At 45.8% G+C, this 72,089-nt stretch overlaps 1 protein-coding gene across 1 annotated transcript; it reads left to right on the top strand.

Moving 5' to 3' along the window:
- The first annotated feature begins 5,563 nt into the window (after nucleotides 1-5,563).
- Nucleotides 5,564-31,614, top strand: TRIB2 (tribbles pseudokinase 2). The gene is made up of 3 exons (XM_032653511.1): nucleotides 5,564-7,229; nucleotides 12,102-12,394; nucleotides 29,182-31,614. The coding sequence occupies exons 1-3, from the start codon at nucleotides 6,960-6,962 to the stop codon at nucleotides 29,648-29,650; spliced, it is 1,032 nt and encodes a 343-aa protein (XP_032509402.1). The 5' UTR covers nucleotides 5,564-6,959; the 3' UTR covers nucleotides 29,651-31,614.
- The last annotated feature ends 40,475 nt before the right edge of the window (nucleotides 31,615-72,089 follow it).

Genomic DNA, 72,089 nt, shown 5'->3' on the forward strand with positions numbered 1-72,089 from the left:
TCTACCAAGGCCAGTAATGAACCTCCTTTATGGAGCTATTGTGAAGATTAAATGGCACAAAATTCATAAGAGTGCTTTGTAAACCGTCAAGGCTGTGGCACGTATTAATTCTTAATAGACCTTAATCTGAGCAATCAGGGCCGTCCAAGGCCATGTTGCTAATTGGCCAAGTTGGGGCCCAGATCAACTCAATGTGTCCTTGTTCAGACACTGGTCTAATGGTGACCAGCTTGTTTTTCCCGAACTGAAGGTTGGCTTTTAAAAGCTGAAGAGGGACGTAAATGATCATTCGATTCAGCCTATTCCCTTGGTAAGGAAGTTATCGTTACCACCACTCCACGATGGGCAGGGGATTGAAGTGCCACTCAGAGCCCTAAAGCTCATGAAACAGAGGTGGGCGCTCATCTCCCTCGAGGTCTGTCTGTGTGCCAGGTATGGAAACACATAGCTAGATTTTCCAGAACACCCTTCAGACTGAATCTCTTTTTACAGTAACCTAACCCTCTAGATAAATGTAAATTTGCAGCACTTCCTGGACTAGCTGGATCATTTTACCTGTTTTCACTTTTGTTTGTTAGCTGCTCAGCGATACATAACAGGATGGTAGACAATTTGCGATATCCAGAAAATTCCCATATGCTGGGTTTCCCAGCATCCTCTAACTTAAAAGCAACAACAACAACAAAAATTTCTCCTAGGGCCTGGGGAAAAAAATGGTTCCAAAATGGCAATTCCTTCTGTATTTATACACTGGACTTTTCCTAGTGGACCATTTATCCAAAGAGAAAAACAGACCCCTTACCTAGCCATGGTAAAACAAACCATCACAAAGTCACCTTTTAATAGGTACTGCTAGGATGCACCTTGGACATAAGCAGCTATTTTTCAAACACAAGCTGTTTGGAAAAAATTGAGAAAAGAAATCCCTATTATGGAAGGATTGTAAGTGGGCCATTTAAGCCAAAGGTTTAGACATCTAAAAAAGCATGACGACAGGCAGTGTGATGTAGTAAACCTTATTCATTCCCCTGCCCCCTTCTTCCCCAGCACACACACACACACACACACACACACACACACACACACACACACGTGACCAGCATAGCCACTGAGTAATGGGCAACCATGGAAAAAGTTAAAGAGTTTCTCTGGGTCCTGGTTTCTTCATCTGTAAAGTGGGGGTAATAATATCTATTTTGATGGGTTGTATAAGAACCAGAGAGAAAGTGGCTAGTCTAGCACTCAAAAGGCATAATTAAAGTATAATTATTATTAAAGTTAGTAATAGAGAAGACTCTCACAGTAATGCGGCAATTTATGTCATGAAGCTTGGAAGCATGCCACAGGCCTCATCACCACTGGAAATTATCTCTCCATCATGACTGTATCCAAACCCCAGGGTCATAGTGAACTTGGCCAAATGCATCTCTGACAGCTGCAGCAGGGAAGCTGTGCACCCTCTTCCCTGGATCTCTCCCTTCCTCCTTACACAAAGGAATGACAGAAACTCTTCCTAGAGTTAACATGGAGGAATAATTAGGGGCACTTATCTTCTTGGCGACTTTTACTGATTCTGATACTAAGAGATCTGTAGATTCTATCATCAGGAATATCTAGATTGCAACTCATGCATTAACACCACCAACCTCCTCGTTATTGACCAAGCACACCCATGCCTCCCTGATCTTGAACATAACATTTAAAACCTGAGGCAGCCATAAAGCCAAATAAGAGAACTAGGGAACATGACTAGAGCAACGTAGCGGGAACACCTTGGAAAGGAGTAATTCCAGGGAAACATAGAGGCACCAACCATCAAGTAGGGTATGACTCAAGTCATAGGCATAGAGGTGGGAAACTGGAGTCCACAAAATGGTGTGAGTGGCCAGTGGGCATGTAGCCAAGAGGAGTGGGAGGTGAAGTTGTTGGGAAGTTCTTGAGCTTCAGCCCCGTGTCTATACCCAAGTTTCCAGGTATGGTCAAGAGGATTGTGTTTTGCACAACCCCCGGGGGTGCCATTCACAAAGACTTCAATGGGGAATGGAATGTTCTGGACTTCCAGTGTAACGAATGGAATGTTCAGTCCACAGCCTGCACGTCAGCACGTGGTAGCATTCTCTACAGTTCGTCGTGGAAGTCTGTCACAGATTTTTCAGCCTAGGTATGGCCTGCTGTGAGAGTTGTTTAAGAAACATGAATGTCATCACCCGTGGTATACGTCAGCCTTCAAGTGACGTAGTAGTCTTAGGAGTTGTTCTCAGAAACCATTTATTTGATCAACGAACACAGTACTTAGGGCTTCATACTTAGCAGGAAACTACTGCACGTTTGCTAAATAAATGAACTAATGAGTGATGAAGTGAATTTAAGGAGCGGTTAAGTACATTTCAAGACAGAGAATGTCTGGAAAGCAGGCAGAACAGATGAGTGACCTACGGCAACTGGATCTGACTGTTCTACAGAGTGGACCGCTTAATATTTCCCCGTAATTATATAATCCTTGTTTTAACTGGCACATCACCTTTTATCATAGCCACATAATTGTATTTAACCATACCTACAACTGTATATTTAACAAATCCTATACATTTTATTGCTATTTTAAGCATTTTGTCTATTATTATTAAAAGTTGGATTGCTTTCTGTGGACATATTTCAATAATAATAATAACATTTATTTATGTTACATGCAAGACCTTGTGCTAGTTGCCTTATATACATCTTCCATAATTTTCACGTTAGGTAAAATTCAGATTATAGTTCTACTTTATAATTAAGGTATTCTAAATTCATCTAAGGTCATATAGCTAAAGAGTGAATGAGTGAAGAGTCCCACACAGACCTTCCTACTACATGTTTTTTTTTTTTTCTATCTGAGAAGAATTACTATCAATCCAGATAAAAAGGTTTAAGGCACTTGGTATAAATTATGTAATTTATCCTGCACTACAGTCGTTTCCAAAGGTCATGAATTTGGCCTTCAAGAACGGGCAGGACTGTGGCCACTGTATAATTCCATCAGAAGTAATGAATGTATCAATACTAACGATCGTTTACAGCATCGGTTACCCATTACTATCAGTTATTTTCTCAGTCTCTCCAGGTGACAGTGCTTTCTCTTTCCTTGCAAGTGCACTGATATTTACTCCATGTGACCTCCAGCGTGATCTTTCTAGAACCCCAATCAACCACGCTACTTGCCCCATTTAATGGTAGCCTTGACTCTATACCTCTTCTATTCTGGCTGGTCTATCAGCCCCTCCCCATTCTAATCCCAACTCACTTTGCCTGCCACATGCCTGGCCACTGCCACCAAGCTGCCAATACCAGAGCCATGGGGAGTTACTAGAAATTTCAGAACATCCCACTCCTTTGCTTCTGCACATTCTTTCTCTCTGCCTGAAATGCCAATGACAATCTCTTATTTATGTTATTGCATGACTCATAGAACCTTTTCAAGATCCATGAGCACAGGAAAGTACATTTTTAAAATCATTGTATCTCTTTTCTCAGTGTCTGGTGCACAGTAGGTTTCAATAAATACTTGCTCTGGATTAATTCAAGGTGAAAAAAATCACATTTTCTGGAAAATTCCCTGAAGCCCGGGAAAAGTGGTTCCTTCCTCTACACTTCTTGGACGCCTTGATATCTAATTGCCACATTGTTACACAATGAAATGATGTATTTCCATATGTCTGTCTGAAGCCGGACTAGGAGCTCCTGGGCGTCAGAGACCAAATCTTACTCATACTTGGATCCTTAACACCCAGTGCAGGCCCAGCTTATGGTAAACCTTCATAGATTTCCTGGAACTGAAAAATATAATTCTAAGGCAATCACATGAGCTGAGCAGGGTGGGTGTTAGGCTTCTCATTTTACAGTTGAAAAAAAGGGACCCAGGGAGGAAAAAAAAAAATGTCTTGACTCAATTTTCATTCAAAAATCAGAGGCCCAGACAGGGCTGGAACAGGGTCTCCTAAACCCCTAGTTATAAAGCGCTGTTGGTGGCCACTGAACAGAGGAGGCTGGCGCCTTTCTTTCTGACCCCTCAGCAGAGAAACAGAGGTCTGTTCCTGAGACAGGGACCAGCACAGGTGTCTTCATGGGACCAGACTGGGTGAAAGGATACTACTCACCACTCATGGTGATGGCCTGGGGGGAACAGATGAGTCCCCCTAGGGTCAGGGACTGGGTCCTGGTTTGTGAGGAGTAGGTTGGGGAGACCTGCCAGGAGGCATGGGACCACTCCTTGACCTTTTCAAACCCTGCGGCCCTGTGGTGGCCTGTCGTACAGTCTATGTCCTCTCTGGCCAACCTCCCAGGAACTGCCTATCACCAGAGCAACCTGTTTGTGCATAATTATAAATTATAAATGTGCTCCAGGGGGCATAATTATAGAGCTCTCTTTTTTGCTCAAAAGTGTCCTACTGTGGGCAATACATGATATAGTCCCCTTTTCCTCCCCCACTAGAAAATATGCATACATGCATGTAAAAGCTCAGAGGGCTCCAAGAGTCTTGTAAACGCCCCTTTCCCAGCCCCTTGGCTTTTATTTATTTATATATTTTTTAAAGTTTGTTCCCCCAGCCAGATTGCTTGACTTACCAGGATACATTAGGTTAAGGCCTGGAGGTCCCAGTCTCTGCCCGAGTTCAAGCCCCTTTCCTGACGTGTGTCTGCCTAAACCAGAGGACTGGCACCTCCTGCAGAAGTTGAGAAGAACTGGAGTGAAAAGGCAGCCCTCACCTGATTCTCAGTGCTGAATGACTTTTTGGTCCACGTGTGCGTCGGGGTAGGGGGCGCCACTCTGGCTAGCGGCCTGGAGCCTCGCAGGAGGTGTGCGTAGGGCATTGAGGGCATTGTTTCACTGGGCCAAGGCACTCTGGGCACTGTCTTGGGAGAGGAAGAATTAGTGATTACCTTTGGTATGAGTTAAAAGGTGCCTTCAAGCTGGTCTTCTGCAGAAAATACTCAAAGCCTTGGTGGGGGGCGGGGTTTGGAGGGTGACACCAACTAAAAGTAAGCAATCGATTTCTTTTTAAATGGGGAGAAGAGTGTTGGAAAAAGATAACGAAACTAATTTTTGAAACTCCGTGCGGCACCACTGATGCAAGCACATTCTCCACGGAGAAAAGCTACATCTGAGCAGCGGTGTCCTGATGCTCAGAGGATGCCTGGCTTTCTGGGGAAGACGAACGGGTTAGAAAGTCCACTAGCCACTGCTGGAGCTGCTTGGGTACTTGTGACCGGGCGACTCCTGCCCAGCCGCGCGCGCAGTCAGCCTGTGGAGGCGCCGGGACCCTCCCTCCCCGGTCCGGTGCTCTACCTTCCCAGCCCCGGGCCGCGGTTGGATAATGCACTTTGTTTACCTCGCCCGGGCCGAGTCATCCAACTGGGAGGCTAGCGCCCGCGCCCGAGACCGGGAGCTGCAATGGCAGTGGCAGCCGGCCGCGGGCGCGGGAAGCCGCCCCGGGACTGGCAGAGGCGACGCTGATTGATGGGCACCCGGCTCAATGAGGGCGGCCCGGGCGGGGAAGGGGCGGGGCCTGCTCTGGGCTGAGCCAGTCGCCGGTGCCGCTGGGGGGGGCGGAGGCGCCGTAGAAATGTGTCGGTGACATTGAATGGGGAGACTGAGCGCGAGCTAGGCGCGCGCGCGCACACACGCGCACACACGGCCCCGCTCGCTCCGAGATCCCCGGCCACGTAAGTAACTATTAATACCGCCTCGCAGAGAGATGCGGGCGTGCTGAGCTCGGGGACTGGCCTCGGGCACCGTCGGCCGTCCCCTTCAATTTTAAGTACACATTCCTCTTACCTCCGGTTGGGGGAAGAACAAAATAAAAGAAGAAGAAAAGCCGTCAATTTTCTCCAAAACAAACCCCGCCAGGCAATTTGGGTTGAGGGTAAGGGGAGACGGAGTGGTTGCAAATTATTCCAAGGCGAGATCCAGTTACCGAACGAGAAAGGAACAGCGCGGGTTGACTGGGCTGGGGGTGCATCCCCTTCCAGGGCCGGGAGGACCCCCGGAAGCTCGGAGACCATTGATCTACCCTTGTCCCTGCCCGCACTTCTCGCTTTATTCGGAGGACGATCTGGAGCGCGAGGGAGCGGCGACAGCATGAGCCGGTGCTGACCTCCGCCCGGCGGGCCAAGCCCTGGGCTTTGCCGTGGTACCTGTGCCCGGACCACAACTCTGTGCCCAGCTTTTGCAATCTTTTGTTGGCAGCGCTGACCGCTCTAAGTTAAATGCTCCCTTGCTATTTTTTTTGTCTGTTTGTTTAAATTTTGGAGAGCTCTTGCGGTCTTGGAAAAGCCTCAGACGCCATCTACAGTTAAAACGTAGGTAACTACCCTCTCCGGCACCCCCCCTTCCACGCCCCCCACCCTTTCCACCAAAAAAGGGGGTGCAGCGCGGATTCTGTCTGCGGTGCGGCGCGAGCCGGTACCCGTGCTTATTTCCTTTTTCTTTTTGTTTGGTTTCTAACGCGCTGAGACCAAGCAGCGGCCGTGCGCTCCCCGAAGATTGCACAAACTACAGCCGGGCTCCTCCGCCCCGTCTGCGGTTCGGAAGCCTGCTTGGGGATCGCTTCGGGAGACCCGGCGCTGCAGCTCCCCACCTTAGCAACCTGGTTACTCGTCTAGATCCACGCTGGAAGAAGAGAAAGAGAGAGAGAAACTAAAAGTGCGAAGATTCTGCAAATCGCTGGCGGCTTTGGGGTAACAAAAGGACCCGAGTTGCTGCCGACCGAGGACCCCCGGGAGCCGGGCTCGGCGCAGACAAGGTGCCCGGCGGCGCCCATTTGGGGGCTTCTAACTCTTTCTCCTCGTAGCCCCCTTCCCGTCCCCTCCCCTCTCGTTCCCTTTTAAAATCCGTGGCACCGAGGCGCCTGCAGACGCACTCGCCAGCGACTCGTCTCTCCAGCGGGTTTTTTTGTTTGTCGAGTGCGATCCCCACACTCATGAACATACACAGGTCTACCCCCATCACAATAGCAAGATATGGGAGATCGCGGAACAAAACCCAGGATTTCGAAGAGTTGTCGTCTATAAGGTCCGCCGAACCCAGCCAGAGTTTCAGCCCGAACCTTGGCTCCCCGAGCCCGCCTGAGACTCCGAACTTGTCGCATTGCGTTTCTTGCATCGGGAAATACTTATTGTTGGAACCTCTGGAGGGAGACCACGTTTTTCGTGCCGTGCATCTACACAGTGGAGAGGAGCTGGTGTGCAAGGTAAAAAGCCCGGGGTTTGCTTTTGCTTTTTTTTTTTTTGTCTTTTAAGAAGATCCCCCCGGCCTTTTGGAGGGGGCCGGAGGGGGCGGAAGGTTGCCGAGCCCTGCAGTCCGGGCGGGGAGGGAGATTCGCGGGATAATTATCCGTGGTCTCGTTAAATGGGGTTATGTATTTATTTGTTCCTGTTCGACTAGTTGCGAAGTTTTTAGAGCGTTGCGGGCAATGCGGCGGGCTGCGGCGGGGGCGTTTTGGGGAGAGCCCGCGGCGGGGAGGGCGGCGGGACTGCGCGGGGGCCACGGCCACGCGTGCTCCCAAGGGCTCGTGGAGCTCCTCCGCGCGACGCCGGGTCCCGCTGCCCGGGGATTGCTCCCTGGGTCCAGCCCCCTCCCCTTTCCAACACCGAGGAGGGAATCCCCCGCTAATTTTAAGGCGCTGATGACTTGGTTCCTTTCGCAGCCATTGTTCTCAGCAGCGTGCAGGTGTTGAACCTTTGTTCCGTAGGTGCCCCTTCAAAGAGACACACAAAGGTGTCCCCTCTGGCTGAGCCCAGGGGCCCAGCGCGGGGAAGGAATTCACAAAGAGCTTGCTTCTGCCAGGAGCCTTGAAAGGAGGGTTGGGGGTGGAAATCAAAGCCGCCAGCGCACCTTTGGGTGCAGGAAATTGTGAATCCTTTGGGTCTTTTCCTCTTGTCTCCGTTCCTTCTCGTCTCCAGCTCTCCGAGCCGGAGCCCCCTCGACCCTGCTACTCCACCCCTCAGCACACACCGTTGCCTGTATGGTTTAGAGGCCAGCATTTGGAGCCTCGGGGATTCACAGTGCTAATGCAGAGATCGGCACTTTCCTTTCCTTTTCGTCTTTGACCCTGAACTGGTTGGCGTCTGTGTTGAGTGTGTCTGTGTGTCTTTGTGTGCGCCCACAGGGCTCCAGACGAGGGGATGAGCAGGAGACTAGTTGCAAAAAAAACAAACAAAAAATGAAGACGGTAGAGCAGGCTACCCAGGAATTGGACATAGATCAAGAATTCACTGTTGCTTAATTTTAGATTTGCTCACTGTTGTTTTTTGGGGGGAGGGAGGTAAGGAGGTAGTAAGGAGTGGGGACCCCTGATGTCTTTGAAATGGGCACTCGGCACAGCTGTGCTGCAAATAATGTATCACACTTTTACCGTCAACCACAGGCTGCTTTGTGAACTTGCTTTCTTTCATAGGGGACTGGAGTATTTCATTGTGAAACACGGGTTTTGTGAAGGGTCTCCAGTCTGTTTTGCAATTGCTCAGTTCAGACCGCTGGGGAAAATCAGAGACTCTTTAAATATTTCTCTCTGCTTGTACTGAGCATTTGGTATTTTGCACCTTCTCCAAGCTATTGAGACTCAGAGCAGCTATTCCCAGTTAACCAAAATTCAGTAGGCTATTCAGAGCTGGATTGAATTCTCATAAGACCTACAACGTTGTACAATGGGGTAGTCATCCTTTGAAATGAATGAATTCCACAGAGCTGCCACTCTCATATGAAATATGCACAATCACCCAGCAGTGAGTGTTTTCACTCCTCTTGCTAAACTTCGGTAGAGCATTTTAATGTTTTTCAAAGGCTGGAGACGCGTTGAAGTCAAGGGACTCTGCCGCCAAATTCTGCAGAAGCACCTTGCCCGCTATTTCTTTGTTTAAAGGCAGAGGTGACTCTGGCTCCTGCTGTTTCTTTCTCCCTTCAGATTTTTCAAGACATATTTCACTTTGGGCTGACCTTACAGTGTCATTCGTAGACTTGCTCTCTGGCCTGAAACTGTACTTAATCGGCTGGTTCAGTTCTTGCAAAGATTGAATCAGCCCCTCACCAATTACTGTGCGGCTGCCAGTGGATTTAAGTGCAGTATCATTGTTCTGCTTGACAGAGGTCATCCCTTTAAGACACAGCAGCTTCTGTTTGCCTGCCTTTTTACCAGAGGTGATGTGGGTGACTTCTTATGCAAGCATAGCTGTGTATAACCTAGGAAGCTCCAAGTGGTTTTATAAGGCTGCTTCTATGAACTACCCTCACGTATGCACCGTGGACTCTTGGCTTACTGCAAGGCTCACTGAAATCTACACACTGAATTCCAGTTCCTTTTGACATCTTAGAATATAGAGTTCGTGTCTCCAAGCTCTGTGTTGACCCAAGAAAAAAAGTCTTTGCAAAAACAGATCCAATGTAAAATGCCACTTACGGAGAACTCTGTAGAATTCTGTAGGACATAATTTGGGAGAGAGAGACTGGAGGGTCATTTAACCAAAATAATCATGCCTGTTTATTGTCTCCCTGTGCCTACTTTAAGCTAGGCAGACGAAGGAAGGGGACTTTAGGGGGTTCTTAGCTTACTGTTTTCATGGAAATGCTTGTAGCTACTGTGCAGATTTTGACATAATTACTATCTTGACAAAATGGGCTTTTTTTTTTTTTTGCAAAAACTGTGAATGACGGCCTAATCTCTGCCTTATCTGAACTGTCACATTATATAACTAAGGCTCCAAATTAAACATTTAAAAGAAGCTGGCAACCAGGCTTATGGCTTGATTTTACACTTGAAGGTGATGGTTTAAATACCAATCCAAGCCCATAAATGCCTGTTATAGCTACTAATAAAAGTTTGGTTCCTACCCATTTGGGAAAACATAAGTACTTGCTTTATTTTTCATACTCTGTCCACCATCTTGGAATTTAATTTAGTCTCTTCTACAAAGGGTATGGCTGCATTTTGAAGCTGCCATGAATTGTTTGATTTTTTTTTTTTAATTTTAATGTCCATCCAGTTTTTCAGCAGCAGGACAGGATAATAGACTAAAGGTACTGAGCAAAAAAAAAAAAAAAAACTCCTTTTATTTTTTAAAAATGCAGCTCGAAGCAGGAAGTATGTTATAAATAATCATAACTCCATGAGTACTGGTGACACAGCCTGAAGCCTGGCTCTTCAGATCCCAGCATCCTCCTTATATAACACAGTGTTTACATTAGCCACTGCAAAGCCTTTATTGCTCTCCGGGAAATTTTTGAGGCTCTCCTGGGTTTCTGCTGCCTGCAGTCTGGGTGTTAAAGTTGACTCAAGCATTTCAGATTCCTAATTGAACGGACCTCTGAGGTCACCGCTCGCAGGTCATCATTTGACAGTATCAGGGTGTGATTTGTGGTCTCTGGAGACACTGAAGTATTCATTCTTAAATTCTAGGTTATAGTGGCAGCAGCTGTGCCACTTTCCTGAGATGCCTTATTATGGTTCATTCACAACGTTACTTTGCTTCCTAGCCGGGGTTCGCACCAGCCCTCCCGAGGTTCTTAGGAGGCCGGTTTGACTCACAGATTTTTGGGTTTTGTTTTTTGCAGCTAAGAGAGACTTAACTCATGGATTCTTAAGTAGCAGCCTGTGGCCCTGGCTGGGTTTTGGAAAGCCCGTGAATCCCCTTAAGACAAATCCAGTATTATACATGCTTTTGAGTGGTCATTGTCAGCTAAGAGGGGACAGAGCTCTTATCAGATTCTCAGGTGGGATCTGGACCCAAAAAAGGTCAACCATGTTCTAAATCAATGTCTTCAGTTTCTGAAGAGGAGGGAGGCCCAGTGATTCTGAGTGCTTTATCCACCTCGTGCAGGTTATTGGTGGCCAAGCCAGGATTAGATTCTCAAATTTGATTATTTCTAGGCCAGCGTTTCCCACACACACTGCAAAATGATGATCAAGGAGAGTATGTTCTAACTAATGAAAAAGAAATTTAAGAAGCTAAGCAATGGTGAACCGATAACATTCAGTGCATTGTAAGAGCAATCCTGGCCTCCCATGCTTCCCAGCAAGGAACCGTCGAGCCTGCACCTCACTTCTGCTGCACCAGATAGACTCATCATACTCACATTCCCAGGCGGGTAGGAAAGCCACATTCCAAACCCAGAGATTCGTATCCCTGATTTAGTGGAGCTCTTGAAATGAATGAAGGCGTTTTCTTGTAACCTCAGAAAAATCTCTGTAGTGTTAATTCCTCTTAGATCTGTCTCCAAAAGGTACTGAGGATGGATTTTCTTTCTAAATAACCCCACAATGAGGTGGCATTTCACAGGCTTATTCTGATTCATAGAAAATCATTGCATAACTGATTCATTGAGCTAGATATCTGTGGAGGGAAGAGAGAAAGGAGCGTGTCTGCTTTCTTAATAAGAAGGACTGCGTCCTTTCCTGGCTCTGCCACTGGGGGCTTGATTTGACTTGTTATCTGAGCCTCAATTTCCACATCTGCGAAATGAAGGTATTGAATTAGGTAACCTTCAGTCTACGCATTTAACCTATTAATTGCTGTTATGTTGTATACTGCTATACAACCCAATTATGCAGCACAAAATACGTTGTATACAGTTGCTGTAGCTGTGTAGTGTCGGTGTACTTTTTTTTTGAAGGTAAATAAGGTGTTATCTGTGCAGCTTGGGATGGGTCACTTTCAAATTTTGCCTTAATTTTTCTATAAACACAGGGGATTGGGATAGAGAGAAAAAAATCATAAACTTATTTGTGATTTGTTTTGTGTCATTGTGTATACAGTTTGTGTAATACAATACACAACTTGTGATACACCACTTGTGTATTGTATTACATCTGGCTGAGCATTCTGACCTTCGTTTTCTCATATAATCCTCCCGACACGGTGAGTCAATCACTTGCCCTTTTGCACATGAGGACTCAGAGGCTCAGAGAGGTCAAGCGAGTTATTCAATGCCACACAGCTGGTAGGCAAGGCCAGTGTGGTCTGGGTCCAAGTTTGGCCCACGTCTATGGGAGGCATCCACATTCTGTGACTCGGTTGTACAGGATTTGGTTGTACTCTGACTCTTGGTCTTTTTGTTCATCCTGCCGTAGGTGTTTGATATCAGCTGCTACCAGGAGTCCCTGGCCCCCTGCTTTTGCCTGTCTGCCCACAGCAACATCAACCAAATCACCGAAATCATCCTGGGGGAGACGAAAGCTTATGTGTTCTTTGAGCGCAGCTATGGGGACATGCATTCCTTCGTTCGCACCTGCAAGAAGCTGAAGGAGGAGGAAGCGGCCAGGCTGTTCTACCAGATCGCCTCAGCGGTGGCCCACTGCCACGACGGGGGGCTGGTGCTGCGGGACCTCAAGCTGCGGAAATTTATCTTTAAGGACGAAGAAAGGTGAGTCTCGTTCCTGTCCAGGCCCGTGTACTATAGCAGGCTGCTCAGAGAGGTTGGAGTGGACGTTGTGTTTTGCTGCCTGCCGTCCAGGAGAGGAGGGGGAGCGTGGAAAGACAAAGGGAGGTGGGTATCGCAGTGTTTGAAGTGCCCTTAGAAAGCCAATTGCCGCTCCTCTAAGAGATGTTATCAGATGCTCACAAGTGCCAGATTATTCTGTGACCCAGTAGTTATTTTTGTCTTGGTGTCTTGAACTCTGAAGGTGGCTGCCAGCCTGTGTGGCATTTTCAGTGTGAATAAGGCAAGATTTTGAAAAGCTTGCCTTCGGAAAGCTCCACGCCTGGGATCAGTTGTTTGTCATTCATTCGTCACTCATTCAACAGATATTTCCTAAGTCTGTTCCTCAGTATGAATTACAAGTCTCAGTACCGTGACTATCAAGTTGCATTAGCTAGTCAATGACCTATAGAGGAAATGTTACAGACCCTACATACACTTATGTACTGGGTCAGATGGGAACGGAGGGCTGGGATGTCAGTTCTAACTAGGAATTGGAGAGTCAAGAAAGTTTTTATAGGAGAGGTGATTTTGAAAGATGAATATGTTGTAGGCAATGTAGGAAGGACCAATGTTGCAGGTGAGGAACCTGCCTGTGCACATGCCTGGCAATGTGAAGGTCTCGGTTATTTTAGGAGACGGCCGGACAGGATGCTAGGCATCTGGGCTTCATTCATGGTTCTTCCATTAACTCATTACATTCTATTTAGCAGATCCCACTGGGGCCCTGCTTTCTCCTCCAGCTGACTTTGATTGTAAAAACTCTTTCAAGTTACTTTTTTTCTTTTTAATGATGTGCTGTTTTAGAGGAGTGGAAGCAGCTGATTTATGTCCACTGCTGACTATTCCAAGGATTGTTCCAGGGGCTCTGCATACATGATGTCATGGAATTCTCCGGCCTGCCTTGGGCATCCTCAGCTCCCGTTAGCAAAGTGTTTAGTGAAGTGAAGTTTCCATTGTCACAAAGCTATTAAGGACCATCTGAATACAAGGCTAGTGCACATCATTCATTCATTCACTCAGCGAACATTTCGGGGCTACCTTTTATCCGTCTGGAATAGATTTACTATCAGACCTTTCCATCTTCCATTTAGTTGGCCATCGATCCCAGTGGCCTGTGGTGTATTTAGACGATTGCTTGTAGAAGTCTCATGGCATCCAAATGAGAGAGACCACGTGGTGTGTGCTTTGGTTTTTCCATCTTCATGGTTTGAGCTAATCGGGCAGTAAATGTCTGGGAAGCATTTGGGGATTAGCACAGGTCAAAGGGCCTGTGGTTACTTAACCCAAATGGAATAATTTCATGAACTTTTATAATCCAGCTGAGTATACAAAGTGCAGAGGGCCCCTGGATTTCCTGGACCCACAGAAGTTGATTATTGTTCCATATTTTTACCCATAAAGGAGTATCATAGGAATCCGTGGTGGCCAATATCCCGGTCTCTGACAGTGGATGGCATTTACCTTTATTAACAAACTAAAGAAGGTCGGGGGCGCTATTTGAAAATCTAGAGTGTGGGGCGATGGTTACTTTTCTTTCAGCTCAGGTGTGTCTGCCCTTGGAGCCTGCAGACCCAGGTTCTTATCCTGTTTTTGCCTTTACTCCACTCTGTGACCTTATATTGGTCCCTTCCCCTTGGCCTCAAGTTCCTCATCCTTTTATCGTCCTGGCTCAGTTCTACTGGCTCTAAGGTCTTCCCGAGTTCCAACACTCAGGCATGTGCTGCTTTGAATATTCTCATATGGAAAGATAAATACATCTGACCCCAGCAGAATACTGACAGAGAGGTATCCTCTTTGCCCTTCAGTGTTCCACCATCCTTGAAGATCTAATAACTCTAACTACAAAAATAAGAGGTAATATTTGGTGATCTCTATAAGCTCCTACCATAAGGTTATCATTTAACACACTTAATTCTCTCTGCGAATTGGAGAGGTGAGTATTAGCGTGTCCATTGGGTAGATGAGGGCTCCGAAGTGTAGCGTGGTGAAGTCTCAAAGTTACAGACATGAAAGAGCAGAAATAAGGACATATTATCTCTGTTAAGTCAGCTCTCAAGAAATTCATTTGGCCGCCACCAGGAGTCAGGACAATCAATGCTCTCTTTCGTGGGGATCTGCATTTTTAAACATCATCTTTGATTCTGTCTCTTTAGAGAAGAATTTCAGGCATCAGCAAGGACATGGGGGGTGGGTGACCCATCCAGGCTTAGCACAGCCGTGGTAGACACAGATTTGTGAAGTGAGTCAGAGTAGGCTGGATGTTCCCAGGTCACAGGACATGGGAGCAGAAGCAGATGCTAGAGGTTCCATGCTTCAGCCCTTTTGTTTTGCCACCAAGAAGCAGAGCCCCAGAGGTGAGGGTGCTCACCCCAGAGCCCACAGCCGTCTGGAAGCAGATAAGGGCTGAGTCCGACCTCACATTTGCTGGTGCAGGGATTCTCGAACCCCAGGCCTGCTTGTCCTTTATGGGAAGACGTGTAAGACTGCTGATCAGTGCACTGTGGCAAAGCCAGAGTCTTTGATGTCGCAGGGGCTGGAGAAGAAATACCCACGCGTAAGACGCTTCCAACATGAGAACTGTGGGGCACTGATGCTCAGTCTGGAGTTATGTTTGACTTATGCAGAAGAGCAGACCCTTTCTAGAAAGAACTAGAAAGAGGCATCTCATGTGAATGTGAAACCAGGACACCACTGGAGCAGGCGTGTCAAAGCTCAATCCTTTTTAACTCCAAAGAGCATTTTCCTTCTGAAAAAGACAACCCAAGTGACAGGCAGGAAGCTGGTCTCCATCTGTTTGCAGCATGTCTGAGCACCTGAGCCCGAGCAGCCCAGCCTCCCGAAGGACCATCGGGGGGGAAGGAGAACACCCCATGCCACAGGCGAGGCACCTGGGCCGCACAGGAGCTAGGTGACCTTGCTCAAGGTCTCACAACCAGTCCAATGATGGAGCTAGCCTAGAAATCCTATCATTTCCTTCCAGAGCTCTTTTTCTGCCCCGAACCATGCTGAGGTACCAACGAACTTGCTGTGCCGAACACGACATGTATCTCTGGGCAGCTCTGAGAAGGTTGCTGCTTTCCTTTTCAAGGACATTCTAAATGTTTTCATCAGTAGCTGACAGGACCTTTTTAATTTTCACCCAACCATCAACTTTTTGTAAAAGATGAATAATGCTTAGTGGCCTTCTTTCATCTTGTTTGGTTTTTAACCTCTCGACTTGGGAATGTGAGACGGGTTTTGTCACTCAGCATATTCTAGTTCCCAGGGGCCACCGAGTTTCATGGTAGAGTCTCTTTGTTGGTCTGCACGGTGGCTGTGTGGCAACCTCGCTTGTATTTCCTGAGAAGAACAGGACTCAGGGGCCCTGGGATCTCTTGGGGGCCATGCTGCTGGCAGCCTTCACTTTTGGTCCTAATCAATAGGACCTAATCCATAGGTATCTCAATAGGACTAAAGCTTCTTCCTCTCTTGACAGCAACGAAGCGTTAGAAACAATGGGTTGAATTTGAAAGACTTTTGAAAAGTTAGGCTTCGGCATCTGTGTCTGTTCTCTGATCCTTAATGCATTGGTCCTATGATGGGGGGGCGGGGCATAGAAGAGACCTTAGGAAGCACTACTTTATTAAACTTCAAATCACCAGACACTTCTTTTGCACTCTATTTTTTTTTAATTAATTTACTTATTTTTGGCTGCGTTGGGTCTTCGTTGCTGCGTGCGGGCTTTCTTTAGTTGCGGTGAGCGGGGGCTACTCTTCGTTGCGTTGCACGGGCTTCTCATTGCTGTGGCTTCTCTTGGTGCAGAGCACAGGCTCTAGGCGCACAGGCTTCAGCAGTGTGGCACGCGGGCTCAGTAGTTGTGGCTTGCAGGCTCAGTAGTTGTGGCTCGAGGGCTCTAGAGCTCAGGCTCAGTAGTTGTGGCGCACAGGCTTAGTTGCTCCACGGCATGTGGGATCTTCCTGGACCAGGGCTCGAACCCATGTCCCCTGCATTGGCAGGCGGATTCTTAACCACTGCGCCACCAGGGAAGCCCCTGTTTTGCATCTGCCTTCTCTCTCTCAAGGATGTGCTTCTTGTTCCTTGATGATCTTGAAAGTGATAGAAGGTGAAAGCATTACGTAGTGATATTGACTCTGCCCCACGTGGTTCAGAAAGAGACCTGCCTCCGGGCTGACTTCTTATGCACAGATTTTCCATTCTGAACCATCTGTAACTCTTGAGTCCATGGCCATCCATGGGAACATTCTTAATGGCACTGTCATCACCGCAAGTCCAGTTTCCCACAAGTGGCTTTGCAGACATCATATACAAATGACACCCAATGTTCTATTAACCCTGATGCTAGGGTGCCTTCTGCTTCTGTGTTGAATCAGCAGCACCTCAGATCCTTCTGCTCCTGTTTTATTTGTTTATTTTTATTTTATTTATTGTTTTATTTGAGCTAGATTCAAATTCTGGCTCTACCACTTATTAGCTACCTGATTAAGTCATTCCATGCTTCTGAGCTGTACTTTCTTTCCTCAAAGCAGAAATAATAATTGCATCTCTGTAGGGTGGTTGTGAGAGTTCAATGAGATGATTCTGTGACTCACAGGGCAGGGCAGGCACTTACTAATCAACAGCTGCTCCTAGAGTCATTGATAAAATGGTACCGTTATGGGGGAGCAGTTCCCAGAGAATGGAGAATGCAGTAACCATTTCCATGAAGGTAGAGCCCTTGTGATGGAAGGGTTCAGATTTAAGCCACTTCCTCCTCTTTCTTTTCTTTAATTATAATCACTGGATCCGTATTATGAGGGCGCCTGACAGGTCAAGTACATGTGGTATGGAACCTGATGCTCAGAAGGGCTAGAAGGTTGACGAGATGTACCAAAGGCAAGGTGGACAGAAACACAGGCAGGGAGCGAGGGCTCCTGCCCCAACAGGCCTGGACCGGCCACTGTGCTGCTGCCTCTCCTCCCTGCCGAGATGCTTCTGCAGGGCAGAGCCTCAGTCATTTCGTTTGTGTTTTGAGGAAGTTAAGCCCCTGTCTTGGTTGAACTCGCCCTGGACACACCCTTTGCATCCCCAGTTCCTGTCGTAAAATCTGAGATGGTCTGTGTGCGTAGGGGGGGCCCCCTGTTGGTTGGGGCCCTGAACCTGAGGAAGAGCAGTGCTCAAATTCCCAGAGGGTGTGCCTGCGTCCTCCCACCCCTCTCGCCCTGCTCTGGGATTAGAGGGGTCTGCTTGGTCAGTCTGCTCCGTGAGGCCCATGGTTCAATCCCAGCCTCTAAGGGACAAGGCCAGTTATGCCCGTGGAAAGTGAGTTGCTGTCTGGATTCCAATCTCTCCTCTTGCACTTATTCATCACCTTAACTTTGACAAGTTACTTCACCTTCTGCCCCATTGCCTCGTCATAACGAGAGGACTTTGCTCCTGAAATTAAGTGAATTAACGGCAGTGAACCTGATGCTGGGTGCACAGCACGAGATCCCTCTGCTGTCCTTGGCCTCTTCTGCACGTGCTGTCTGCCCCTCTGGGTGACCCGGGGCCAGTCTGCTGACTCAGGACGTAAAGAGCCCTTTAAGCTGGTGCATCCTGGGGCTGCAGCGGGGCCACCTGAAGAAAGCTCCAGGGGCAGGGCTTGTGCCTACAGCAGTCCCCGTTTGCCAGCTGGATTTCTCCTTCCCTTGCCACCCCTCACCCCAGCTCCCTGCCCCCAACCACAGTTCAGTGTTGACATTTCTTTGCCCAGAAATACCCCATGTGAAAGAGAAGACGGCTTCTGTACATGTTTCTTCTTTGGTTTGGAGATCATTATCTCTTGACGTCACGGGTCTCTTTTCCTCTGCTTTGTGGAAGCCGATCAGTGCTGTGTCTGCCACAGGGGACTCTTCCGAGGAACCCAGCGGCCTGGGGCTTTCGGTAGAACAAAAGTCCTCTGCCCAGGCGCCAGAGGACCTGCACCTCCCTGCGGGGTGAAGGCCTCTTCCCTCCCACACCAACCCAGGTCAGTGCTCTCTTTCCCAGGTGTTAGTATCTATATGGGTCCTCCCTTTAGATCTTCCAGGTTTTTCTCACCTCTCTTGGGGCTCAGTATCTAACAAAGTACAGAGGGCAGGCACTGGATCCCTGGAGACCAGACTCTGCTTTCTTTCATTAATGGTGATTTATGTTAAGTTGTAGGCTCACTGGGTTTTAGGGAAACACCTTGCCTTTTTGCTTTGAAGGAGCCAGAACTCCTGGGATTCTCTTCTTCATGTTGACCACTTTGATGTATATCAGGCCCATCCTTAGGGAAAGCTCCTCTCCCCAGATCCTTTTTCTCAGGATGTGTCGGTGACACCCTCCGGTAGCGCCCACACTTGCCTCCGTCATAGCTTGTCTCCCGCTCTGTTGTTTTTGTCTGTGTGCATCTCCAGACTGTCCTCATCTCCTGCTGGCCTGGGAGTTCCTCGGGGTCAGAGGCTGTCCAATGCGCACTGTTCCGGAACGTGGTGGGCCCTGAATGACTGAAAATGCCTTTTACTGAGTAGGAGCCTCTCAGGTTGGATTCTAATGACAGAGCGAGGGGGGCAGGGAACGTATTGATCTAATGGTCGTCTCGGTCATGGCCCAGATGGGAGCCCAGAATGACTAAAACTTAGGATCTCCCACCTAGACACCGTTTTTCAAGAGAACTGTTTACAGAGCTCCACATCAAGTAACAAATCATTCCCATTTTGATTTACTGATTTATGCAAAAGTGACATTTATCTAAGATACCATTATCCATGTCTGCGGTGGGTGTCATTTTATTTACGAAGGGCTTCAGGTCACAGTTAGAGGGGAGGGCTTCCTCAAGGTTCTGTGCTTAGAAATACACTAAATAGTGGAAACCCAAAAGGATTTCTGGCTGGGCTCTTTACTATTGGGGCTTAATAAATTAGCTCATGGGCTCGACTGGGACCCCTCAGGCAAATGGAGCAGAGGGCACAGCAGTGAGATTTTTGATTCCTGCACTTGACAATTTGACCTCGGCCTGCCTTCTCTGACATGGGTTGGAGATAATAAACTTAGGGTATCCAGCACAGAGCCTGGTGCACTGCAGGGACTTAAAGAGATACCTGTCAAGAATTTAATCCCAAATCTGTCACACTGAAGTTTAAGCTAATACTTGAGATGAATAAAAACAGCACTAAATTAAAAAAAAAAAAAAAGATACCTGTCGTGACTGCTGTCCGTCATCCTCTATGGCTGTGAGCCTCATACCCCAGCAACCTGTAGGTTCATTTATTTGTTCACCAGATATTTATGGAGCACTTGGTATGTGCCTGGCACTGTTCTAGGTGCTGGAGATACTGCAGTGCCAAATGAGACAGAAGCCCCGCTCTCACGGGACTTACATGTTAGTGAAATAATATCTAGGGTCCACCATGTACCAGGCCCTGTTCTAACTACAACACTGAAATGAATTTCATCTGAATTAATTACTATATTTCAGTTAAGCCATTTAAACCCAATAAGTGAGTTCTGCTATGGTTATCACCATTTTACAGATGAGGAAATTGAGGCTCAGGGTCGTACAGCCAGTCAGCACAGACCTGGGGGTTGTACCCAGGAGACCTGGCTCCCAAGGTTAGGCCCTCAAATGCCACGTTAGCTGCAGAAATAGATAACACACAAAATACACCCTTGTGCTCAACCCGTAGAAGGAATTTTCGTACACAATTAGGCGACAAGTGAACAGCACGAGGACCTGGCCGGCTGGAGTCTAAGTAAAGCTCAGGACTCGGTTTTCTCTGAGCAGTCTTGGCAGACATAGACTCGGCCACCAGTTAACTAACCCCTCGGGCAGTCCTAATACGTCCTGTTGTTCCACTTTGTGGAGTGGGTTTGGTTTCCTCTGCAGAGCTATAAGCTGTGGTCCATTTATTATTTGGACCCTCATGCCTAGCACAGGACTTAGCATTATAAGTGCTGGTGAATGTATGACATTTGACTCAATGGGGGGATGAATAGCCCCATATACCCTGGAGGCCTAAATATTATAAGAAAAAATCCCCTAAATATACTGCTGGAAGAAGACAGTGGATGGAAACACATTTTAAACGTCCTTTATCCAGCCCTCGTGGGAATTTCTCTAAACCATGCACAGAATCCAGTCTATTTGAAATTTCTTTGGATTCTAGACATTGCAGTTCTCGAGCAGTCACGCCAAGATGCCCTGAGCTCTAGACAGCAGGTTAGAGCTCGGGGCGTCTCACAGACACGAGAATCACACTGTCTTGCAAACGTTCATTGAGCACCTGTTATGCACTACTTGCTGTGCTAGGTATTGGGGATACAAGACTCAATACCAGAGTCCTCCCCTAATGGAAGACACAGTGCAATGGTTATTTTTAACACCATGTCAGAGAGGAAGGGTGTGCGTTAGAGAGCTGTCAGCGAGCAGGAAGAGGATATTCCGACAATGGAGTGGGGTGTAGAGAAGGATTATGTCAGGGAGGAGATGGGCTCCTTCACAGGGCTGTTCCGAGTGATGGAGGAGGGAAGGGGAGGGGTCCCGAAAGTGCCAGGAGTAGGTGGGGAGGGACTGCTGGGGAAGGGTACTCTGGGGCGGGGTGGGGGCAGAGATGAGGCTGAAGAGGTCTAGGGCCTTGGCTTCGTGCGTGGGACCTTGAACTTGATCTGAAATTCAGGAGGAGGCATTGAAGTTGTTTTCTAGTCAGGGCTGGGCGGGGTCATGTTGTGATTCCAGAAGTGTGTGTGGAGGATGGACTGTGGATGGGCATCCCCTTCAGGATGCTGAACCAGGACTCAGGCAGTGGGGGGGGCAGGGATTTAAATCCAGCCCTTTTATCTTTGCAGCTAAAGAAATCAGGAGGGGAACGTCCTTCCCCAAAGTCCTATAACGTGTTAGTGACACGACCAAGAGCAGAACCCGGTTTTCTGACTCCCTGAACTTGTTCTGTCTCTGCTCAGGCCACCTGGGGAAGCCCCAGTTTAGGACCCTGCCAAGGGAAGCATCCCCGTCCGGCCCAGTGTGTGGACCAGCCGCTCACAGCACTGCTGGGGGTGGCGGGGCTGGAGGGACTGGCCTGAGCCCTGCCCTCACCCCACCAGTGGGGCATGGATAGGAATGTTCTGGGCCCCAGATCAACCGAAACAGCACCTCAGGATGTGCCTGCCTCTTCCTGGAAGAAACTGGCCTGGTGGCCCCTTGGGGCAGCGCTGTCCAGCATGGAGCAGGGATGATTGCCGGGGAAGCTTTCCTGAGAGGCTCAGTCGACTGATCTGGGGTCGGGGGATCCTCGGGGACCCAGGTCTCAATGCAGGGGAGCGAGCGGTGGATGGAGTATCTTGAGGAGTCCGCGCTGCGTCTCCTCCCTTGGATGTCCTGGCTGTTCCTATAACGACGGCAGGCAGGCTGCATGGGGAGCGGGGGCGGGGTATGGCTTCCCCAATCCCACCACGGCCCTGATGAGTCGGACGCGAACGTGCGTCTGCACGCCAGCTACACAGGCTTTTACATCCTGGCTGGGCGGCCGGTGCCGTGGAAACACCTGGGTGCTTGAGTCCGCTTGGGTTTCTCCTCCCAACTGTGCTGTTTCCCAGCAAGTGACTTCATCTTTCCAAGCTGCAGATTTCTCTGAATCAAAGCGGTGCGGGAACCACCACGTCCCAGATTGTGGGGTGGTGTTGTAGGGCAGTCAAAGGATATACTGCCTCCTAGAACTTACCAGCCCTCCCTAGGTCCCCCTCCCCTTAGACTTCTCCCCCCCACCCCCACCCCCGAGTGGTTCCCTTACTGGCTTACCTGCTGCTCTCTTGCTAATTTGTGAGCAGCTTGATCTAAGTGCTAGGTCTGTTCAGTGAATCTCCGGGAGCTGGCGCATCGGTGGCTCTCAGAGGTGACTGCTGGAAAGATCTATACACACAAGAAACAGAGGCTCAAGGGAGTAGTGATTTATTGGGCAGTTTAGCGACCTGGGGAGTCCCAGTGGTGGCTGCCAGGCTAGCAAAATGCAGCCCATGGTGCTCAGAGGTCTTCCTTGAGCCCCCCCCAGCAGTAGCCCCAGCTGGGACCCTTGCTTGACAACTGGACCGGCAGCCAAGGGTGGCTTTGCAGTAGCGGCTGTGGCGGACTGCGGCTGACCTTTCTCCCTCGACCCTTTGCCTGCTTGGACCCACCCCACGGAACGGCCTTCAGTGACTTCCGGACTTCCTGCCCAGGCCAAGCCCACTTGGTCTGGCTGAACTCCCAGCCTGGCCCCTCCCTGGCTGACCCTGTCCTGATCTCTTCCTGCTGAGAGCCCAGGGTGGGTTTTCAGGTTTAAAAGCAAAGGATGATTTGCTTGTGTGTATACCTTTTTTCTATTTTGGATAGAAGCACTGAACATGGAAATCCAGGCTCTGTCACTCACTTTCCAGGTGGCCTTGGACAAGTCACATCTGCTTTCTGTACCCCAGTTTCTTCATCTAGTAAACGGGCAGGTCCAGCTACCACCATCCACCTCATAAATTATAGCACTTAGATCATGTATGTGATGGTTTTGTAGGTGCTCTGGTGCTGAAGAAACCCGGGGCCATATTTGTCTCCATAAACCCAGGGTCTCCCTTAAGAAGTTTCTCTGTCTTGGACACCAAGTAAATCTGTGATGTTGGTGCCAGCGTGTCTTTTGGAGAAGACACTGGCATTAGAATCCTCCTGACGTGGATTAGAGCTCAGTTCTTTCAGTTACTCTATGTATGACCTAAAACATTTCATTCTCTGTGCCTCACTTTCCTTATTTTTTAGGAAGTGGCACATATAATATTTGCCTTTCAGTTTTGTCATGAGAAATAAGATAACGTAGACTGAAAAAAATCCCAGCATTTTATAGTTGTTTAATTCGTGGTTTCCTGTTGTTGTTACTACAATTATTATATCAATATCAGGATGTTATAGAGGAAGGGTTGCAGTCCCTATAGCTTAAGAGTTAAAGGAAAGGTAAAACCGGGAAATCTGAAGGTAGAAGAGCTCTTTTCAGGCCATGTACCATTGGTTCTCATTTTACAGAAGGGAAACTGAGGCTGAGGTCGATTTCGTGACCCACAGGGAGCCACTCAAGCCTCTGCTGAGAGTGGGCAGGACATCAGGTCGGGGCTTTCAAGGCGGGTGCGGATGCTCTGTGCAGGTGGGGAGTGGAACTGCATCCTGCTGGTTCTGGCTTCCTAACCTGGCTCAGGATCCGAGAACAGGAGGCCTGGCACTGGGCTGGGCCTGCACCTGGGACACAGGCGGCCCCCGTGTAAGCCTTGTTCATTCAGAGGTTGAAAGCAAAGCAGGCTGTTCCCCGCCTGTGCCAGGGACAGGTTGCAGAATGCACGCAGGGATGCAGCTTGCAGGCCAAATCAACCCTGCCTGGGGCTCATGGCTCAGGGCTCTCTCCTCCAAGAAGCAGCAGGAGATAACCACTGTCATTTACAGCTCTTTGGCCACACAAATCTCCACCATCCTCCCTTGTCACTTTCAGGAGTCTCTATTCTTCACGTACCATCTCTGGTCTCATCACCTCCATGAAGCCCATCCTGATTACCTTAGTCAGTACTGAATAATGTGAGCAGGAGTGAGCTGGGCACATATTTGGGGGAAGAACAGTCTAAGCAAGGGGAAAAAAAAAAAAACAAAAAACAAGTGCAAAGGGCCCAGGAAGGTACCGGGGCACAGAATTCATGTCCATTTCAATCTTCCTGAGGCTCGTACATCTGTCTTCCCCTCTAGGCTTTGGGGCTGAAGGTAGGTTCCTTATCGTAATAAGAAGGTTAGTTAGTTTCCACCACTTTTTGCCGACTTACTCTGCTACGCTCCTTGATAGATGCTGTACTTGCATTGTTTCATTTAATCTTCACAAAAACCGAGATGATGGGTGTGACTTGTCCTGTCTGTGTCTCCCGTGACTAGTTTATTTGAATGACTAGGGCCATCTGATGCTCCCGTTGATTTTTATGAAAATCGATTTCTCTGCCTGGAAATTCCTAATCCCCAGACTGATCAGGAACCCTCAGAAGCTGGAAGACTGTTCATTCATTTCCTCTCACTCTGGCGGGCGCAGGCGCTCCGCCGGGCACTCCCTGCAACACTCCTGAGAGGAGAGGGCGAGCCCCCCCCATCCCCGGGGGTAAGATGAGCCCCAGAGACCTTCTGAAGGGCCCTGCAGTTGTGTGGCACGTCTGTGGGGACCGGAACTGGAACTCCAGCCGGGCTCGGCCCGCGACCTATGGGCACCCCGGAAGGTCCTTATTTAAAGACGTAATCCAGGCTTCTTGCCTCGACCCTTGCCTGGGAGTGATGTAAACAAGTTCAGGATGTTCCCAGAGAGGCAAGGTCAGAAGAATGCCTGGGGCGCCGCATTTCCTCCCCGTCCTTTTTTAGGCTTCTCTCAGCCCACCCCGGGGGGACGCCTGCACGCCTGCGCAGAAGAAGCCGGCTCCCTGACCCTGGGGCGCATGCGTGCTGCGCCTCGTGAGGGGGCGACTTCGCAGCCCCGCCAGCCTGGGTTGCGTTCCTCCTCCCGGAGCTGCGGCGGCGCGGGTCTGGCATCAGCTCCCCGCCCGGAGAAAGGCGAGCGCTCAGCCGCTAACTAGTCTTCCCCACAAACGAGCTGACCTATCCTCTCTATTAGACTCGGTGTCCCCGTAAAGGAATAATAATTCTTGCCTTGAAAGTTGATTTTATACATCTTAAAAGAGAAAATATATGTAGATACCTACGCATGCTTAAATGCAGAGACGGTGTTTGATATCTGGCACTTACTAATTGTCAGAGGCAGCATTTGAACCCGGGCCTCTGACCTCAAGACTTGGAACTGGCCTGGCTTCTGTGTGGCTGTGTCGCTACCGGCCGCACCGAACGCCCTGTGACCACAGATCCGGATGCTCCCAGCCGGAGGCTCGGCCTCTGAAGGGAGGAGGACGCAGGGGCCGACGGATCAGCTTAGGGGCAGCGGAGGTCAGTGGCGCATGGAGTGCTTTTTGATTAATTAATTTTTTTACCGCCCTCAGATTCCTTAGGTATTTGCATAGCTCCTGAGTACTCGTCTTGAGTTTGGGGAGGAGAGAGGTGAACTCGGGGAGGGTGTTAATTGATAAGAGGGAGACCTTAACCGTTTTCGAAGGCCCTTGTCCATGATCCGGAGGGGGGTTCCGGAAGAGCGGTGAGGATGAAAGTGGGGTCCCTGCTGCCCATGGGAGGGAGGGGGTGGGGTTAACGGGGTGAAGGAGAAAGTCGGAATCTAGGGGTGTGACCCGGAAGGAGATAGGAATGTAAAAAGGGCTTTAGAATCGGCTTATAGCGAAGAGCTTGAGGTGGGGAAGCCCGTCCCCTGAAAGGTCCTGGACGCCACATCTCCCTCCTGCCCTCACCCTGCCAGGCACCTGAGGTGTTGTAATTTACAAAGCCCGCCCCCCGTAGAGCCTTCACCTGGCCTCCACTTAGTCCTGGGAAGGTGTAACTCCTTTACCCGGAGCAGGGGCCGTTGTTCCTTTCAAGGTGAGCGCCCGGGCGCTCCCGGGGCTCAGCAGCGTGACTGTCCCGTTTACTCTTTGATCGAGGGATTGAGTGTCTACTGTGTGCCGGCTACTAGTCTAGGGGCCGGAGATACCGCAGGGAACACAGGTGGTTTTCTCCACGTTCAAAGTGACCTTAGCCACGTGCCCGGGAGCCCCTGGAGGTGGGGAATGAGGTGAGGACCCTGAAGCGGCCACTGGCATCATAATACAGAGTATCAATGCAGAACCGTGGACGTGTAAGTGCGTAGTATTCCCGGCGGTGATGAGGGGATGCGGGATTCTGGGATGGGGCGCTACTTTGTATAGAAGGGTCAGGCAAGGTCTCTTTAATCAAGTGCATTTATTTGACCAGAGACCTGAAAACACTGAGCGGTGCATGTATCTGGAAGAAGAGCATTCCGGGCAGGGGCCTGGGTGGGGTGGGGAGGACCGTGTGCAGAGGCCCCAGGAAGGACTGGGCTTGGTCGGCGTATGTGAGGACCGGTGCAGGGTCTGGAAGGGGGGGTGCGGTGGGGGGCGTGTGGGTGAAGATGGTCGTCCCCGCTTGGACGAGCTGAGACAGCGGCGGAGGGTTTCGGCGGACACACCTGGCTCCAAACACGAATCTTCTGCTTCCAAGTCTCATTCCACCAGACGATAGCCCCTCGTCACACAGATGCGACGGCTTATTATCGTTATTTGCCCTGCAATAATTCTTCCCATAGCTGCTCTGCTGTCAACACGGTGAACCTGGAGGTGAGGGAGCCTGGCTGGTCCCAAAGCTGGGCAGGAGCTGCTGCTGGTGACGGGGGGACGGGGAAGCTGCAGAGAACCCACTGTGGCCTGCGGTTTGCGGCCCTTCCCCTCTGCCCTGTGGGTTTCACTGACTCACCTCCAGTTTCTGAACATCTGGTGAGGCTGGTGTGAGTCAGCTCCACCTGCCACCTTAGATTAGAAAAAGGAAAAGGAAGAAGAGATTTGTTTCTAATCCGCTCAATTCCAGATTAGCCCACCTAGACCCTTCCTACTTGTACAGATCATCACTAAAGGGGGAGGAGAAGGGCATGTGCACTCCAGATTCTAATCGAATATGGGTGAGCAGATAAAGAAGGTGTGTTGCTATATATGACAGAAGCCCAGAATGTTAAAACTGGCAGAGGCTTTAAGACTGTCTTGTCCAGATGGATGCACGACTGTGTGCATGTACTTAATGCCACTGAACTGTACACTTAAGAATGGTTAAGATGGTAAATTGTATCTTATGTATATTTCACCACAAGCAAAAAAATAAAATTAAAAAAAAAAGAAGACTGCCTTGTTCAGTACTCTGCTTTAAGGCTGAGAACAGAGAGGTTTAATGACTCACCCACAGCCACACAGCAGATGAGAGATGTAGTATGGCCTGGAATCTGCTCTCCTACCTCCTAGCCCAGCACCTTTTCCAGTGACCACAACTATTTCTTGCTCATTGATGGAAATTAGGACCAGGAAGTAGTCACCCTTTGGTCTTGGAAATTCCTGTAATCCAAATATAGGATCTTAGAATCAGCCCAGGGTTTCATCAGACCTTTTGCTCTAGAGAGCTCCGAGCAGTTCTCCTTGGAATAACTTGAGCCTCGCCTCCCTTCAGTGGCTCTTAGGGGAGCTGTGGTGACTGCCTGGAAAGGCTAAGACCTGCAGTTGGAGAAAGAAAGAGAAGTAGCAGTGGATGGACCTGAGTCACGGGCTCTGATTTAGGAATAAAGCCTTATTGTGGTTTCTCCGAGCAGTTTCCTATTCTCGGCTCATCTGAGCCTCCTGACACCTCAGGGCAGCAGGGTAGATGCTTTGATGGGCCCTTTTGAGATGAAGGAACCAGCTGATAGGAATGATACTGACCTTGTAGGATCTCATTGGCACTATCCATGCGGTCCCAACCCCTAACTCTAGCCCCTCTTCCCCGTCCCATGTCCCCTTCGTGGCAGACCGTCATCAGTGTGAGGGAATGGGATTAACTGAGTTTACAGGGACTTGGCAGTGGAGGTGTTCTGGCCAGGAGAGTGAGAGGAGGGTGTCAGTTTTAAGCACTGAAAGGTTAATAATGCCTAACTTTCCACTCAGAGAACAGCAGGGCAGGGACACAGGAATTCTTGGGAGGCCCCTGGGCTAAGGAAGGGATGCTAGGCTAGGAGCTTGGGGGCACTGAACACATACTTATTTTGTACTTGGTGATGATATCAAGTCCTTCTGCATAAAGGTGAGAGGTCGGTTCCAGGGACTCAGAGTTTAATGCAGGATTTCTCCACCTCCGTTCTTCCCCATCGTACCCAGGAGAGTCCTGTATCCATCAGCGAGCTCAGTGGTCCTTAACTGGTGGGGGAAGATTCACACACACACCCATGTACCCATGTGAGACAGAATCACATATGTGCTGGCGCAAGTGGACTATCTAACCTGAGTCACATATGTACCAGGTCAAGGACCAGACCCTAGGAGTGTGATGGGCAGGACAGGAGGCAACTTCAACAGGAAATCTTGGAAAGAAGATGAGGATGTTGGCTTTGGAAGGACTAGGTAATGGGATGCACTCCTGATTGAATGTTGCCTGGCTCTGCCTGTGTCCTAAGAGATGCAGCTTGGTGCAGTGGAAGGAGCATTCAGGTTGACTTAGGAATATGTGAGGTCAAGTTTTCTCTATTTCCCAACTAGAAGGCTCTGGGCAAGTTACTCAAACTGTCTGAGCTTCCATGTTCTTTTCTGTAACATGGGGTAATAAAATCCTTTACGTCCGAGTAAAGGGCTGTTGCGAAGCCAAAATGCCGTTGAGTGAAAAGTCCTGCTCCTATGTTGCATCATGTTCGCCACAGGTTTGCCAGAAGCTGTGGACAGAGCTTCTGTGAGCTTCCCAGCTGGTTGGATCTGAGTTCAAATCTTGTGTCTCCCCATCATGACCCAGGTGTGACTTTGAGAGTATGACTTAATCTTCTTCTTCCTCGTCACTAAGATGGGGCGATAATAGTGCTGTTTGTGGTTTGTTTACTTGCTGAACTTTGCAATCCTCCAGTAGATCATAAGTTTCATGCAGAGTCTTTGCCTCCTGGGTCCCCAGCCCTGGAATAGGGTCTGGCACGTAGAAGGTGCTCAGTAGGTAACGTTTGGCTGGGCCAATGAATGAATGGTCATCGGAAACATGAGATGTAATGATGGGATTCGTGGGTCTCAGAGCACCCTTATGAGCTCACGTTTTCCTTCGTTTCTTGCAGGACTCGGGTCAAGCTGGAAAGCCTGGAAGATGCCTACATTCTGCGGGGAGATGATGACTCCCTCTCCGACAAGCACGGCTGCCCAGCGTACGTCAGCCCAGAGATCTTGAACACCAATGGCAGCTACTCGGGCAAAGCAGCTGATGTGTGGAGCCTGGGAGTGATGCTCTACACCATGTTGGTTGGGCGGTACCCTTTCCATGACATTGAGCCCAGTTCCCTCTTCAGCAAGATCCGGCGTGGCCAGTTCAACATTCCAGAGACTCTGTCGCCCAAGGCCAAGTGCCTCATCCGAAGCATTCTGCGGCGGGAGCCCTCAGAGCGGCTGACCTCGCAGGAAATTCTGGACCATCCTTGGTTTTCTACAGATTTTAGCGTCTCGAATTCAGGATATGGTGCTAAGGAAGTGTCTGATCAGCTGGTGCCGGATGTCAACATGGAAGAGAACTTGGACCCTTTCTTTAACTGAGCTCACGCCCCACAGTGACTTAGCAGGTACCAGGAGCAAGAGAGGGCAGTGGAGAGGACTTCTTCCGGGGAACACGTATCGCCTGGTTTGGTAGCAAGAAAGACACTGACACTCACAGGCTTCTTGGTTCAAAGAAGGAAAACCGTCAAGGAGCTGACTGAACATGTAGCATGGGGACCAGAGATGCGGGATGGGGGCGGCCTCCGGGGTCCTGTCGGATGGGCGGGAGCCCCCTGGAGCTTCTCTTGCCTAATGGAGCCCCCCGGAGACTACCCCTGTCAGTTAGGCTGCTTCCGCCTACCCCACTTTCCATTTTGTTCCAAAATATTTGCAGATCCTGATAGAATCAAAACTCTCTGCCTCAAACATACATCTTGGCATCGCACTGTTAGCATTTAACTTCTTGTCATGATTCAGGGAAGGTACCAGTGGCCAAGGGTTTTTTTTTTTTTTTTTTTTTTCATTTTTAAACAAGCCAACCACCTATCTGATAATTCACGGGGTTCGTTTAAAAAAAATTCGGTGCACACAGACTGACATGAAACCTGGGTGCTAAAACTGAAAGAAAATAAAAATCCATTTTGTGTCTTTTAATTGCGTTCTTCAACTCATTTCTTCTAAATAAACATTGAATATCCTGATCAGGAAATGACATGTTAATACTTTGCTCCCTGAAGTGGGAAAAAAAAAAAAAAATCTCTCCTTTAACCCACTATTCTGTTTTGTGTCAATTGGTTTATGGCAGGAAGCTATTAGAAGTCAAACTTCCAGATGCATTACGGCTATCATAGTTTAAAGAAAGAAGAAAGAAAGGAAGACGAAAGGAAAAGAGAAGTTCAACTCCTTTTTTTTTTTTTTGCTGAATGATGAGGGCTGCGTTACAGGCATGCCTCTTTCCTGAGATGATAGTGTTAGTCTGAGATCCTGGGTGCTCTCGGAGTCTGAAGCTCTTGTAACACTCTGATCTCAACTAAACATTTTGTCTTTGTTTTATCGGCAACTAGTGAAACGAAGCAGGTTGTCCCACACGTATAAAATACAGAGCAGCTATTGAGTTTTCTTTACGGAGTATGATCTTTTTTGGCTTGGAAGCCCCTCTGGTTAGGACAAAAAACCTCAGTCGAGACAAGCGGGAAGGAAAATAAGCTGAAAGCTGGGATGATATAAATAAAACAAGCTCTCTATCCCCATACGCACCTTTGTATTTTCAAGAACTCTTCTATTTATTAAGGAAAATGTCACATTGTGATGTATTAAGCCAGTACTTCAATTACGGGTTAACTTGGGTAACATGTTACATGCTGTAGTTAACATTTATATATATTTTTTTCTCTGAGTATTTCTGTCCCTGAAATAACCTTTTATTTGGCTTTTCTAGATAGCTTTATTTGATTTCGAGTGGCAAAATTTTTTTTTTTTTATGGCTTTTCTATTGCTGTATGATACGGAACTCTTTGGGCATCAATATTTGTGTTTCCAGTACCTCAGTTATTTGGATTTTACTGCCTGTATACGTTTTGTGAAATGGTCATGTTTTTGGGTAGGTGACCCGTGGACTCTAGTATGTAAATGTTACTTGAATCTGTGCTTCATTATAGTATGTGGCATGTATGTTCAGACCTTGGATGCTTTATTCCTACTTAGCAGGATACCGGCCTCACGTTCCCAGGAGGGCGGCTTATCCGTTCATTGTTGGGAGACAAGGAGGCCATGGATTTGCTCTTGATTCTATTTTGGTAATGGAAGATAAAAAGGAGAGAGGGTTTTTTACATCCTGAAGATGGGGCTGAGTCAAGAAGGACCTATTTTTCTTCCCTCTCCCTTATTTTTTAAGTCCCCTGTAGGAGGAAAGATTGGTGACATGCATGGTGGGAATCTATGGCCTCTGGTGCTTTGTCCTGTATTTGGTTTCATGTTTTTGTCCTAATCTCTTCAATCAATAAACTTGTGCGTATTTAACTAAACCCCTGGGGTCTGGAAAATGATGATTTTCTGCTATTTGGGGTTTGAGACCACCTCACAACAGCCAGGAACTCATCTGTTCTCTTAGGTTGCCACTTTTTTATGAGGGAACCACTATTATTATTTATACAAAGCAAAACTACCTTTCTGTCGTGTTTGGGCATATGCTGGCCAAATTAGACGTAATATCTCACTGAATTCACACTTTCAGAGGTGTGAATTATGTTCCTATTACAGATTAGGAAATCAGCCCAGAAAGTTGTATAACTTGCCTGATGTGAAACCACCTTTAGGTGAGTGAAGAATGAACCCCAGGTCCATTGAATCCCAAGCTGGTTACTCTTTCTAAGATTTTAAAGCCCAGAGTTTCTCAGGGCGAGTGTAATAATAGCTCTGGAGTAGAAAGGCTTACCTGGGACTCAATGCAGTATCCCACATGATTCCCCAGAGAAAGCATGTGCTGCAAACCTGACTGGAAATCTCCAAGGTGGAGACCACCCAGCTCCCAGAAACAAATGTCCGCCCAGCATCCCGTCTCTCAGTCAGAGATCCAGGGAGTATCAGAGCTAGGTGGGCTCTGTCAGCAATCCCATCTACCGTACACCTCGTTTAAGAGACGTACCTCCAGCCCAGAGAGGGTCAATTCAATCCTGAAACGTTCAGTACGTGCGTACTCTGTCATTTCAATGCAGGTTGGGGAAACAGACATGGAAACAGACAAAGACAGTGGTGGGTAAACACAGGTTCATGGCAGCCCATAGATGAGTGCCCCACCTGTCTAAATCGGTCAGGTGGTATCCTGGAAGGGGTGGCCGCTGAATCAGTCCAGAAAGAAAAGGCTTTGGGTAATAAAGGAAGAGAAACAGCAGTCCTCTAAGCTGAGGGAACTGTGAGAGAAAAGAATCTAAGACTTGCCCGAGTAAATGTCCCTCAGTGCCAAGCTGTGGATGGCGCTCATCAAAGTCCTTGCAAAGCAGTGCGTTTGTGGCATTTGGGAGGACATGGCTGAAGCGGAGGATTTCTAATCAACTGCACCCATCTTCTAAATTCACAGAGTGCTTATCATCCAGTGACATCACCTCTGTATCCCCAGCAGCACCAGACCCCATGCCTGGCTCATGGGGGGCATTCAGTAAACAACTGTTCATTGATGTTTAATTTGTGCTGGGGGCTCTATATACTGCTAAATTTCCTTCCAACCCTTCTAAGGGGTGCATCATTAGAAAACAGGCTTTGCAAGGACGGAAGCCCTCCGGTAGTGACTTTTGCTAGGGCACAGATAGGCTGATCCAATTTCTTTGCTCTTTCACTGTCTGTGATTAAGCAGAAGTGGGCCTACTGCCTAATGAGTGCCTGTTTGAATTGTATTCTGTCAAACCTTCCCATGTGTGGTTACTGCGGGGAAGGAGTTGCTGACACACACTTCCAGCTTCTATATGAAAGCTTGCACCTTGGTGGGGACCCAGAATCAGCAAGCTCCCTTTTTCTTAATGTCTCAAGGCTTAGCCAGAAGAAATCTTTGATTCGATCATACCTTTGGGGATGAGTACTTCACCCCATTGCTCCTTAATCCGGTCCTGGGGCAGGGCCAGGGGCCTGGGCCACTGGGAGTGAAGGCGGGGGCTGGGAAGGTAGAGGACCCGTGCTCTGAATCCTCATACTCATATTAGCCGTGACCAGGCAAATCATCACATTTTTATTAGGACCAAGGGTGTTGTGAGGATTAACTGAGATGAGGTAGGGCATGTCAAAGGCTTAGTCCTGAGCCAGGCTGACATGGTGAGTGTTGGTAATAGCAGCTGAGGGCATAATAGGGCAGAGCTCTTACAACTGGGGAATGGCCCTGGAGTTGAGAATTTATCAAGTGCCGTCAAGGAGAGTGCCACCGAGACCTGTCCCCTGCCACAGCCAAAGCAGCTCCACTTTTACACGTGTGTAGTTCAAATGTAGACATATAAGGAGGAAGACGAAGGTTCGGCCGCTAGGTATGCTTGAAAATGATTGATCAAGTCTAACTCCTGATTAAGAGTTGACAAAGCAGCTTTGATAAAGCAACCAAGGTCCAGAGAAGTCAAGGGCATTACCAGAGGCCACCCCAAGACTAAGTAATGGACCCTGACCTGGAGGACGAAGGTGCACGAGCTCTGTCGGTGGGTTGTGCCTTACAAACCTCAGGGGATTTGTTATTCACCCATCTCCTCTTACTTTGATCTTAGGTCCTTCCCAGTGGCCTTTTTCCCTGACTCAGTCCGTTCTCCTCTGTGACTAACCCAGTGAACAATATTTAATGGGTATCAGATGATCATCAGAAATAATTATGGATTATATATATATCAACATATCAAATGTCTAAGCCAAAGTTTTCGTATTCATTATCTATGCCTTTAGATGATCCCATTTATACAAGTCAGATAATTGTCCAGTGTTGTAACAACAGATAAAGGCCAGGTAACTCAACTTTGGAGATGGAGCCCCTTGCTGAGCCCATGGACAATCCCTGTTGTGTCTGTGTTATTTCCGTGCATTTGAGTCCCTGGGTGTGTGTATACTACAGGAAACCAAACTCTGAAATGAGAGACGAGGGGAAGGAGGAAATAGGAACCCACACCTCCTACTCAGTCTATTGATAAGCCTTTCAAGGTAGGCAAGAAGTTTTACAAATGAGTAAAGTGAGCCTCTAAGATATTAATTGAAGGATGTCATCCAGCTAATGTCGAATCTTCTGTTTGAACCATGGTTTCACAATCTCCAAAGCCACTCAATGCTGTCAGAGGAAACCCTGATGCCTTTCAGCTCAGAGACCTGAATATTAAAATTTGGGAGCTGTGACCAATGCCCCCTCTCCCCTGTTCCACCCATTCGAGAATGTTTTCTTGCAGCTCCCAGAGGTAAGGGACTAGAGAGGAGTTGAGAGTACCACTGAGGCTAAATGAAGTTTTCGCCTTTTCCTGAACTTAGTCACAATTCAACTGGATGTGGACAGAAGCCTTGGGAAGGAATATCTTTCCTTCCTCAAAGAGAAACGTTGGAGGGGGTGGGAAGGGATAAAGTAAGAGGTTGGATTAACAGATACACACTACTATACATAAAATAGATAAACAACAAGGACCTGCTGCACAGCAGAGGGAACCATATTCATATCTTGTAATACCCTGTAATGGAAAAGAATCCAAAAAAGAACATATCTATCTATCTATATATCCATCTATCTATCTATCTATCTATACATATATATCCAAGATGCTCCAAGACATAATCATAGCCTTTCTTCATTCATCCTGTGATGAACTGTCAACACCTTACCTCTACATAGAGACCTAGTAGACATTGTGCTTTCTTCTCCTAAGTATGGTATGAATGATGCAGCCATTGATATTTTACTTTGAAGATGATGTTCCTGACCACTGGACCTTTGAAAACTTTGGTGATGTGGCAGGGCCCTGAATCTTCATAAGGTTTATCTCCCGCTCTTTACAATTATGGTCATCTTAATAAGGCTAGCCTTCCTGATCAGCATAATGTTATCCAGGTAATGGGTGAATGTGATGCTCTGTGGGGGTGTCCAGATGGCCCAGCTGTCTTCAGGCTATGTTGTGAAAGAGAGCAGTAGCATTAATATGGCTCTGGGCCAACTGTGAATACTTTTTGCTGTCCATTTCATGTCAGTGCCATGATTTGGATAAAAAAGAATGCATTTATCAAAGCAATGGCCACATAGCATGTACTTGAGGCCATGTGAATCGCTCTCACAGTGATACCACATCTGGTGAAGCATCTTTGACTGAAGCTAATGATTGGTTGAGCTTGTGGTGGTCTATAGACATTCTCCAGTGTCCCTCTGGTGCTGTAAGAAGTAAACTTCCATATTAAATGGAAATGTGAGAGGAACCATCACTCCTTCACTCTTTTTTTTTTTTTTTTTTTTTTTTGCAGTACGCGGGCCTCTCACTGTTGTGGTCTCTCCCGTTGCGGAGCACAGGCTCTGGACGCGCAGGCTCAGCGGCCATGGCTCACGGGCCCAGCCGCTCTGCGGCATGTGGGATCTTGCCAGAATGGGGCACGAACCCGCGTCCCCTGCATCGGCAGGTGGACTCTCAACCACTGCGCCACCAGGGAAGCCCTCTCCTTCATTCTTTAGACTCTTTTGGGTAGCACTAATTACCACCATCTGCCTGGATGTGACGTTTTTGTTATTTACTTTCCAGACTTGCGTGGGGTAGGTGGGTAACCAGTTTCAGAAGACTCATTTGGGGCTTTCCCTGGTGGCGCCGTGCTTGAGAGTCCGCCCGCCGATGCAGGGGACACGGGTTCGTGCCCTGGTCCAGGAAGATCCCACATGCCACAGAGCGGCTGGGCCCGTGTGCCATGGCCGCTGAGCCTGCGCGTCTGGAACCTGTGCTATGCAACAGGAGAGGCCACAGCAGTGAGAGGCCCGCGTACCACAAAAAAACAAAAAACAAAAAAAACAAACAAGACTCATTTGGGCTTCCTCACTATGCTGGCTCTTAACCCATAAGTCAAGACCCGATGTGAGAGGGCAGACAGCAGAAGCAAAAAGAACTACAGTTCTGAAGCCTGTGGAACGAAAACCTCATTCACAGAAAGATAGACAAAATGAAAAGGCAGAGGGTTATGTACCAGATGAAGGAACAAGATAAAATCCCAGAAAAACAATTAAATAAAGTGGACATAGGCAACCTTCCAGAAAAAGAATTCAGAATAATGAGAGTGAAGATGATCCTGGGCCTCAGAAAAAGAATGGAGGCAAATATCCAGAAGATGCAAGAAATGTTTAACAAAGACCAGAAGAATTAAAGAACAAACACCTAGAAGAATTAAAGAACAAACAAACAGAGATGAACAATACAATAACTGAAATGAAAAATACACTAGAAGGAATCAATAGCAGAATAACTGAGGCAGAAGAACGGATAAGTGACCTGGAAGACAGAATGGTGGAATTCACTGCTACAGAACAGAATAAAGAAAAAATAACGAAAAGAAATGAAGACAGCCTAAGAGACCTCTGGGACAACATTAAATGCACCAACATTCACATTATAGGGGTCCCAGAAGGAGAAGAGAAAGAGAAAGGACCCAAGAAAATATTTGAACAGATTATAGTCAAAAACTTCCCTAACGTGGGGAATGAAATAGCCACCCAAGTGCAGGAGGTGCAGAGAGTCCCAAGCAGGATAAACCCAAGGAGAAACACGCCGAGACACATAGTAATCAAAGTGACAAAAATTAAAGGCAAAGGAAAATTATTAAAAGCAACAAGGGAAAAATGACAAATAACATACAAGGGAACTCCCATAAGGTTAACAGCTGATATCTCAGCAGAAACTCTACAAGCCAGAAGGGAGTGGCATGATATATTTAAAGGATGAAAGGGAAGAACCTACAACCAAGATTACACTACCCAGCAAGGATCTCATTCAGATTCGACAGAGAAATCAAAAGCTTTACAGACAAGTACAAGCTAAGAGAATTCAGCACCACCAAACCAGTTCTACAACAAATGTTAAAGGAACTTCTCTAAGTGGGAAACACAAGAGAAGAAAAGGACCTACAAAAACAAACCCCAAACAATTAAGAAAATGGTAATAGGAACATACATATCAATAATTAGCATAAATGTGAATGGAATAAACACTCCAACCAAAGGACACAGGCTCACTGAATGGATACATAAAGAAGACCCATATATATGCTGTCTACAAGAGACCCACTTCAGACCTAGGGACACATACCGACTGAAAGTGAGGGGATGGCAAAAGATATTCCAAGCAAATGGAAATCAAAAGAAAGCTGGAGTAGTAATACTCCTACCAGATAAAATAGACTTTAAAACAAAGAATGTTACAAGAGACAAGGAAGGGCACGACACAATGATCAAGGGATCAATCCAAGAAGAAGATATAACAATTTTAAATATCTATGCACCCAACATAGGAACACCTCAATACATAAGGCAAATGCTAACAGCTATAAAAGGAGAAACCGACAGTAATACAATAATAGTGGGGGAATTTAACACCTCACTTGCACCAATGGACAGATCATCCAGACAGATAATTAATAAGGAAACACAAGCTTTAAATGACACAAATAGACCAAATAGATTTAACTGATGTTTATAGTACACTCCATCTGAAAACAGCAGATTACACTTTCTTCTCAAGGGCACACAGGACATTCTCAAGGATAGATAACATCTTGGGTCACAAATCAAGCCACAGTAAACTTAAGAAAATTGAAATCACATCAAGCATCTTTTCCGACCACAATGCTATGAGATTAGAAATCAATTACAGGGAACGAAACATAAAAAACACAAACACATGGAGGCTAAACAATACGTTACTAAACAACCAAGAGATCACTGAAGAAATCAAAGAGGAAATCAAAAAATACCTAGAGACAAATGACAACAGAAACACGATGATCCAAAACCTATGGGATGCAGCAAAAGCAGTTCGAAGATGGAAGTTTGTAGCAATACAATCATACCTCAAGAAACAAGAAAAATCTCAGATAAACAATCTAACCTGACATCTAAAGGAACTAGAGAAAGAAGAACAAACAAAACCCAAAGTTAGTAAAAGGAAAGAAATTATAAAGGTCAGAGCAGAAATAAATGAAATAGAAACAAAGAAAACAATAGCAAAGATCAATAAAACTAAAAGCTGGTTCTTTGAGAAGATAAACAAAATTGATAAACCATTAGCCAGACTCATCAAGAAAAAGAGGGAGAGGACTCAAATCAATAAAATTAGAAATGAAAATGGAGAAGTTACAACAGACACTGCAGAAGTACAAAGCATCCTAAGAGACTACTACAAGCAACTGTATGCCAATAAAATGGACAACCTGGAAGAAATGGACAAATTCTTAGAAAGATATAACCTTCCAAGACTGAACCAGGAAGAAATAAAAAATATGAACAGACCAATCACAAGTAATGAAATTGAAACTGTCATTAAAAATCTTCCAGTAAACAGAAGTCCAGGACCAAAACAGCTTCACAGGTGAATTCTATCAAACATTTAGAGAAGGGCTAACACCCATCCTTCTCAAACTCTGTCAAAAAACTGCAGAGGAAGGAACACTCCCACACTCATTCTACAAGGCCACCATCACCCTGACACCAAAACCAGACAAAGATGCTACACACACACAAAAATTACAGACCAATATCACTCATGAATATAGATGCGAAAATCCTCAACAAAATACTAGCAAACAGAATTCAACAACACATTAAAAGGATCATACACCATGATCAAGTGGGATTTATCCCAGGAATGCAAGGATTCTTCAATATACGCAAATCAATCAATGTGATATACCATATTAACAAACAGGAATAAAAACCATATGATCATCTCAATAGATGCAGAAAGAGCTTTTGACAAAATTCAACACCGATTTATGATAAAAACTTTCCAGAAAGTGGACATAGAGGGAATCTACCTCAACATAATAAAGGCCATATATGACAAACCCACAGCAAACATCATTCTCAATGGTGAAAAACTGAAAGCATTTCCTCTAAGATCAGGAACAAGACAAGGATGTCCACTTTCGCCACTATTATTCAGCATAGTTTTGGAAGTCCTAGCCATGGCAATCAGAGAAGAAAAATAAATAAAAGGAATACAAACTGGAAAAGAAGTAAAACTGTCTGCAGATACCATGATACTATACATAGAGAATCCTAAAGACGCCACCAGAAAACTACTAGAGCTAATCAATGAATCTGGTAAAGTTGCAGGATACAAAATTAATGCACGGAAATCTCTTGCATTCCTATACAATAATGGCGAAAAATGTGAAAGAGAAATTAAGGAAACACTCCCATTTATCTTTGCAACAAAAAGAATAAGATACCTAGGAATAAACCTAACTAGGGAGACAAAAGATCTGTATGCAAAAACTATAATAAGACACTGATGAAAGAATTGAAAGATGATACAAACAGATAGAGAGATATATTATATTCTTGGATTGGAAGAATCAATATTGTGAAAATGACTATACTACCCAAAACAATCTACAGATTCAATACCATCACTATCAAATTACCAATGGTATTTTTTACAGAACTAGAGCAGGAAAATCTTAAAATTTTATGGAGACACAAAAGACCCCAAATAGCCCATGCAGTCTTGAGGGAAAAAAATTGAACTGGAAGAATCAGACTCTCTGACTTCAGACTATACTACAAAGCTATAGTAATCAAGCCAATATGGTACTGGCACAAAAACAGAAATATGGATCAATGGAACAGGATAGAAAGCCCAGAATAAACCCACACGCCTATGGTCAACTAATCTATGACAAATGAGGCAAGGCTACACAATGGAGAAAAGGCAGTCTCTTCAATAAGTGCTGGGAAAACTGGACAACCACATGTAAAAGAATGAAATTAGAATACTCCCTAACACCATACACAAAAATAAATTCAAAATGGATTAAAGACCTAACTATAAGACCGGACACTATAAAACTCTTAGAGGAAAACATAGGAAGAACACTTTTTGACATATTTCACAGCAAGATCTTTTTTGACCCACCTCCTAGAGTACTGGAAATAATAACAAAAATAAACAATTGAGACCTAATGAAACTTAAAAGCTTTTGCACAGCTAAAGAAACCATTAAAAAGACGAAAAGACAACCCTCAGAACGGGAGAAAATATTTGCAAATGAATCAATGGACAAAGGATTAATCTCCAAAATATATAAACAGTGCATGCAGCTCAATATTAAAAAAAACAAAAAGTCCAATCAACAAATGGGCAGAAGACCTATATAGACATTTCTCCAAAGAAGACATACAGATGGCCAAGAAGCACATGAAAAGCTGCTCAACATCACTAATTATTAGAGAAATGCAAATCAAAACTACAATGAGGTATCACCTCACACCAGTTAGAATGGGCATCATCAGAAAATCTACAAACAACAAATGCTCGAGAGGGTGTGGAGAAAAGGGAACCCTCCTGCACTGTTGGTGGGAATGCAAAATGATACAACCACTGTGGAGAACAGTATGGAGGTTCCTTAAAAAACTAAAAATAGAATTACCATATGACCCAGCAATCCCACTACTGGGCATATACCTAGAGAAAACCATAATTCAAAAAGACACATGCACCCCAATGTTCATTGCAGCACTATTTACAACAGCCAGGTCATGGTAGCAACCCAAATGCCCATCGACAGATGAATGGATAAAGAAGAAGTGGTACATATACAAAATGGAATATTATTCAACTGTAAAAAGGAATGAAATTGGGTCATTTGCAGAGACGTGGATGAACCTAGAGACTGTCATACAGAGTGAAGTAAGTCAGAAAGAGAAAAACAAATATTGTATATTAATGCATATGTGTGGAATCTAGAAAAATGATACAGATGAACTGGTTTGCCAGGCAGAAATAGAGACATGGATGTAGAGAACAAGCATATGGACACCAAGGGGGCAAAGTGGTGGGGGTGGGATGAACTGGGAGATTGGGATTGACATGTACACACTGATATGTATAAAATAGATAAGTAATAAGAACCTGCTGTAAAAAAAAATAATTAAATTAAGTTAAAAAAAATCCAGTGTGGGTGTTATTATATGTTCTAAGTATGTCAAACTCTATACATTCGATGGATGGGGAAATGATAATCAGGTATGTCTGCAGACCCCGTGGACTCAATATGAATTGGTCACGGGCTCTAATTATCACCCCCCATTTCTCCACTCTAATATGGGGCCATCACAACACTTTGGATTTCTGGGTATCAGGGTCAATCCTACCCTGTGTCCACAGATCTTTGAAATGTCTAGATATTGCTATTTCCTCAGCAATAGCCACCCAAGTAAATGACTCTAGTTCCCTTTAGGAAAGGACAGAGGAATCATTATATGCATTTCTTGGAGATAATATGGGTTCCATTCCAGACCGCTGCAGTTAAGCAAATGTCACAAAAAACTGAGTCCCACACATTGTCTGGTTTCCCAGCGCACATAAAAAGTATGTTTACACTATACTGTAATCTATTGTGTGAATAGCATTGCGTCTAAAAAACAATGTATCACCTTAATTAAAAAAGACTTCGTTCCTAAAACATGCTAAGGATCGTCTGAGCCTTCAGTGAGTTGTAGTAGTAATATCAAAGATCACTGATCACAAGTCACCGTAACACATATAGCAATAATAAAAAAAAAATTGAAATATTTTGAGAATTACCAAAATGTGACACAGAGATATGAAGTGAGCAAATGCTCTGATAGACTTGCTTGACCCAGGGCTGCCACAAAAATTCAATTTATAAAAAAACATAGTATCTGCGAAGCATAAGAAAGCAAAGAGTGAAGAAACAAGGTCTGCCTGTATAATATACACTTGTTTCACTGCCGCAGGGCCCTCTCCTGAGAAACCAGCTCCCTTAAATGCCAATAGGTCTGAGTCTGAAAACTTACTTCCAATTTCCTTACTTTGTCTGCAACTGGACAAAGCATATGACACTTTATTAGAGTCATTTTATTGCCATTAGTCTCGTGATCATCATTCTTATTTGCTTTTTAATGCACTGCAGACATCATGGTAATTGTGGCCTTTTGACTTTTGGCAATTAGCTGTCCACACATTATTGCTTTGGGGTATCATCACTCCCATTGCTACCTGCAAGCCATCTCCATGCCAGCTCCTCTTCCTTAGCTGTGACCGCTGAAAAGAGCCACCACTGAACTTAGTGATGACTCTCACCAGCACGTTCCTGATGGCCTTAGTGGCCTTTGAGCCATCATGAAACATAATCCTCTGATGGGTCTGCTGGCCTCACATAATACATCTGTTCCAGTGCGTTGCCTTCCCTGTGGCTTTAATACCTTTCTCTGCTGTTTCCCTACTAATTCAGGCGTTTAGGTTGGCTCATTTTTGGCCATTGCTTTCTCCAGTTTTCTGGGAAGCCCCCTAACAGCATGTGTGTGTCATCCCCAGGATTCTTGCTGGAGTGGTGTCAGAGTTTTCTATTGCTACTGTAACAAATTATCATAAATTTAGAGGCCTAAAATAATACAAATTTATTATCTCATAGTTCTGTGGGTAAGATGTCAAACACAGGTCTCACTAGATTAAAACCGAGGTGCCAGCAGTGCTCCTTTCTTCTCTGGAGTCTGGGGAGAATCCCATTTCCTTGCCTTTTCCAGCATTTAGAGCCCAACTGCACTCCTCAGCTAGAAGCTCCCCTCGGCCAGCATCACATGGTTTCTCTGCTTCCATCATCACAGCCCTTTTTCTGACCCTTTCTTGCCTCCCTCTTCTAATTTTAAGGACCTCCGTAATTGCACTGAACCCACTTGGATAATCCACGATAATCACCATATTTCAAGGTCGCCTGATTAACCATTCTAATTCCATCTGCAGCCTTAATTCCCTTTTGCCATGTAAACTGACATATTGACAAATTCTAGAGGTCAGGACTTGGACATCTTGGGCTTGGGGGTCACTATTCTGCCAACAACAGAGAGTAAACCTTATACCCAAGGAGAGTGTTCCCAGGTCAATATGGTCTCCTGATGTACTTTTAGGTTCTAATCCCCTTGACCAAGAATCTTTAAAATCCAGGACTGCAAATACGCATTCCCACCAATACATGCTGGCTGATTATTGGAGCTACTTTGGAACGTAGTACCATTTCTCCCTTACCAGATGCTATGTGGAGCCATGATGACACTCTGGGTTTCTGGATTTCTCTGTTAATCCTACCATGTGACCAAAGGTCCTTGAAATATCTAGGAAATCATTATAGTACATGCTTATATGGGTTGTGTAGCTGGGTCATGCAGCTACTGAACACAAATTATTGACTTGGTATCTGAAAGGGGACTCTTGCCGTGCAGTGTCTCCCACATAGGAGGGGTGCTGGCTTTTAATAGGAGAGCTTGCTCTCAGACTGTGAGACATCAGGATTCTGGCAAGCCAAAATCTTTGGGGGAATCCACTAAGATATAACAGGGATCCAGATTTTCCCAACCAGGGCCTTGACCTTGGTATAACAGAGCTGTCTTGGCTACATATTCAATTGCCTTTGAAGCTCTACACTAAGGATTACACCCTGAGTTTGAGCATTTTCTGTTCTCCCACTAAACCAAAGAAGACCTTCTTTGTAAGCTACCAAAGAGGCCCTCTGGTCTTCACACTCCGTTTTAAATGGTTTGTTAACTGTCCTCAACTTTCCGTTGTCCCTTTGAACTGCAGTGCAATGCCACTGTCCTTCCTGGGCAAGGATGTTAATCAGTGTCCCAAAGCTGGCCTCATAGAGCAAAGCTCTTCATCTCCCACCTCTGCTTCCCGGGGTACCACGGGAGCAGTAGTGTGGGGGATTGAGAAGATGAGTATCAGTGATACTCATGAGGTGGGTAGATCTCCTCTGGCACCTTTTCCAGGCACCCCCAGCCACCCCAGGAAATCCTCCCAGGCCACCTTTCTAGATTCCTCTAGAGCCCCAAACCTCTGCCTCCAAAGCCAGGGTGGAAGGGGATCTGGAGCTTCAGAACCTGCCAGGCCCCATAGATCTCCACTTCCTTCCCAGAGGAGGAAACCTGGCCTAAAGAGGTAACCCATTGTTTCTCCTTCCTATGGGTGGGATGTTCCAGGGAGGATGTGTACTTCACTCTGAAGTCAGAATTTATTTCTTCTTAATGATCAGAGAACTGGGAATCCCACTGGCTCTGAAAATGTAATGCCTTAAAGGCGTGTTTAAAATATAAGCTCCTTATTAATTGTAAAAATGAACCCTCATCTTAAGTCTTTTACATACCTTCCAGCGTACGGGTTCTATCTTTACATATTGCTACTTGGCTGGCAAAGAAACAAGAATCATCTAGTTTGGTTCCGCATTCTATGGGTGAGGAAGGACACTGAAGGCCAGACACAGCTCTGGGGTCACCTCTTCCAGAAAGCTGTGTGTGCTTGAGCAACCACCCTGCCCATGGGCCCTGCTCCACATCTGGACTGTGGTCTCCTTGAGGGCAGGGTTCTGTCTAATGTGTCTCTATATTCCCAGTGGCCCACATGGGTCCAAGCACAGAGTCAATATTCATCAAATGTGTGTTGAATGAATGATGATGGCCCAGAGATGTCCTCAGGGCCAAACCAGAGAGACGTGTCTCACATGGTGACTCAGAGCACAGGAGTCTGGTGTGAGTCTCACAGCCAAGATGATTATATCGAGGCAGGGAGGATAGTAAGGGAGGAGGACAGGAAGAAACAACTGGCGAGCTCGAGAAAGCATCCTTTCTACAAATTACCAAACATTTTCTTTGTTGCATAGGAAGCTTTGTAGTTTTTTAATATATTGAATCCAGCTGGCAGCTGGGGTGGTGGGCAAAGTCCTACAGACACTATCTGATTGAATGTTTAAACTCTGTATGCCATTTAAGGGACTGAAATCTAGAATACAGGTCTCCTGAGCAGGTACTGCTTCTTTATTACATATTGTTACATGCTATTAAATATTATAGCATATTATTAAACACTTCTTTATTACAGGTATTCTTGAACCTTCATATAGAATCTGGGAAGTGACTGGCCATCAACAAATATTTGCAGAAAGAATGAATAAGAGGTTTAACAGACTGCTGGATCTTCACAAAGGCGATGCAGCTTGGTATCATTTTGCCAGGGATGGTATTCTGGAGAGTAATTTAGAAGCCATCTCAATGTGAGTTAAATTCTTTTCTATTATTTTGACAATGTTCACCAGCTTCAGTATGAGATCTATGAAGATGCTTAGAGAAATGGCCTCGGGAAGTTCAATGTTCATATGAGGCTGCTCCTGGTAGATAAACCTTTTAAAGGATGGTCCGTGCTTTTCGGGGTAAGTTTGGCAATTTCTGCACCCCATCCATGGAGCTGGATTTTCCGATATTTTCCCCAAGTGTTTGTCTTCATCTTATTCTTAAGATGAGGAAGCTGATTTTGTCAAACTATATTTTCTGTTGTAAGTATATTTTTTAGAATGCACATCTCTCATTTTCTAAATATAAATTTGCTATGTTATTAAATGTGCTTTTTTTTTTAAGCCACACGTATATCATCCAGTCCAAATGTGATTCTGACATTCCCCGGGGGAGACTTCACTGACCAGATCACGAGGGCAGACCACTGGACTCAGTGACCCCTACCATTGACTCCCATAAAGTTTTCAGTGGCCCTGGGCAATTAAAAGGCAGTGTGATGAATGATAAAGGAGAAAATCATGGCTCAAATTCCAACGCTGGGGCTCAGGGCATAATGGGGTAGCTGACAAGACTGGGCCCGTGCAACGCCCCGTGAGCACCTCTGGGATAGAGGTAAACTTGAGGAGTTGTAAGGCGACTTAATCCAGCCTCAGGGGGAGGTAAAGAAGGACTCACTGAGGAAAAATATGGCCAGTCTGAGTCCTGAAGGACGAGTAGGAACATGTGAGGCAAAAAACGTAGTGTCATCAGAAGGCCCATCAGTATACACTATAATATATGCATATATTGGGACTTCCCTGGTGGCACAGTGGTTAAGAATCCACCTGCCAATGTAGGGGACATGGGTCTGAGCCCTGGTCCGGGAAGATCCCACATGCCATGAGCATCTAAGCTCGCGAGCCACAACTACTGAGCCTGCGCTCTAGAGCCCATGAGCCACAACTACTGAGCCCACATGCCACAACTACTGAAGCCCGTGTGCCTAGAGCCCATGCTCCGCAACAAGAGAAGCCAACACAATGAGAAGCCTGCGCACCACAATGAAGAGCAGCCCCTGCTCACCTCAACTAGAGGAAGCCCGCGCACAGCAACGAAGACCCAACACAGCCAAAAGAAAAAAAAAATATATATATATATATATATATATGCATATATATATATGTTGTATATAGACATATATAGAAATATACTCTGGTATATTTCTGACTGCTACTGTCCAAAGCTAAGCACAATTGGTTATGAAATGCAACATGTCTGAGTAAATAAAACGTATTAATTAACAAAAACACACTTTTCCTGCCATCAAACTCTGAAAAGCATTTTTTCGCACATGTTAGAGAGAGCATACAGTGATGTAAGCAATGTTTTCTGGATCAATTTTGTCACAGACGTAGATACAGATTTTGCCTAGCTATGTTTCCATTCCCTAAAAGTCCCAAGGAGTGTGTGCTGGACATTGAAATGGTGGCACAACCTATTGATATAATAAAAGGAGAGAGTTCCATGGGGACTGAGGCCATCTAGGAAGACTGGGGAAAGAAGCCTCTAGATGCTAGCTTTGACTGATGTCCTAGGACTAAAATTTCTGCCAAAGGGGTTATGAATGACTCTTGCCACTGGCTTTGCTGAAAGCCGGGCCTCCGCCTCTAGTTTTGTGAAGCTCATGTTGTTGAAGAACCCAGGAGGACAGCCCAGATTAGGCTGAATCAATGCAGGAGTGTTTACAGCAATCCCATCCCAGGCCATCTGCTCAGAGAGTTAAACAGAACTTCAGGCACTTGGGCCTTTTTCCTTCTGGATCCCAGGTCTCACCCAATAAATGACCTGCCTTCACCAATACTCACAGTTTACACTGTCAATACTGTACCAGTTGGAGAAAACAATTTCATACTGTTTTTAAAAAAGCTTATTTTCGCACATTTACTAAAGGAAAACATAGCTTCGTATGCCTACAGACATTGTAGGGGTTGAAACACAGAAATGGAGAAAGAAATTCTGGTTCCACCTCTTTGAAGCAGAGTAATATTAGGCAAGCTTTCTTAACTTTTCTGTGTTTCAGTTTCTTCATCTGTTATTTGGGGATGATATTGCCTACTTCATACGTCTACCGTGATAGTCACAGGGATAGTACATGTGAAAGATGCAATAATGCCTTCTTATTATCAGACGGCCACTTTCAGTCTATCTTAATTTGCTTCCGGTGAAGCCAAGAACCTCGGGGATCAACATTTGCTTAGAGGAGAGAGAAAGGAAATATGATAACCGACTGGCAGTGAACGAGTCCACCCATGGGCTCCCTGGGACACCTTTGGAAGGGAGCCCATGTGCTCCTCTCTGCAGCTCAGTGCAAAGGGTGTGCTGGTCTGGGTGGGACAGGGTCAGGGCTGGAGGTGACCTCGGGTGTCCTGAGGCATGGCAGCTAAATCACTCAGTAGCCGTCCTATGGAGACAGCGGTGGGGATGCCAGGAGGTGTTGCGATATTATTTTAGAGGATTCATACGCTTAGTATTAGAGTTCCCCTCATCTAACCATCAGAGGTTTTGGACTCTGTCTGGTGTGAACATTTTTTTCTGTTTAGAAAGAGTTCCGCACATTGCTCATGACTTTAGCAGACTGCACATCTCGCGAGAGCTTGTTTATTCTGCTAAGTGAGTCATCAATATCCTCCTCTGCACTCAGCCGTGGAATGGGAGACTTGGAAGAGAGTTGAGGGCTCAGCTAGCTCAGCCCTCTCATTTGACTGATGGGGAAATGAAGGCCCCAAAGGGAGAAGCGTTTGCATGAAATCACATCGTAATGGACCTAAACTACGGGGCTCCTGATTCCAAGTCTGGCATGTATTCTACTCAATGCAACAGACTTTTAAAGAGTTTTGGAGGGGATCGGTGGAAGAAGGATCATGTCAAATACTCTACATATTGTGTCCCAATTAAACCTCTCAGCAGCTCTGGAAGAAAGTCATATTTAGGAAGGGGATTATATAAATCTCCCAAGTGAAAGGTACCCTCCCTGCATTAAGAGGTAGAGAAACATCCTCATGGCCAGAGGTAGGGAATTCAGGGTCAAGAAGTCTCTATAACAAACTGCTTAGATTCTCAATTGTCATAAAGGCATCGTTTCTTTGTCTAAGAGGTATGAAAGCTGCCTGCTTTGGTCGCTTCTTAGGTCTCATATCTATGAGACCTCCAGAAATATGAAATTAAAACTTGTTTTTTTCTTCTGTTAAAAAAAAAGAAGAGGATTATAGCAGTTAGTTAAGGAGACACAAATAGAAAAAAAATTATATCATTCATTCTACGTAAAAAATATTCTACATGGAAAATACTTGTGTACTTACTCCCCATTCATTGTGCTAAACGCGGAGATGTGGAAGAGAGTAGTACAGATCCCATCCCCGTCGTCACTGACTTTATAATCTAGTGAGCTCTGGAGTCTGTACTACACAGGTAGTTTTAAAACTGGTTACTTGGAGCACTCAGGTGCCACAGAGATGGCTCGAGGTTTACTTGAGGCTGCACAGACGATCACGCTGGGGGCCACATCTCTCCTCCTCTCGCCATCCCCGCGTCAACTGTAGAGATGCCATTCTGTCTCTTTCTACACTGCGACTTCGTGTAAGATTGCACTTGAAGACAGGATTCCTTTGATTCATCCACTAAGCTGATCCATGCTGCCTCCTTCTCTTATTCAGAAAATCTTCAGCTGCCAGTGCAAAAACTCAACTCAGAGTATCTCGAGAACAGAAACAATGGAATGTACTGGAAATCTTTGGATACATCAAATTTGAGGTTCAGCCAGGTCGGGAAGCTTAAACATTGGAAGGGGGAGCCCCCTCTTGTTTGGCTTCAGATCAGTTCAGATCTAAGAACTTGAATAAGAACATCAGATTTTGCTCTCTCTTCCTTTCTTTCCTTATCTTTCCACTTAGCTTACCTCTGCTTGGCTTTATTAGTCATTTGTTACCTCCAAATAGCAGATGATATGGCTGTTGGAAGCCCCCGATCTGTAACCTTCCAGCAGAAGGAAACATTTCCTCTCTCTATGTCCACATAGTCATCTCAAGGAAGAATATTATTGGTCCTGTTCGGGTCCAACAAATCCGTGGTCAACACATGCTCAGGTGCCAACCCTGGAGGAGAGGGTTGGGAACTATGATTGACAGTTCCACCACCATCAAAGAGAATGATAGAGTAATTTATAGAAAGAACAGATGAGAATGTGCAGGTGGGAAGACCAATGCTAAGGTAGCATAGTCTATTATATTCTTCCTTCCTTAAGTTGATACAGATATATTCTTTGATAACCTATTGCTTTATTCTACTTATTGTATTTTCTTTAATATTGACTAATTGCAAAGATGATTCTAGGCAACTGAAATTAAAGTATGTACAAGAAAGATGAAACTCAAACTCTTGAGCTCAAGGTAAAAGGTAAAAGGGGGTGATCGTAACACTATTTCTAGATGCCCTAGCTAGGAGAAGACATACACGTTAAGAAGAAATCTTAGCTTTGAGTTTCCAGTTTCCTTCCCAAAAAAACGGAAGAGTGGGTTCATAATTCTCATTGTCTAATATTAGAATCTAGTTGCCAGTGGCTAACAAACTTTTTCCTGCCACTGAGATCTGAGTTTAGTTTGTCACAGACACTTTTGTCTATAAGACATTCATGTAGTTTTTTTTTTTAATTAAAAAAATTTTTTCAAGCCAGCAAATAATCCTTCTACCCAGTCTCTACAATCCTGGATGGTTCTTTTTTAAGCCTTTTGTGGAAAATACATACAGCCAGCATCTTTTGAAGTTGTCATTCAAATGAGAGCACCATGCTACTAAGAGAGCTGGAGTGTTGAGGAAGAATGGCCCCGGTCAGGACCAAATGATCCATTTAGAGCTCTAGAAAGGACCAGCTATAATCATCACTTCAGAGGGAATTATTTCCTTTCTGTCTCAATAGGAAGATGGGAACCATGAGAATCATTGGAAATTAGCACAGTTTCATTGAGAAAGGCACTGCAAAGGAGTCACACTTCTAGAACATTTTGACGTCGACAGTGGTAATGCTGGGTGTCTGTCTTTATTTGCTGTGTGGCTCTGTGAAAATCCCTTCTTATTTAGACTTCATTTTCAAAATATGCAAAATACAAGAATAGGTTTATGTGATTACTAAGATTTCTTCTGGTTCTAAATGTCCATATCTAGATCATATTTTTAATAATACAGATACTAGAAAACTATGCCTGTTTGATTATTAAGTGACAATATTGTTTTCCACATGTAGCTTTTGGAAACTGGTCCTGTTAATTGGCAGAAAACTCTCATATTGCCAAAACACTCTTGTGTTTCTGAACAACACTTATATTTTGCTGAGAAAGATTTTGAATATTTCTTGCTCTTAATAGTTTTCTTATAGAGACGCAGATGTAGAGAGCAAACGTATGGACACCAAGGGGGGAAAGCGGGGGGACGAGTAGGATGAACGGGGAGATTGGGATTGACATATATACACTAGTATGTATAAAATAGGTAACTAATAAGAACATTTTGTATAGCACAGGGAGCTCCACTTTGCTGTACAGTAGAAACTAACACAACACTGTCAAAAAACTATACCCCAATTAAAAGAAAATACCAGTGATTTAAAAAAAAGTGAAGGAGAAATAAAGACTCTCTCAGACAGAAAACAAACAAAAAATAGTTTTCATTTTATGAGCAACTCTCCTCCACAATATACAGAAAACAATGAAAAATTCAAAGTTTCCTTGAAGCTCTTTATCTCTGTTGCTTCTCTTTATGACATACACTAGCCTCTTTCAGTTACCAGAGAATCGTTCCACCGACCCTGCCTTGGAAGAGGGCATCCCAAAGTCAAGGTTAGCTTTTCCTGCCTCCAGAGAAAGAGCTGGAGATTCCTATTATAAGAGAGAGAATTAACATTGGAAAATTAGTTCTTACCTAGAGGAGGGTGTGTAGGAATGAAAATAGAAATGGAAGATTCCATATAAGAAGACTGAGACTGAGATTCTTCCAGTTCTGCCAATAAACTAAATATATAAGAATTGCTAATACTGATATACCATTTTGCAGTTTACAATATACTTTCATACGTATTATTTCACATGATCCTCACAAATACTCCTGCACATAATCGATATTCATTGTGTTTCCTAGATGAGGCAATGGAGACCCCTATGGTTTAACTGAAGTGACAAGACAGCTAGTGGAGAAGGAGGGGACCAGGGCCCGCGTTCAGCTCTCATCAACCCAGTGCAAGAGCCTGGGCGACCGCTTTGCAGCCCTGGGACTCAGTCTCCCAGCTGGTAAACCAGGAGTCATAACCCCAGTCTACCTAATTCACAGGTCTGCGTGTGTTCTGAGGAAACACAAATGCCATTCATTTCTTACTGACTGAACTCCAAGTCTATTTCCATAGCTCAGAAACATGGTCAAATATCAAAGACCTGAATTTAGCAACTTCTAAAGTCAAAACAAACCAAACACCACACAAACTCTGCCTTCTCCTCGTAACAAGGGAGTAGTATTAAGCCCAGAGCTGACCTGGGATTCTCTCCAGTGGGACCCGAGAGGGGAGAAACAAACCTTACATTTGCAATTTTGGTGTGGTTTGAGACTCCATTTGCAAAAAGAAGTTACTTACGAAGGAGGAGAAACATTTTTGTGGATGCAAAAACTGGAGACAAGACAGGAAAAAAAAAATCATAGATTTGAAAATCTTACAAAAATAACAAATGAATAATTTACAGCTTTCCCTTCATTTATTGAAAAACATTGGAACGTGTTCTTACTCAATGCAGCTCTTGGGTTCTCTTCCTGCGGCTATTACTCAGTCAACTTCATTTCTTTTCTTTTTTTAAAAAAGACATTTATTTGGTGACTTGTTCCTGGCTTTTCATAAGATACCATCTGAGCACCATCTGTATACTCTTTCCACCCAAGCCTTCAGCCTTCAGAGACAGTGTCTATTTGCCTCTGCTGTCTCCCAGACACCCTGCCACCCATCACGCACACAGTCTCTCAGACCCACCCTCCCGATGCTGTCTCTAGCCCCCGACGAGAACCTTGTGAGAATCCCTAGCCTCAGATCACCATTCATTCACCTTTAATAGGAGCCTTTGAAAATCCCCGTGTCTTATTCCTCTGACCCAGAGAGCCCTACACCTTACATTTGTTGGTCCCTGTAGTTTCCCTAGGGTTGCCAGATTTAGCAAATAGAAGTACAGGATACCCAGTTAAATTTGAATTTCAGATAAATAAAAAATTTTCAGTATAAACATGTCCTGTATACTACACTTGTGATGTCACACTTGTAGGAGAAGCGGAGCCGGAATCACTATTTCCATTTCTATGGAGAAGAAAACTGAGACCCACAAAGGTAAGAGAAATTGTCAGAGGTTGCACAGCCAGGAAGCGGTATGGCCGGAATTTGAATCAGGCTGGCTGACCTCAAAGCCCAGGCTTTCTCCATGGCAGCGGGCTGCCTCTGATAAATATGACAGAGTATCTATGGTACTTGACAGTTTTCAAAACACTTTCAGATGCATGCTCTTAATTAATCTTCCCAGGAACCCTTTGAGATAGGTGCTACATTTCATTTTTTCTAAGACACTTTTTAACACTTTAACATCTCTGATTGCAGAATGTATTTCATTGTCAATAGTGTGTCAGTCTAATTGGCAGTATTTTTCTTTCTTTCTTAGAAGGGCTTACCTAATGGCATCTTGGATTCAATTAGATGCAACATTATGTATTTCCTCAGGGAAGTCTGGTCTCTAGGCTAAGGTGGCAGACACTGTAATTAAGCCTGTCTTCCTGACCTGCTACCCTCATGTTGAAAAGAAATCATACAGACTTTCTCCCCAAGACACACAATGGAGCCAGGATGGGTTCGGTGAACTCCGCAGGTATCACACTTCTTGCAGGAGGGTGGAGGTGTGTGCTCCCTCTTTGCTAAATTTCCCTGTAAACTTAGAACTGAAAGACTAGGCAGGTGAGGTGAAGAATCTGGCAAGGAATGGCTCCCCCCTCTTTTGTCTAAATCTTCCAGGGGAGCTACACAGAGAAAAAACACAGCTCCCTGCAATGTCACACAAGTGAAAAATTCAAGGAAACGGGAGACAGAAGCCGGCCTTGGTAAAGTCATCCCATGGCGGGCTCTGCCAGCTGGAGAGCACTGCCGACAACGCACAAGCTGCTTGCTCCAAGCCTGGGTCCCGGCCCAAGTGCTTAATGACTCAGGCAGCATCTCTACCACCGCTTCCCCTTGGAGCCCCAGTCTACAGTCTAGACTGAGCTGGAGGCGCTCATTCTTGACATTGGGCCCACATTTCCCAGCACGTATTCACAGAATCTCATTCCAAGTGTTGTATTCTTGGGCTCTGAACAGCTAATATCAGGAGGGAAACTTCATTAGAAGAGAGAAACACATTGTACAGGAAAAAGGAGGAGGAAGAGAAAAATGATACATTGATTGCAAGCGGACAGTCTGAGATTGAATCGATTTACACTTTCAGAGTTTAAGGCACGATGAGCATCTGCCTGAAAGATGATCATTTCCGAAGAGAAGGCATTTGGATGGTCTTTTTTTCTCAAGTAAAAGAGCTTATAACTGGAAGTTTGGATGGATCTAATGTACAGTGCGGGGATTATAGTTAACGATGCTGTACTGCATACTTCAAAGTTGCAAAGACTTAAAATTTTTCACTACACACACATAAATGGTAACTGTGTGAGTGATGGATGTGTTAACTCACCGTATGTGGTATAATCACTTTGCAATATATACGTATATCAAATCATCTCATTGGACACCTTAGACGTATACCGTGTTACATGGCAATTATGTCTCAATAAAGTTGGGGGGAATCAATATAAAAAAGGAGCTGATTCTGTATCAGAAGCCTATCCGCAGATTGCCCTCCATGTTGAGAACAGTCAAATGCATTTCCCTTCCCTAGGCTCTCAGTAATAAATCACATCACTTAAGCTTCCATCAAGGCTGTAGGGTCAATGTCAATGTTTTCATTTTAGAGACAAAGAAACAGAGGCTCAACGGCCTCAGTGACCTTGCTGAAGTTCACAGACTATTCACGGCAGAGCTGGGAGCTGAGCCCAGATCCTGAGACTCCAAAGGCTGTGTTCTTTTTGCTCCCTGCACCCGTAGCTACTGGTACCTCCGTGAATAAGAGCAGAGATCAAGTTTGCTTGGGCGAACTTGGGAGAAAGTTGGGGAGGGTAGAGTGGAAAGAGAATGATAGATTCTAAAAGGGGTTTAAGAATTTGCCTTGCGTCCTGGCAATACTGACCTGATGGAGTCGTTAGAACATATGAAGAGGAAAGAAGGGGTTAGCATCGGGAAACCCATCTCCGTAACAGAGCCTTCATGTCAGAAGATAAATGTTTAGTCTGGGGAGGAGGTCCTAGAATAAAAGGCCTTTGATGGTGAATTAGAGGGCTTTGAAGATCATTACCTCCTTACTCCAAGAATCTTGATACAAGAAAAATAAAAATTTTAATGGCATCATCCTTTTCCAGTGCAGCCAAAGTTGCTCAAAATGGTGTAATGAAAACAGAACGATCTTTGGAACCAAACACAATTGGGTTGAACCCAGGCTACACCACTTACTGATTTTTGACCTAAGGCAGGGCATTCAGCCTTCCTGAGTATCAGTTTCCCCATCTGTAGAATAAAGGTGAGATTACCTCTCTCAGAAGGCTGCCAGGAGATCCCTCATTTAACTCTGATTAGCTCACTCCCTTCGTGGGTTCCTTGAATCTGACACTTGCTCTGTTATGGCTCCACACACCATATTCTAATTTCTTTTTTTGCTGCTGTCTCCGCTTATACTCTCTTGGATCCCTGGAGATTTCACCTAATTGTATCTCTGGCATCAGTGTCTGGCAAAGGAGCCGCTCTCAGGGTCTCCTCAAAGAAAAATCCTGGGAGAGTAGGAAGCAGGAAAGATGAGAAAGAAGGGATTTAGTCTAACAAGCTCCAAAAATTTAGAATGTGTTCCCCATTTACTCTGAGACCTTCAGCCTTCTCTCTTCTCCCAACCTCCCAAGCCCTTGTACCAGCCCCTGCCTCTTACACATAAGCAGGTGAAGTCTAAAAGGAACAGTTGTAGGGTAAAATAGAAAGTATCTTTTCACTGGGGGGTTAGTAAGTTTACAATAATTAGATGTTGGTTTACAGTTGACAGTGCTCTTTCATCTCCGTTATTACCTCTTTTGAGGCTGGCTATAACCCTCTATGGTAAGATGGGCTCACAGTATTAGAGATAGTCCCTGACTAACGATGGTTCAACTTATTATTTTTCAGGTTTACATGGTGCAAAAGTGATACGCATTCAGTAGAAACTGACCTTTGAATTTTGACCTTTCCCTGGCTAGCACTTTGCGGTACGACACTCTCTCGTGATGCTGGGCAGCCCCAGTGAGCCTCAGCTCCCAGTCACCAGGCGATCACAAGGGTCAACAAACGATACACTTCCAACCATCTGGACCCAGACAACCATTCCATTTTTCACTTTTAGTACAGTAGTCAATGAGGTACAGGAGCTATTCAACACTGTATTATAAAATAGACTTTGTATTAGAGGACTTTGCCCAACTGTTGGCAAATGTAAGTGCTTGAGCACAATTAAGGCAGCTAGGCTAAGCTATGATATTCTTTGCTAGGTCAGGTGTATGAAATGTGTTTTTGACTTACAATAGTTTCAATTTATGATAGACTCATCAGGGCAGGAAGTAACCCCATCATAAATTGAGGAAGATCTGTGTTTCACTGTACCAGTGAGGAAACTGAGTCTCAGAGAGGTAAAAAGGAAGTGAGGTCACACAGTTGCTAGTGACAAAATCAGAACAAGGAGGCAAGATGACTCCCTCTTTCTGCGCCTCTCCGTGCTTTGTCTCTCAAAGATAATGCAAAGCTAATAAGGCTAAAAATAATGGCAGGAGAGAAGTTTCCCTGACATCTCGGATGTGTGTAGGCTCTCCCAGAGCCTCGCATGGGGGTGCAGCACGGCCTACATTTCCTGCTCACTCATCAGACAGGCCATCCAGCCCTCAGAGCAGAGTGGATCCTGCAGAACTGAAGCAGGAGCTGAATCACCGTGAGCCTGACTGTTGGATGGGAAGTGATGGCGTGGGTGGTCGCATCCCAGACAGAAGACGCTCTGCCAGATGGAGACACGCCTGGAAGCTTGGATGGGGCTCCAGTTGTTGCCAGATCCCTGGCGCTGCTCTCTTTTGACTGAATAGGTGGCCGAGGAGGCAGCAGCCAGGGAGCTCCACACCACTCATGGGGTCCCTGGACCCCCAGATCGGGACATGTCCAAGGGTGATCAGGGGCCACACCAGCCAGAGGGAGAGGCGAGGGCACCAAGAAGTGCCGACACAACCTCGTTCTTGGTAAGGAAATTTGGACAGTAACAACAGTGTGGCCAGGATGCTACTTATACAACACCCATCTGGTGAGCGCTCTGGGTGCTTCCCTCCAGACACACAACTTGGATACAGCAAGTATGCTGAAGCTAAGGGCTCACCCTGCCATTGCTGAGCTGCATGCAAGAGTATTCTATGGAGAGGAATCCCACGTTAAGTGGAGGAATATTTGAAATGGCCCTCCCTTTCTCCTCCATGGTGATCAGGATAATAATCAGGACAGCTACAATTACTCTACACTCTGTGCTAATCATTTCTAGTCTTTATCGCAGTTCTGCCAAGTGGGTGTCATCATGCTCATTACATATGTGAGGAGATTCACCAAGGTTAAGTAACTTACGCAAGGTCACCCAGCTGTGAGTAGTGGACCTGGGGCACTAAAGCCAGTTGACTAGAGTCACTCAGCTGACGGGTGACAGAGTCGGGTGGGAATCAGGTCTCTCTGACCTCAAGGCTCTGTGCTGCACACCCTACAGCCCCCACTTGCCATCTCCTTCCTGCTCCCCGCCCCAAATCCCCAGAGGAAAAGAGCCCCTGAAAGTCACCTCCAGAGGGAGACAAGAAGAGAGTTGCTCTCCTTGGCCCGGCACTGAGGTTTTATACGGCTCCAATGCTCTGGAATTTGTAGGCGAATGTTACTCTCTTGTCTCTGGCAAATCCAACCGCACATTTTGTACTCACAAAGCCCTACTCAGGCACACGGAGGATGGGGGGCTGCTCTTTCTACTACCCCCAGCTTCCCCGGCTCTTTCTCTGCCCGTCCTGTGCTTTCTCAGGAGCACGTCCAGGCAACGCCAGCCAGCAGCACGGGAGTCAGAGCGGGACGGCGAGTGCGCTTGCCGTCACCATGCTCCTCCAGCCTGTGGCGGGGAGCCCTGGGGAGCCCTGGGGAGCCCGTCAGGATTGGAAGAAACTCTAGGAAGTTGTTTGTTTAGGTTCGCCCCCAACCCTGTCTGGGGTGGGAAGAAAAGAGGGCCAGAGAAAGGATCTCAGAACCCCTCTGAGTGCATTTATAGACATAAATGAAAAGAGAAAATTATAGATCTATAAATCTAACCAAATTTGGAAAAAATGCCAGGAAAAGAAGCACTAAGTGCTTATAAATTACTTTAATCAGATGAGAAAGAAGGAAAGGAGGGAACAAGGGAGGGGGGAGGGGGGAAACAGATAAAGGAAACCAGTGTTTACTGAATACACTTATGTGTCTCCCACGATGGTGGGTGCTCTGAGACCAGAATGAGAGGCGGGTTTTGTTTTTAGTTCAGATTCATCATTAAATGATGTGTGACTTTTGGCAAGTATTTTCCCTCTCTGGGCTTTGGTTTTCCATTTCATAAAGGGTTGGGGTAGAGGATCTCTAACTCCCATCCAGGCCTATACATCTAGAGATGTAGTCTTTATAGACCAATGCCTCCTCCTATATCACTGGGAGTTCTCAAAAGCAGTATCCAAGGTCTCATCACATCATATGTGAGGGCAGCTGGAGTCCTGGAGTGTTTGCTCTGGAACTCAGTGCGGGTGCTGACAGGGAATGCCTCTTGTCTTTTTGTTCTAGCGTGGTATTCTTTCTTCTTCTCCAGGACAAGGATCTGGCCACTAGACCAGGAAGGCTACCGTATGTCACTGGTAGATCTGAGCCATCAGCTAGGATAAGGGGGGACTAAGTAAGTGAGTGGAGGTCAGGTAGAGATGGAGAAGAGGAGGACACAGGATGTGTGAGGTGGCAGAGAAGGAGAGTTGCCAAAATGTGTCTTTATGATAGGTCTGTGGCCAAATCTCCCAGCAAGACCAGCTGGCTTTTTTGTAGGGAGATAGTGGAGTGCAATGGTCTAAGATAGTAATTATCATCAAGGGACTTGGGTGTTAGTCCTAGTTCTGGACTAACTGATGCACACTTTTCCTTTTCTCTGATTCTCTAAGGTGAGGGCTGTGCAGGGACCTCCTCAGTGACACTCTTCCACAGGAATATCTTGGTCAAGTACCATGCATGACACCCTACAGAAAACCAGGACCACTCAATGTGCACAGCTCACTTGACCTTGATGATTTTCATATCTCAGCTTTCCCTAGGGACCCAAGTCATTTTCAACAAAGGGTGTCCATCTTAGAGATGGCTGCTTTCAGGAGAGTCACCACTCTTCCAGGATGACCTGGGCGTTGTGCTGAGCTGCCTGGCCCCTCACCTCCTCCACTCTTCTCTACCCGATCGGAGGTCCTGACCACTATTTGGAGAACGCCTGTTGAGTATGTTGCCCACATGACTCCTGCATCCACTGAGAATTGAACTAGATGTTCTCTGAGATTCCCCCTAATTCTGAGCTTGAGAGACCTGTATTTTTTCCAGAATTATGAGAGCAGGACATGGCTTCTAAGAAACCAAGATCTTCAGGATATTAAAAAAAGATATACATAATTAGGCCTTATTTTATTTTTTGTGAAACTATATAATGTGCTGTGCTGAACACTCTAGTTGTAGGGCCTCAGAAGGCAAGGAAGCAAGCAAAAAAGTAGAAAAGGAAGAAGGAAGGGAGGAAGGAAGGAAGGAAGAGAGGGAGGGAGGGAGGGAGGAAGGAGGGAGAAAGAGAAGGATATAACGAGGCTGTACATAAAAGATGCCAAGAGGAGAAAGGGGGAAGAGAAAAGAGAAAAAGAACAGAAAAAAGAAGAAAGAAGAGAGAGAGGATAGGAGACCAGAGAGATGGACATGCTCCTTGAGGACACGTTTCCAGGCTGCAGTCCTGCTGCCCGCCATGCACAGGGATCTGCCCCCTACCCACCACGACTTCCTCTGAGCAGGAACTTCTGTAGCTGTGGAGCAGATCAGGCTGCCCTGGCTGGTTTTCAGCACAGTCCCTGCTGTTTCTGAAGGATGCTGGAGGTGGAGTAATTAGCACTTGTTCCTGTGCCAGTGCTATGCCGGAGGAATGGGCTGTTGGAGAACACTGTTTGGCTGATGGATTGCTGGCCTCTTGTACTGCCTGAGGGCTTGTCTGTGCATTTGAACTTCTCAGCAACCATGGAGGTAATGTGGGAGGAGGATGCTGGAACTGCGCCCTCCAGGCAGACTTCCCATGGCTGTAAGAAGCCCAAAGAGACTAAACAAAGTAAAGGAATGGCAAAGTAGAGACAGTTTTGAGAAGGAAGGTAGCAGAGCCCTGAGCAAATTTCCTCCAGAATCATCTTTGTCAATTTTTAAAAAATGATTCAATCATCTTGTTTTGAAATAAACGAATCCTGAGCTCTGGCATCATACAGCCCCGGATGTAAATTCTACTTCTTCCCTTCATCTTGAGCAACCAACTTAATCTTTCAGAGACTCAGTCTTCCCACCTGTATAATGGAGGTGCTACTTGTAGAACAAGGATTTGAGATGTTCTGGTTGCTTCCTGGTGTGTTACCTGGCATTCAGCAGGTGCTGGGCAATGTTTGCTCTCATGCCCTTCAAGCATCTAATTTCACTTCTTTCTTCATATTTCCAATCCATTAGGGACACTGAAGCACAGGCATTGCTAGAAACCAATCACTGATTTTAAAAGGCAAAAGAAGATTCTATGTGGCAAATATATTCAGGAGGAAATAGTGATAATGAGGAACCAGGGAGGCCTCATGGTGTTCGCTCATTCTCTAACAGTGCTCCCCAACTTTTTTTGGCACCAGGGACCAGTTTCTTGGAAGACAATTTTTCCATGGACGGGGAGCAGGGGGATGGTTCAGATGGTAACACCAGCAGTGGGGAGTGATGGGGAGCGATGGGGAGTGATCGGGGTGATGGGGAGCAATGGGGAGTGGTGAGGAGTGATGGGGAGCGATGGGGAATGGTGGGGAGCAATGGGGAGCGATGGGGAGCAATGGGCACAATGGGGAGGGATGGGGAGCAGTGGGAAGCGATGGGGAGCGATGGGGGGCAATGGGGAGCGATGGGGAGCAGTGGGGAGTGATGGGGAGAGATGGGGGCGATGGGGAGCAATGGGGAGCAGTGGGGAGCGATGAGGAGCGGTGGGGAATGGTGGGGAGTGGTGGGGAGCGGTGGGGAGCGGTGGGGAGCGGTGGGGAGCGATGGGGAGCGGTGGGGAGCGGTGGGGAGCGGTGGGGAACGGTGGGGAGTGATGGGGAGCGATGGGGGGCGATGGGGGCGGTGGGGAGCGATGAGGAGTGATGGAGGGTGATGGGGAGCAATGGAGAACGGTGGGGAGCGATGGGGAGCGATGGGGAGCGGTGGGGAGCGGTGGGGAGCGGTGGGGAGCGATGGGGAGCGGTGGGGAGCGGTGGGGAGAGGTGGGGAGCGATGGGGAGCGGTGGGGAGCGATGGGGAGTGGTGGGGAGCGGTGGGGAGCAGTGGGGAGCAGTGGGGAGCAATGGGGAGCGGCAGATGAAGCTTCACTCGCTCGCCTACTGCTCACCTCCTGCTGTGCAGCCTGGTTCCTAACAGGCCACCAGCCTGTGATCCGGGGGTTTGGGACCCCTGCTCTAAGAGGTTGAGGGTATCTCAATAGCCAGTATTAGCTGTAGTGCCAGCTTTTTTTGTTTTTCTGGCCACACCACACAGCACGTGGAATCTTAGTTCCCTGACCAGTGTTTGAACCCGCGGCCCCTGCATTGGAAGAGCAGAGTCCTAACCACTGGACCACCAGGGAAGTCCCCCTAGAGTGTCAGCTTTTTGTGCTTTTCCTTTACCTGCAGTTTTGCTTGTCACTCCCCCTGGTACCTCGGGCATTGTCCCTTATGCCTTCTCTGAATACTTTTCCCCATCAAGTTGAACTGCAATAATTTGTCTTCTTAATGCATAGTTTTTACTCTCTTCTGAGAGGATAATTTTGATTTCCTCTCCTGAAAGTTAGGCATTTATTTTTGTATTCTTCTATTTCTTGCCTTTTCTTAACAATTTCTCTAAGGAGATTCAGCTGTTCATACCATCTGGCCACAGCCTCAAGAATTAGAAAAGCGTGTTCCATGATAAGAAAGTTCATCTTTACGTGCTTCAGGTATGCAGGCCGGAATGGAGATTCAGAGAACAAAACTCATGCATGATCCTGTTGTGTGAAGCTGTTGTTTCATACAGGAGAGTTGTCTGAAGGTGGTACCACACAACTGTGCACACAGATGTAGACACACCACACACACACGCAGAATGTACAACCAACCAGGAACGAGGAGACCACACTTCTAATTCCACCTTTGCCACCATCTTGCACTGTGACCTTAGAATAACCACCTAATCCTCAAAGGAGATCATATTATTCCAATTTTACAGATGAGAATACTGAGGTACAAGGTTGTTATTTTTTGCTCAATATCACATTTCTATTATAAAATCCAGCAAGTATTAAAATTTAGCTTTCTTGTTCCCCAAATCAAGAGCTCAGAGTTTAGATTTGAAAGGAGGACTGTTCATGTCTCTGTGTCCTTAACTCCCTGTCTGCCCTGGCTTGACTCCTTTAGGCCATGCTGCCCACTTCTCTTGGTATGTACCTAGCCTCCAGAATAGAAAAGTCTGGCATATCAATTCCACCCATGGCCTCCATTCCTGGGCTCTCATCTTACCTTTCCTACACTAGGGGGTTTACCTTCTGACACAGAAACACTTAACCTTCTAAGACTGCTGGGTCCCCTTTCTTCTCTGGAAACTTTTCTCTCTCTGAGCTCTTAGCTCCTTTTCCTCTCCCCTTCCTCCCTCCCTCCACCCAGCCCTTCTTCACTAAACTCTATTGTTTGAACTGATTGCTCAGAGCCAGGTGTGGGGTGGAAGCGCACTGACTAAAATAAATTTGCACTCAAGTGTTGAATGAAAGCCTCCCCTGTGTCCTAGTTTGTATTTTAAAAAGAAGCATAAGTAAGCCCAACTGACATTCTAATAAGTTATGGGTTCTTCAGATGATGTGAAACGTGCCACGAACAATCCTGGAATTAGTGGAGTGATGTGCAGCTATTTACCACCAGAGAACGGGTAGCATATCTGGCTTAAAATTACCACCAGGGACAACCCCACCTCTTCTAAGCCTGGTCCTGCTCATTTGAAAGCTGCTTCTAGAGTCTTTAATTATAAAATGTGAGTGTCTTTAACACTGGAAGAATCTCCCTCAATATGTATTTTATCAAGAACTATAGATGTTTTTTTTGCATTCTTGGTGGGTTGGTGGAGGGTCCAAAAGCAACGCTGGGAGGCTGAACATGACAAACAGGAGGATTCAATTAGGAGGAAAAAACTCAGCATCACCCGCTGGGACCACACTGCCTCATTCCCGCACTAGATTCCATCTTTGAAATGTCTTCTGTACAGCACTCTCACCCCTGCCCCACTCCTTGAAATTTCACAGCTGCAATACAGAGGGACTTTGAAGGGCGGAAAGACAAGAGGGATTTTTCCTTTCTCCATGGTCATATTTAACAGCCAGTTCCCAAATGGTATTAATAAACATTTCAACTTCAAAAACCGAACTTGACATTTCTACATCCTTTCCATTGTTGCTATGTTTTTGTCTTTGTCATTACACAAATGATGTGTATGGTACATGTGGGACTAAAACGGGTTCACATGTCTCTGGGTTCAGAAATGTGTATGTTTGTTGAAGTGTCTATAGGTCCCTGAGAAGTACTGGGGTAGTAATTGTTATCCTAGAGATAGAATAACATCTAGCGCTATGCGTCCAAAGATTGGAAACTCCAAGATCAATATGTGCGGTACAGAAAGTAAGAGTGCAAGTATTCTTTTGGCAAAAGGGCTGAATGAGATGCGACAGTGGTATAATGGGTGCCAGTGGTCAACCTTGCATTTGAATCCCAGCTATACTACAGGCTATCTGAGTGATTTTTGAGCAAGTAATTGAATCTTTCTGCCTCAGTTTCCACTTCTGTAAAATGAGGATAATAATGCTTTCTTGCAGGGTGCCTTGAGATTTAAATTAAATGATAATGTATTGAAATGACGCCCACATAGTGAAGTAATAAGAAATACCTTTATATTGGTCTCTGCCCCAGGTTCCTGACACAGAGGTTCTAAAGCCCTTATAAGTAAGGATGCCAGAAGAATCTTTTGTGTTAACATTTTAGTCTTGGCTCCAGTTCCTGACACAGAGCTCCTAAGACCTTTGCAATTTCCTGAATGATAGGAGACTCTGACCCAAAGCTCCTAAATGCCTTGGACTTTCCTGGGTTAATAGGAATGTCTTTTGTTCTAAAAAGGTGACTCTTAGTAGGCTCCTGGGTAAAGGGCTGAACACCAGAAAGACCAGGCCATGAATAGAAGCTTGGAACTTTTAGCCTCACCCCCCATTTTCTGGAGAATTGAGAGGGGCTGGAAATGGAGTGAATAATTGATCACACCTAGACAATGAGGCCTCTACAAAAATCCCTATAGTGCAGAGTTTGGAGAGCTTCCCAAGTGTGCAGGTTGGTGACTATACCCATAAGCTGGGAGGGTGGTGGACCCCAATTCTACGAGAACGGATACCCCTGTGCTCAGAATTCTTCCAGACCTTGCCTTACGGGCCTCTTTATCTAGCTGTTCATCTGTATCCTTTATTATATAATAAACTAGTAAATGTAAGTCAGTTTTTCCCTGAGTTCTGTGAGCTGTTCTAACAAATGATCAAATTCAAGCAGGGGGTGTAAGAACCTCCAATTTGTAGCCAAGTCAGACAGAAGTTGTGGGTAACCTGAGGACCTAATACTCGGGGTTGGTGTCTGAAATGGGAGGCAGTCTTGTGGGATGGAACCCTTCTCCTTTGGCATCTGCACTAGGTCCCATCAGAGTCAGATTTGACTTGAATGTAGGACACCCTCTCAGAGAGCTGCTTGGTGTGGGAAAAAATGCACACATCTGGTGTCTGCAGTATTGTGGGTGCGAGGAAAAGAGAAACACACAGAGTGCTTTTCCTCTTGCATCAAAGACATTGCCCAATAAATAATGATGGTCACTAATGACTTAATACTAGTATTCATGGTTTCAGGAAAAGAAGGAGGAGGAGGAAGTCACTGGAGGGGAAAAGGGCCGATGAGTGACGGGCATTGAGGCACCTGGGTTGTTGGTGTCCAGGCAATTTGGCGTTCTCTGAGTTTTCTAGGAAGACTCAGAAAACTCAGGCTCAGGGGATGGAGTGGCAGAAAAGAGCAGCAGTGAAGACACTGGGAGCAGCTGGACCTTGGGGAGCCCCTGTCTGGAAGCAAGCCTGCTGAAAGGCCGTGGGATGACAGAATCCATGGGTGAAAAGCTTCAGTCACGTGGCCAGGCAAGTGCTGGTCATGTGACCCTGTCTGCTGCTTGCTGGCATTTGGTGTCAAACTCTGTTCTAGGAAGTATTTTATAGATAATTTTACCCAAATGGACGTGTGAGTCATGGTGACCTTGACTCTGTGGGACAATGGGAACTGGGCCTTGGAGGACATTCCGAGGAGTAATGTGGGTCAATGTCCTACATTTCCTGGAGAAAACAAGAGCACGGGAGACACTTTGGAGACACTCCGAGTATATTTATACACACACAGTCACGCACACACATACACACACTGGCACGTATTTAAGACAATGACTGACTGGTAAATTGTAATAGAAAAGGGATCTATTTTGGTAGCATTGATGTGATTGATTGACTACTATAAATCCGTAAGTTCATGGGCCTGACCATACTTCTGCTTGGGTCAGAAATGCTCTATGCACTCTAGGGCGCACATGACGCAACTACTGAAACCGCGCGCCTAGAGCCCATGCTCCGCCACAAGAGAAACCACCACAATGAGAAGCCCACGCACCGCAACGAAGAGCAGCCCCTGCTCGCCGCAACTAGAGAAAGCCTGCGTGCAGCAACGAAGACACAAATCAGCCAAAAATAAATACATAAATAATTGATTTTTTAAAAATGCTCTATGTACGCGGTTCTGTGCCAGTAAGGGACTCAGAATTCAGGGACACAGAGCCAGGTGAAGGAGGCTGAGGACCCTGAGACACTTCGTTTTCCTAAAACTGAGCTTTAATCCTGCCAGTGTCCTGAAGAAAGCCATCCCTTGCTTCTGCTCACCTGCAGGATACACTCCCACCTTCCTCTCGGAGCCCACAATTGTAGGACTAGTTCTTGTTCAGTTCTAGCCTGATCCCATCTCACAGGCCCTCGATATCCTGATACTTGCATTTCCTTCCAGTCTTCAGGTTCCCTTTTTACCCCTGGCTTTGCACATTCTGTTCCCTCTGTCTAGAATAACCTTCCTACTCCAGGAACAGGAATTCACCTTTTCAAATCTGGGCTGTGTGGTTTGTGCCATAACAAAGCCACCTTTGATGGGTTAAGAGCCCTTTCAATTGCAAACTTCTTACTTCCCTTGGCCTGGCCTTGATGACTGTGAGAGTTGTTAGCTCACGAGACTGTGAACCTTCCGGGGAAAAGAGGTCAGCGTATTTCACCTCCATGTCTTGAACCTCGCATCTAGTCTGGAAAAAAATGTGTTAAAATAGATTAATGATTGAGTTGTTTTTCAGCCCACAGCCTAAAATTTTTTTCAGTGTGATTCTCAGACCACCTGCATCAGCATATCCTTGGGGAGCCTGTTAAAAATGGGAGGTTCTGAGCCTCACCCCAGACCTAAAGCATTTCTCAGGTGGGGTCCTGGTATCTGTATGGCTAGCAAACTTCCCAGATAATTATAGTCACACTGATGTTGAGAACCACTGCACTAGCAGATAGAAGCAGGGAAAGGCTACAAGAGACAAACACTGGCGAGAGCTGAGAGCCCGATGGGTGAATGGGGAGAGAGTGGGTGGCCAGAATCATTTTATTATACAGCTTTCTAATTGATAGTCACAATAGTCTGATAGTAATAATAAATACACTGCATATCTAGAAAAGTTTAAACTTGCGGTCAGTAATTTTTCTCAAGAAGGAATAGTCACACATCAATCATTTTAGAAATATTGCCATCCCAAACGGAAAAGCCGCATTTTAAAAACTAAAGAATAAATAAATGAATGATTTGGGTAATTAATTCACATAAAACAGTGTATGGGTGAACTTCATAGGGGATAACTGTTATATAACATGGCTACTATGTTCCTTCGGGCAGTTCATCTTTTGCCCTTGTCACACTCACCAACTGGCCTCACCAACTGAGCCAAAGAGAGGAAGAGTCTAGGAGAACCAAGCAACACATGGATGAGTGTGGTCAACTCACAGTAGACAGGGCAGCAGAATGACTACGGGGTATTTGGAGACCGGAAGACCTGGGCTCAATTCTCATGTCTACCTCTTAACTCACCTTGGGTCCTTGAGTATTTGTTTTCTCCCCCTCTAATGATGGCAGGTGGTATCTCAATTGTGCAGTTGGTATGAGACTGATGTTCAGTAGTATTTAAGTGTCAGGCATTTTACATACATTATTATTGAAGAGATTGTTGTTATTCCTTAGATGGGAAAACTGAGATTTGAAGAGTGTAGAAACTTCCCCACAGTTGCCTAGATAGCAAGTGCTGCGGTTCAACTTGGATTCCAAGTTGGTTATGATAAGGAGTGTAACAATGCCCAGTGCCTGGTAGGACATCAGAGCCTTTGCATCCTTCCTTTCCTACGGCTAAGAGGAATCTAAAGGACAGAACAAAGGGCAGAGAGCATCTCAGATCTCTTTTGAATTGCATTTTTGGCTTCAACACAGAAGCTTCCAGCATCTCTCCCAGTCTCTCTCCATCTGGAAATATTAAACGTCTGTCTCAGGGCACAGGTGACTGACATGGTGGGAAGGGCCAGCTGCTGAAAGATTGACCCCGAAGGTGACCAGGATCAAAGTGGATGTGGGCTTTGTAGATCAAAGGCTTTGCTTCCCCCATGGAGTGACCCAGAGAGCCAAAGTCAGGGCAGCGGCAAGCGCAGGCTGCGGGAACATCGCATTCCCATCAGTTCATGTTGTAATTAGGCAGCCGAGTGCATCAGCTAAGGCTTCTGGGTGGTCTGAGTGGGGGACTCTCCACTAGCTCCCGTTGCTGAGCTCTGGTCGTGGAGCATGGTGGGCAGGCCCAGCCTGGGAGAGAAAGATCTCACCACTTAGACGGAGCAGTGGGCTCCCAGCTCTGTGGTCACTCTGTTTGTGGAGCCTTCTGTTGTCCTCAGAAGGCTGTTTTAAATTAGCTGGTGGTTTCTCAAGTTGGGCTTAAAGAAGAGGTGCTCAGAGCCCCCAAACCACTTTCACCTCATAACTCTGGTTTGCCGGCCTCAATAGAGAGAATGTCTGTTAAAGGTCTGTGATGTCAGAACCATTGGATGAGGACTTCCATGGACGCAGAGGAAACAATAATTAAAGCTTCAGTTACTGAGTGCTTATTAAATACCAGCACTTACATGTCACTCAGATCCTCACAAAATTCTGCTCTTGGTATGGTTAGTCCCATTTTATAGAGAGTAACATTGGGGCTCAGAAAGATGCAATGACTTTCTCACAAGTGGAGCTCCCAAGTGAAGTTGCCAGGGCTTAGATCAGGTTTTGGGACTCCAGACCTGCATTAATTATCTAGTGCCACAATGACAACCAACCACAAAACCTCAGTGACCAACAACCAGCAACAGTTACTTTTGCTCCCTAGTCTATGGGTAAGGTGGGAAGTTCTGCTGATTTGGAGCAGGCTCTGCTTCCTGGGGCTGGGCTCATTCCTGGGTCATGGGTCAGTGGCTGGGTTAGCTGGGGCAGGCCTATTTTGCATGGTCTCCACTGGGGAGACCACGCCCTCTACCATGTGGCCTCTCAGCCTTCAGGGAGTCAGGCTGGGCTTGTTTTCTGGGTGTGGTAGGGGTCGGGGGGAAAGAACGTGAGCATATTGTTCTGGGTACTGAATTGTCTTACTGCCCCATCACCTCGTCCTACTGGCTGACACAAAGCAGCACACGGTGTTGGTATTTGTGTTGAATACTGTGTTGAATCCGGTAGACTATTCAGGCATAGAAAAATAGATTCTCTCTGTAGATAGGAGGAGCTCTAATATCATACTTGTGAAGGTATTATTTGAATATCGAGAGACCATCCCTTGGGCTCTTCATGCAATCATTTTACCAAAAAGCTGCAATCTTTCCACTATACCAGTGTGCCACTGATGTAGAATTTTGAGGATTTTTGTACGTTGTTTCTATTTTTAGTAAATAAGCTAAAACCCTAATATTGTCCCTGCCTTGGTTTAAGTAATACATACACTTCCGCTGAAAGATGCATAATAAAATTTGCACCAAATTTATTCTTACTCTAGCTGATACCGAATGAGGAATGGAAGACAATGACGTGTACACTTTGCTATGGTCACTGTGTCCTAGGATTACTGACTGAGCTCTGGAAGCTCACAGAAACATTGCAATGGCGCCTAATTGAGTTTAGGATCCACGCAAAGTTCTCTGTTTAGTCCTCTGGAGCGTTCCCCATCCTGCCCTGTCCTCTCTCTGATCCTGTCTCCTAACAAGTCCACTCTCCTCCCCAGCTTCCTTCCTCTAGTCCTGAGTGGTTTGTTTTCCTGCAATATTGCCTCACTCTCCTTGTCTCTGTGTTTCTGCACATGCTGTTCCTTTGGTCTGGGGTGTCCTTCCTTCTTTCTTTCTCGTCTAACTCCTACTCATGCTTCACTTCTCGAGGGGGCCCCTTCCTAAGCGTGCCACCTGGTTTAGCACCGACACCGGGCTGCGTTTTCCTCGCTCCAAGGCCTCGCCACACCGTGAGTTCCTTGGGGACAGCTTTCATCTCTCTGTTTCCAGTGTCCAGCACAGTCACAACAGGTGGAGAGGAGTTATTTGTCAAATAAACAGATACATAAAAAAAAGCATCTACGTGCTTCGAGTGTTATTTATTCTTTGAGGAAATGACTTTAATAAAGAAACAATTTTTAATTTCATGACTCTTCATGCAACTTTTTGCAATTCAAATTTTTCTTAACTGCTCCTTCACGCCATGAGTAAAAGAAGCCTTTTTTTTTTTTTTTTTTTTTTTTTACAGTCACACATGTTGGGTTGGCTGAAAAGCCCTGTAGGCTGAATGGAGATACCTCATTTGAGGAAACACAGCCTCAAGCCATGTGAGCTCCGGGTCCACAAGCTCTGCCAGAGCTCAGCGGGACATTTTTATGAGCTGTTTCTAGAATTCTTTCCAGCCCAAACTTTATCCTGTTTGTCCCAATTCCTGGGTCTATCTGAACACTTGGTTATTGGCCTTCTACTCTGGAACACGGCCAGCACACAGGGAGTGAGGTTTAAAGAATGAGGGTGTGTGCAGGAATTTTAATAAATAGTCCCATCTTGGAGGGTTTGTTGATGAAGTAGGGTGGAATGAAGGGTGTCAAGGATACAAAGAAGGAAACCAAATGAACAAGTACTGAATTTTCAAATATTTCATGCAGATCTATATGTAGATTTATGCACACATATTATTGTCTAAGTATAGTGTATATGTATGCATGCATACACTTTGTGTATTTAACATATAAGTGTGTATTTAAATCATGTATTTGTTCTGCTTTGTAGATGTATATGCATGCGTATTTGCACACCTCTGTATATATACATGCATCTGAACATATTCGTAAACTTATGTGTGTATTTGACGTATATTACATAAAATCTTGCACTATGCATACATAGTTCTGATTAACTTTCTATATAAAGTATAGAAAGTCTAATTCATACGCAAGTATGTATGTAAATGTCTGTATATATAAATGTGTAATGCTATATATCACAGTTATTGTGTGTATATATTTGTGTGATGTAGCTACCTCTGATTATTCATATGAATAAGTATGCCTAAATGCTTTTCTACATATGCAGATATATAGACACACTTGAATGTAGCCTTATCAAGTCTTAGATTTAAAATATATAATATGGATATTTTATACCAGAAGTATGTTACAGAGGAAATTCAAGACTGTGTTTAATAATTTTTTTCATTTGCAAGACTATCTAGGAAAGTACTTTGTATATAGTAGACACTCATGAATATCCCTGTTGATGACATCTTTCAAAATGAATTACATTTGTGAAGGTGATGCTAGTTACTGGAACAAATAAACCTAAAATCTCAGTGGGACACTGGTGACCTAGGTCCTCTCTTGCCCCTTGGTGATGATCATTTCCTTTTCTTGGATTCTGTTTCTTCCTCTTTAATATGAGGATGTTGTATGAAATGGCTCCAGATGCTTTGTTAGTGATTACGTGCTTTGCTTGTTTACTTTTGGCAATTCTTAACTGGACACCCAGGGTCAGCCTTGCAACATTTTTAGAAAGAGACTGTGATCTTTTCAACTGCAGCTTATGAGGTTTATGAGGAAGAGAAGTCTTAAAAGAATCAGCCACTGGCATTCACTAACCTGATGTTATGGCCAAACTTTGTGATGTTGGAGGGAATGCTGATGTGACGACAGACAGGAGAAAGGGGATTCCATCCCTATATGGCCACTTACGAGTTCCTTCCTTCTGAAAGCCACCTGGGTTTTCCTTATATGTAAGACAAAGATTATGGTTGTGCTGTATCTACCCACAGAGACTTGTTACAAGAAGCAAATGAGATCTCTTCTAAGCTTTTTAAAATGAAAACTGATTTTATTGAGGTGATAATGATAACTGATATCTGCTGTTTAGGTTGATAAAATATAGTAGCAAGGCAAGGCAAACGCTTTTGAGCAATGAGTAGAACAACAGTAAACATCTAACACAAATGACTCTAGTTTCTGGGATAGTAACAAAACTCTGGGCAGAGGCTTTACATCCATGATGTGAGAAAACACATTCATGGGATCCGTGGCCTGGGAAAGTTTCCCAAGGAAGGCTCAGTTGATCCATGCCTTGAAGCAAGGAGATTTCCACTTATAGTGAAGAGATGTTACAGTGATCTCCAAAGAGAGGGTTCCCAGGCACCTAGGAGCATCTGGTACCCACACAGACATCTAGAGGGAGCTTACCAGAGATGCTGGCTGCAGGAGCCTCTGGAAATTGCTGGGATAGACCAAGGACTCCTAATTTTTGGTATACAAGCCCTCCAAGTGGTCTGTGGATAGAATTACAAAGTTTGTAATCATGGACAAAAATCATATCTTTTATTCCTTTCCAAGAGTTAGCATAAGGACTACTCAGTTCAGGGTGGCAGATTTTATATTTGGTTTTGGCTAAGGAAGTATAGGTCACATTTTCTGTTTCTTCTGAGGATTATTAAAGAAGTGAACATTGTAGAGAACATTTTATTTTTCTTAATTCCTAAGGATATAAGAACTATAGAGAGATTGGTTCAAGATGGCAGAGCAGAAGGACGTGCGCTCACTCCCTCTTGCAAGAG

This window comes from Phocoena sinus, chromosome 13 (assembly GCF_008692025.1).
Source record: "Phocoena sinus isolate mPhoSin1 chromosome 13, mPhoSin1.pri, whole genome shotgun sequence".
Lineage (NCBI taxonomy): Eukaryota > Metazoa > Chordata > Mammalia > Artiodactyla > Phocoenidae > Phocoena > Phocoena sinus.

What these genes read in the sequence shown, in the direction of transcription:
- TRIB2 (XM_032653511.1), top strand. Translation starts at nt 6,960, where the DNA reads ATGAACATACACAGGTCTACCCCCATCACAATAGCAAGATATGGGAGA. An exon ending in GAGAGGAGCTGGTGTGCAAG is followed by an intron (nt 7,230 to 12,101) that starts GTAAAAAGCCCG and finishes ATCCTGCCGTAG; the next exon opens with GTGTTTGATATCAGCTGCTA. An exon ending in ATCTTTAAGGACGAAGAAAG is followed by an intron (nt 12,395 to 29,181) that starts GTGAGTCTCGTT and finishes CGTTTCTTGCAG; the next exon opens with GACTCGGGTCAAGCTGGAAA.